This window comes from Engystomops pustulosus, chromosome 7 (genome assembly GCF_040894005.1).
Source record: "Engystomops pustulosus chromosome 7, aEngPut4.maternal, whole genome shotgun sequence".
NCBI classification, from domain to species: domain Eukaryota; kingdom Metazoa; phylum Chordata; class Amphibia; order Anura; family Leptodactylidae; genus Engystomops; species Engystomops pustulosus.
The window spans coordinates 150,132,066-150,204,154 of NC_092417.1; the positions used below are offsets into that span (position 1 = coordinate 150,132,066).

A 72,089-nucleotide genomic window follows, 5' to 3' on the forward strand; every position below is an offset into this window, starting at 1 on the left:
CCATATGCGCCAGAGTCCCAACGCGCAAGAATTCACTCCCCTCACTGGCCTGACTGTCCATTTCCTCCTCCTCCAACTCCTCTTCTTCTGCCCATACACGCTGAACAGTGAAGGACTGAGCAATGCTCCCCTCTTCTGTCTCGCCAACATTCTCCTCCTCTTCCTCCTCATTCTCCTCCACCTCCTCCGATATGCGCTGAGAAACAGACCTGAGGGTGTTTTGGCTATCAACAAGGGAATCTTCTTCCCCCGTCTCTTGTGACGAGCACAAAGCTTCCGACTTCATGCTGACCAGAGAGTTTTTCAACAGGCCAAGCAGCGGGATGGTGAGGCGGCATCGACACTGACCATCTGTGTTGACTTCTCAAAGTTACTCAGCACCTGACAGATATCAGACATCCACATCCACTCCTCATTGTAGACTTGAGGAAGCTGACTGACCTTACTACCAGTTCTGGTGGAAGTTGACATCTGGCAGTCTACAATCGCTCTGCACTGCTGGTAAACTCTGGATAACATGGTTAATGTTGAATTTCACCTCGTGGGCACATCGCACAACAGTCGGTGAGCGGGCAGTTGGAGGCCCTGAGAGTGGCAGCATCTGTGCTGGACTTCCTGAAATGCGCACAGATGTGGCGCTCCTTCGTGAGCAAATCAGACAGATATGTGTATGATTTGAGGAACCGCTGATCTATGAGATTTAACACATGGGCCAGGCATGGCACATGTGTCAGTCTGCTGAGTTGCAGAGCTGCCACCAGGTTACGGCCGTTGTCACACACGAACATGCCTGGCTTCAGGTTCAGTGGTGCCAGCCACAGATCAGTCTGCGCCGTGATGCCCTGTAATAGCTCTTGGGCGGTGTGCCTTTTATGACCTAGGCTCAGCAGTTTGAGCACCGCCTGCTGTCGCTTAGCGACGGCACTGCTGCTGTGCCTAGAGCTACCGACTGATGGCGCCATGCCCACGGATGGTAATTCGAAGGAGGAGGTGGAGGAGGGGTGGGAGGAGGCATAGTAGGCCTGAGAGACCTGGACCAAGATAGGCCCCGCAATCCTCGGCGTCGGCAGTATATGACCAGCCCCAGGGTCAGACTCGGTCCCAGCCTCCACCAAGTTAACCCAATGTGCCGTCAGCGATATATAGTGGCCCTGCCAGGAAGCACTCGTCCACGTGTCCGTGGTCAGGTGGACCTTGTCAGAAACGGCGTTGGCCAGGGCACGGATAATGTTGTCTGACACGTGCTGGTGCAGGGCTGGGACGGCACATCGGGAAAAGTAGTGGCGGCTGGGGACCGAATGCCTCGGTCTCTACCAGCCTATAGGGCAGCATCTCCAGGCTGAGTACTTTTGAGATGTGGACGTTGAGGGCTTGGGCGTGTGGGTGGGTTGCACTGTATTTCCTCTTGCACTCCAGCGTCTGGGGTATAGACAGCTGAACGCTGTGCATGGAGACATTGGTGGAGGATAGTGAAGGCCAAGGTGTGGTTTTCGCACAGGAGGTGTTTGGGCCGGGGTCCTGGGCAGGGGGCTGACTAGCAGAGGCAGCAGATGACACAGGGGAAGGAGCAGTGGTGTGCCCGGCCGGAGGTGAATGGCCTTGGTTCCATTGAGTGGGGTGTTTAGCATTCATATGCCTGCGCATACTGGTGGTGGTTAAGCTGGTAGTGGTGGAACCCCTGCTGATCCTCGTGTGGCACAAGTTGCACACCACAGTCCGTCGGTCATCCGGTGTTTCTTTAAAGAACTTCGAAAATCTTCGAAAAACCGAAAACCTAGCCCTCGCCACGTGAGCTTCACTACGTGAAACATTTGGCGCTGATGCACCAGCTCTGGCCCTGCCTCTCCGTCTGGCCACACCACTGCCTCTTCCAACCTGTTCTCGTTGAGGACTCGCCTCCGTCTCTGAAGCACTGTGTTCACCCGGCCTATCAACCCAGCTTGGGTCTGTCACCTCATCATCCTCCGATCCCTCAGTCTGCTCCCCCCTCGGACTTCCTGCCCTGACAACAACTTCACCACTGTCTGACAACTGTGTCTCCTCATCGTCTGACACCTCTTTATACACTTCTTCCACTACGTCAACAATATCATCATCACCCACAGACTGCGACCGGTGGAAAACCTGGGCATCGGAAAAGAGCTCAGCAGCAACTGGACAAGTGGTTTGTGACTCTGGGAAGGGTCCAGAAAACAGTTCCTCAGAGTATGCCGGTTCAAATGTAAAATTTTCCTGGGAGGGGGCAGACTGGTGGGGGGAGGCTTAGGTAGAGGAGCTGGAGGAGTGCTGATTTCGGTGACATGGATGGACTGCATGGAAGACTGACTGGTGGACAAATGGCTAGAAGCATTGTCCACAATTCACGACATCACCTGTTCGCACTGTTCTGGCCTCAACAGTGCTCTACCACGAGTCCCAGTAACTTGAGACATGAACCTAGGGAGTGTAGCTCTGCGGCGTTCCCCTGCTCCCTCATCAGCAGGTGGTGTCTCACCCCACCCAGGACCACGGCCTCTGACCCCTGCAGTAGTTGGACGCCCACGCCTTCATCCTCTACCCCTACCCCTAGGGTTCAACATTTTCAAAATAAAGTGTAAACTGTAAATTTTTTTTGTGTTTTTTGCGTGTTTTTTTTTTTTTAACAAAACGATCATAATAAATCACACAGCAACCACAGAAGATGATGATGATTGCTATGGCTAGTTTCTAACCTACACTGACAGTACACAACAGGATTTTGTGCTGTGCCTGTGATGACTTTCAGTTTTGAAAAAAAAAAAAAAATCGGCAGACTGTGCCTAATTCATTCAAACCCCTAATAAATTGTCCCACTTAGGTGTTTGAGATGGATATGTGTGTCACTAAGAGCTAAATAGAACGTTCGCAAGTCTCCCTGCAAATTCGTCACAATATGGTACTAGCTGCACTACTAGTGCCAGCAAGGCCAGCCACAAGCAAGTAAAAATAAAATAAAATATATAACTCTATTGTAGACCTAAGAAGGCCTGTTGGGTTCTTGTATGGCTAGTTTCTAACCTACACTGACAGCACACAACAGGATTTTGTGGTGTGCCTGTGACATTAAGTTTTGAAAAAAAAAAAATCGGCAGACTGTGCCTAATTCAATCAAACCCCTAATAAATTGGCCCACTTAGGTGTTTGAGATGGATATTTGTGTCAATAAGAGCTAAATAGAACGTTCGCAAGACTCCCTGCAAATTCGTCACAATATGGTACTAGCTGCACTACTAGTGCCAGCAAGCCCAGCCACAAGCAAACAAAAAAAAATATTCTAGCCCTAACAAGGGATGTTGGGTACTTTTAGACTCACTCCTGCCTAACAGTAAGCTAATATAACACCCTAATACTATCCCTGCAGCAGCAGCAGCTCTCTCCCTAACGGCATCCAGACAGAGAATGATGCGAGCAGCGCGGGCAGGGGCTAGTCTATTCCAGGGTCACCTGATCTGGCCAGCCAACCACTGCTATTGACGTGTAAGTGTACCACATGATGCTGGGTGGAGTGCAGAGTCTCCTGGCTTGTGATTGGCTCTGTTTCTGGCCGCCAAAAATCAAAACGGCGGGAGATGCCATTTTCTCGAGCGGGCGAAATATTCGTCCGAGCAACGAGCATTTTCGAGTACGCTAATGCTCGAACGAGCATCAAGCTCGGACGAGAGTGTTCGCTCATCTCTAACACCGATAGATTTATGTTCATAGTTACCAACAATTATCACAAATAACAGAACTGTCATTATCCATAAATCATATTCTTTAAACAAATCCGAGTCATTAACCAATCAGTAATAAATCTAGGTCTGTACTCATGTCTACATCTCCTTCCATCTAATACGTCATTGAATATCTTTTTCAATATATCTTTCCTATGATGGACAAGAGCAGTGGCCAAATTACATTTACAGTCCTTCTGACTATTTTTTATTATTATTATTTTTACCTTCACTCGTGTCAGGAGATCTCTGTTCTGCGATACCAATGTCACATTCAGAAATAGACTGACATTTAGAAGGCTCTTTCTTTACAATTAAAGGTAAAAGATAAATGACAACTTGGAACAGATTTCATAATTAAATGATAAGGTTTTTGCTCTATGAGTAATTTGCGCTGTTCTTGATAGATATTGTTACATTGTCTTCTGGGGGCAGATACTTTGTGTAATCGTTTAGGGAGATTTTTCCTCTTTGAGTAACTATCTGTCTCTTTTCTGCCTATATTCTGTCTATGAACCTGTGATTGGTTCTTGCTTTGCTGCTTTCTAACTGTATCTATAAATTTAGCAACTTTGAATAAAGAAGGTTGATCTGAGGCAATAACAAGTGTGACAGCAGTAAGAAATGTAAATTTCTTAATGAATTATCTCACTATTGAGTGAGGATTACAAATTCCAATTGCTTTAAGCGTTCTCCCAAACATTGACATGAATGAGAAGGTATATTCCTTCCTACCAATTTTCAGCTCACGTAAAATCTCATATGTGGGCATGCTGTCAATTGTAGTGCACCAGAGTAACTTCTTTAATCTGTCTACGTCACTGTCATGTGACCACTCACGAGACTCGTCATCAAGTGAATTTTCTAATTCTAGTCGCCTGGAAAACTCTAGAGGAAGACAAATTTTAAACAACTGATTTTTCTGTTCATTAGATAAATCAAATTTCTCCACAAAGCTCTCAAAGATTTCATGATTCCTGCACACATGGATTTTAGCATCATATGTGGGAACCTCTTTGCTCAAATTAAGTAAATGCTTCTGCATTTTTAACTTCAGACTGGATTCTTTCATCTCCAATATCTGTTTCTGAAAAGACACAGAGTCACCTCCAGCAGAGGGGACACAGACCTGTCCCTGATCCTTCTGCTGAGTTACATCGTCATTACATGTCTTACTGTCACTATCTCTCTCCCTACAGATCACATTCTCTGTCTTAGAAATAGCAGTAGGTTTCTTAGCTATGGATCTGTCTAGCACAACCTGATGATAGACTTTTATCATATGCACAATATTCCTCAATTTCTCTTTGGGGGTCATTTACTAAGGGCCCGATTCACGTTTTCCCGACGTGTTACCCAAATATTTCCGATTTGCGTCGATTTTCCCTGAATTGCCCCGGGATTTTGTCGCACGCGATCGGATTGTGGCGCATCGGCGCCGGCATGCACGTGACGGAAATCGGGGGGCGTGGCCGAACGAAAACCCGACGGATTCGGAAAAACTGCCGCATTTTAAAAAAAAAATGTGTCGCGAAAATTGCACTTACCTTCACTCAGCCTGGCTCGGTGTATTCCAGTGCGTTCCGATGCTCTTCAGCACAGCAGCGCCACCTGGTGGACGTCGGAGGAACTACCTTAATAAATCCCGACCGGACCCGAATCTACCGCAGAGAACGTGCCGCTGGATCGCGAATGGGCCGGGTAAGTAAATCTGCCCCTTTGTCTTTTCTGACTGTAACACGTTTCCTCTCTATCTTTTTATTCTCCTGTTGGCATTCATTATATAAACTCAACCAAACAGTTTCTAGATCTGACTGATCATTAGGCACAAACTTAAACTCTAAGCTACTTTTCTTAGTAAAAGAATCAATGATTTCCATACTTACAACCTTGGATCCTGGCACCTGTTGTCCTTCGTCAGAAGATTCTCAGTTTCTACGATCGTGACAGTTTGAAATGTCTTTATGGGACGATTCCTTCTCCCCCTCTTCAGACTGGAACAATCGTATATCCGCTAGGCTCGCCAGTGTAAATATTGTCTATTGTTCTGTGTATTGTTAAATATAATTTGATACAAATAACTATACTTGGTGTCAAAGTGATTATTCCCAAAATACGTCACTCAGGGGACACCAGAAGGACTCGATGATACTTATAAAAAGTCTCCTTTATTGCCGTCATCCAGGTTGCAGAGTACAGGATACAAGATACTTGCACAGGTTATCAGTAGAGATGAGCGAGTATACTCGTCCGAGCTTGATGCTCGTTCGAGTATTAAGGTACTCGAGACGGCTCGTTGCTCGGACGAGTATTTCCCCTGCTCGAGATCGAGCATTTAATTAAAAAAACACAGTGAAGAACAATGAAGAATAGAATAAAAACAGTGAACACAGTGAACACAGGATCATTTAAGTGAAAAACACAGTGAAGAACACAGTGAAGAATAGATTACAGATGTTCGGCACATCTGCTTACTTGTCGGAAGATACGCGCGGAACGGTGCGAACAAAATAGTATGTGAAGAACAATATATATGTGTGAAGAACACATTGAAGAACACGGTGAGCAGGACGGAGACACCAGGGAGCAGCACAGAGACACCGGGGAGCAGCACGGAGACATGGGGCAGCGGCAGCACGGAGACATCGGGCAGCGGCACGGAGACATCAGGGAGCGGCACGGAGACATCGGGGCACGGAGACATCGGGGCACGGAGACATCGGGGCACGGAGACATCGGGGCACGGAGACATCGGGCAGCGGCACGGAGCGGCACGGAGACATCGGGGCACGGAGACATAGGGGCACGGAGACATCCGGGCACGGAGACATCGGGCAGGGAGACATCGGGGCACGGAGACATCGGGGAGCGGCACGGAGACATCAGGGAGCGGCACGGAGACATCAGGGAGCGGCACGGAGACATCGGGGCACGGAGACATCGGGGAGCGGCACGGAAACATCGGGCAGCGGCACGGAGCGGCATGGAGACATCGGGGCACGGAGACATCGGGGCACGGAGACATCGGGGAGACTTCAGTGGAAGAAGAGCAGCGGATCCCGGGACAGCGTATCTCCCGACAAGTAAGCAGATGTGCCGAACATCTGCAATCTATTCTTCACTGTGTTTTTCACTTAAATGATCCTGTGTTCACTGTTTTTATTCTATTCTTCACTGTTCTTCACATCTGTTAACTTGTCGGGAGATAATATACGCGCGGAACAGTGAAGAATAGATTGCAGATGTTTGCATACATCTGCTAACTTATCAGAAGACATTCTTTTTCAATTAATTAACACATTTTATTCCCAAACCATGGTCCCTTTGAAAAATGCTCGAGTCTCCCATTGACTTCAATGGGGCTCGTTATTCGAGACGAGCACTCGAGCATCTGGAAAAGTTCGTCTCGAATAACGAGCACTCGAGCATTTTAGTGCTCGCTCATCTCTAGTTATCAGTCACGTGTCCATGTCAGTCAGTGTATCAGTGAGAGTATGTTCTGGAGATGGCTGGGAGGTTTCCATCTCTTCCCGTAGCTCTTCATATATCGTTATACATTACACCTGTTGTGTTTTCTTCTCTGTGTGTCGTCCGAGATGTGAGAGCACAAGAGTTTTCAGTTGTGAGCGTCGTCCAGCTGTCCTATCTGTCGTAACATCGTTGTCACAGTCTCTCGGTATCAGCTGCCATGACACTCTCTGTCTGTCATATATAGTCATAGTAGAGGTGTGTCTTGTACTCTTGAACATTCTGGGGCAGATTTACTTACCCGGTCCGTTCGCGATCCAGCGGCGCGTTCTCTGCGCTGCATACGGGTCCGGCCGGGATTCATCAAAGCAGTTCCTCCGACGTCCACCAGGTGGCGCTGCTGCGCTGAAGTCCGCTGGAATGCCTCGAAATACACCGGCCTATCCAGGATGAAGGTGAGTGAAATTTTCGCAACACAATTTTTTTTTTCTAAATGCGGCGGTTTTTCCGAATACGTCGGGTTTTCGTTCGGCCACGCCCCCCGATTTCCGTCGCGCGCATGCCAGCGCCGATGCGCCACAGTCCGATCACGTGCGCCAAAAACCCGGGGCAATTCAGGTACAATCAGCGCAAAACAGAAATATTCAGGTAACACGTCTGGAAAACGTGAATCGGGCCCTTAGTAAATGACCCCCTCTGTGTCCCTATATATGGTATTCATATATATTTAGGCTGGATGTAATGTACATCCCTAATTGTGTATGTCACAGCTCGTGTATGGCTTCGAGTTTAACTCTTCATGGTCTAATACTGATGAATTTGTGATAAATAATTATTTAACAGTAGATATGACAAGAGTGACATGATAGGGTGCACCTACACTAGAGAGCCTCAAATTTAGCACATAAAGCCCCGCAAGATGGCGCCTTTATTCTAAATTTTATTCTTAGTCCTGGCACTCACTTTCCTTGCTGCCACCACCTACTTTTAAATTAATAATTAATATCCATAAGGCAAATAGGCACCTAACTATATAAGTCCCTTAACAATTTAGAAATCCAAATTACAGATTAAAAATTACACAATTATCTATGCGATTACTAAAGCATAGATCCTAGTAGTGCTATCTCTTTGGAAACTTTGATTCTTTTATTAAGTTTTAAAAATCATATATAAGAAAAGTGCAGTGCACACATAAAATACAAAGTTGTTAGGTAAAAGAGGTTATAAACAATATACATACGACACATACACAAACAGTTATAAAAATAAAGGGGAATAAAACAAAAAGCCTTACTAATTGTTTGTGACTGGTTTGCACTCGGTGACCCTCTCCTCGTGCTTGTGGACAGGCAATTTGGTATCAAGAAAAGAAGATCCCGGCACTTCGAGGTAGGTCAAGTAGATAATTTCTCTTTTAATTCACAAAACGTTACATACAATACAAAGTGTACTTCACGAAAACACGTTTCCAGCCCCTCCTGAGCCTTCAAAGTGTGTGTCCAATGAGTGTATTTTCTTCCAATGTGCATCATCCATCTGCCGCGTCATCCATCACATGGCCATGTCATGTGATCTATCACTCACTGCATAATCGATCATGTGGACATATCATGTTAACCGGCACTCGTTCCACATTTATGAATCGCATCTCCGTGGATTCATCATATCATGTTCGGAGAAATGATACAAGGTATACAAATGACAAGGTATAGAAATAACAAGCATTTTCATAAACAAAGCAGTAATTTGACATTAATTTTGTTAGACATATTCAATTAGTTATATTTAGTTAGACATATTTAGTCAATTGGTATTGTTACTTGCAACTAGCCTGAAATTAACCTTGCAGAATAACTTCTTTATGTTTCAAGACGAGTTTTATTTACAGAAATGTGGGACGGCTATAGGGTCGAATAAGGCCCCCCCATGTGCAAACTCATTTGTGGCCTTTTTTGAGAACCAATACATCTATGGCAACCCCTTGTTTGAGAACCATGTAAAAGTATGGAGGCGGTTCATAGACAATATTTTTTGCATATTGGAGGGGCCACTCAACACCCTTTTGGATTTTTTGAATGAGTTAAACTCTATTTGGGAGAAATTAAAATGTACCATGACATACAGTCAACGTGAAGTGAGATTTTTGGACACTAAAATAATTAAACAAGAGGATGGTACATTACTCTCTAATATTTATAGAAAAGACACGGATCGAAACAGTCTTTTACACTTTGATAGTGCCCACCCTCTTTCAGTCAAAAAATCAATCCCAAAATACCAATTTCAACGAGTTGACCGTATAGTCTCAGGTCCCATTCTTAAACACGTAAGGATAGAAGAAATGAAAAACAGATTTATAGAAAGAGGATACCCTCGGCAAACAACTCGGCAATACGCCAGCTGATGAAGGCTCAGGAGGGGCCGAAAAACGCGTTTTCGCGCAGTACACTTTGTATTGTATGTAACGCTTTGTGAATTAAAATAGAAATTATTTACTTGACCTACCTCGAATTGCTGGGATCTTCTTTTCTTGATACCAGCCTTACTAGTTAAATAGGAACAGAAATCAGCTAAAAATGGTGGACTGTACACTTGCAATAGTGTTTGCATCTGCACATTGCTAGTTTATAAGTGTGAATATGTATCTAATTCTCTGCTGATATCTGGAGACTCTAAGATTCCTTCCTTCTATCTCCCTCTACCCTTTTGTTTACACCTGGTAGTTATTAATTTGTCTTGGTTGCATAAATGTAAGACTAGTGGGGGAACCAGTAGTGGGCGATGATGTGATGTAAGCATGTCATTTCCGGCTCCTCCTCCACTCTCCTGGCTCGACAAAATAAGTCTGGTCCCAGCCAAGCGCACAGCATCTCCGCACCCTGTTCCATTTGCGGAGCAGTAGAGGCAGCATGGCACGCGATTACTATCAATTCGATCGACTGACTGACCAAACATCAGCAAAAGAGTAGGATCCAGATCGGAAAGTCCTGACTTCATGGGCTTGGTGAGACAAGCAAATGGGTGCTTTTTGCTACTTGGAAATTTTGATTCATTGATAATTTGAACTTGAAGTTGAAGCTGCGAATATGAAGTTTTTGTTAACTGGAGTCTGCTGTTAAATTCCAGCCTGCTGCTAATATGAATCTGCAGCTAATGTGAGTCTGCCGCTAATATGGGCTTGCTGCAAATATGAGTCTGTTGCTAATATCAGTGTGCTGCTAACATGAGTCTGTAGCTAGTGTGTTAACAAGAGTCTGCCGTTAACAACAGTCTGCCGTTAACGAGAGTCTGCCATTAACGAGAGTCTGCCCTTGACGAGAGTCTGCCCTTGACAAGAGTCTGTTGCCAACAGGAATTTACCACTAACTCATGTCCACTGTTAATTCGAATATGCCACTCTGCAGAGAATTTGCATCTGCTAGCCTGAGTTTGCTGGCTGGAGTTTGCTAGCCTGAGGAGTCTATTAACCTGAGTCTGCTAGTTTGAGGAGTCTACTAACCTAAGTCTGCTAACCTAAGTCTGCTAACCTGAGTCTACTAACCTAAGTCTGCTAACCCGGGTCTGCTAACCTGGGTCTGCTAACCTGGGTCTGCTATCCTGGGTCTGATGGCCTGAGTCTGCTAGCCACAGTCTACTAGCCTGTGCTCCCCCTTGGTTGGGGCCCAGGGTAGTCTGAGGCTTGGGGACCCATTGGTCTGGGACCGTTTGGTGGGGGCTCTTCCGTGGAGGTCTTCCCGGTTGGAGCTGGCCGACTGGGGTCTGCTGGTTGGGGTCTCCCGGTGGGGGTTGGCCGATTGGGGGCTGCTGGTGGGGTGTTGCCATCTGGATCTGCCATCACGGTTGTGGGGGTTGGACCTGGTCTGCTCCACTCGGCCTCATCGGCCTCATCGGTGCATCTCCGCCGGATTTGCTCTTTCGTTTAGACCCCTGTTGGGTCGGCCTGGCCGGTTGGGTTCAATCGGTTATGCCCTCACCGATTGGTCTCTTCGCAGGTGCCTTTATCTTGAGGGTCTGGTTTTGATTGGCTTCCCCTCTGTTTAATGGGAAGGTCTAAGAGTTTTGCTTTTTTTGACAGGTCATAATATTTCTCTGGTAAATCGGACAATCACATGTGAGGATTGGGGTATTTACTGACATCTCGTTTATTTATCTGAATTTAGGAGTTATCTCCGGTTGGTGTTCGATTATCTTTGACGTCATATACTTTTATACACTTCATCATCAGACCGGTTTAGATTCAGATTGGAGGGATCTTTTTTAAAAGCCTAACAAAAAAACGCCAGCTAAGAATCAAGGTCGCAAATCAGGGGGCGGGGGCCATCCCCGAAGGAAGCAAGGGAAAACCAGGGAATAAGGGGGACTCGTCCTCCAAATTCGAAAAATTATGGAGCTCCCCGGTGGTCAAAACACACCAGACTTTGAAACCTCCTCTTATGACTTCACAAATAGATAAGGAAGGGGATGAGGTAACGGATACAGAGAGGAGTGGAGGGGAAGTCACTAATCCAATTTGGATAGAAATCATAGCCACAGTACAGAAAACAGGGGCCACAGTGGAATCTTTAGTTACCCAGGTTGGCTCACTCCCTTCTGATTTAGCAACGTTAAGAGAAGATATGTTTAAAATACGTGAGGGTATCAAATACTTATTCTCGGGTAAAAACTTTAGAGGCAGAGGTAAAGAGTCTTAAAAAGGAAAAGCAGGGATTCTCGAAGGAAAGTAAACTTCTTAAAGATAAGCTTATTGACTTAGATGACCACTCCAGACAAGTAAATATCCAGATAGTGGGATTGACAGAAGATATTGAAAATAGAGATCTAGAGGGTTGGATTCAGAAGTGGATTGTAGAAGTGTTTGGTGCGGAAAATGTATCAAACTGTCTTCAGATTGAAAGGGCTCATCGAGTCCCCGGTAAACCCCATCCCGTAGGATCAGTACCTAGAGCAACCGACCGTAAATCTTCTCACCATAGTCGGGCAGGGCAGATTCTTCTCATGAATAGCTTCTCTTCTCTTCATCCAGACCCTCCCCTCTCCATTACAGGACCAGCTCACTCACAGACATTTCCTGTCGACAAGCAGCCTGTAGAGTTTACCCTACGAAATACAGATAACATAAGGTCTTTATCCAGAGGAGGGAGGCACTCTGTGTGTGTTTTAGCTAAGATATAGAAGAGATGACATTGTGTGTTACAGATGAAATGTAGCAGAGATGAAGTGTGTCTTTGTGTGATTGTGGATCGCTCATCTGTCTCATCTCTCTTTTTCTATGTCTCATATACTAGTAAAATGGTCAGAATCTAAATAAAAGTGTAGACAAACCTGTATCCTGATAATCTAAGCACAGCACAGAGCATCTCATAGAACAGAGGGATCATGAAGTTTCTGCTGAAGCTTCTTCACATATAAAGATTAAAAAGTGTTTAAACTGCGATACAGCGGTTTATGACACTAACGAAAATAATCTCCGGCAGCAGCTCACCCTGAGCTGGTGCTCGGTATTTGCAGCTTACACCTACTATTTCATGTGGTAGGTTTCCTTTAAAGGGTCACTATCATTGGGTATGAAATATCCTATTTAGCATTCCCTCTTTTGTGTTAAAACTCACCCGGTACCTAGAAAAAATATCATGTTGAGAGCTGAAAGTAAGTCATGAACTTCGAAGAAAGAAACGGAGCTCCGCACCAGTAATGGGGTAAAATTGTATCTTGTCCGTCCGGACTTTATTTCATTGACATATTAAAATATACATGGCATGCCCCCTAGACCATATAGAGGAAAGTAACCTACGCGTTTCAAGTGCACGTGGCACTCTTAGTCATGGTACCACGTGCACTTGAAACTTGAAGTTAAATTATGCACCAGATTTCAGGAGATCTGGGTAGTGATGTCTCTGGATGCAGGACCATCAATTACAGTGAAGGGGCTTACTGAGGAATGGAATGATCCATGTCCATCTGATCGTATATAAATAAGTTTAGGGCCTACAACCTGAAATGTTCATACACTATTTATTGTCACGATTATCTATAAATCTACACTTTTTCTTGAAATACAGAACTAGTGTCATGTTTATTTTTATGTATGTTCTGGGGAAAGAAAGGTGAGGATTTTCGTGTTTGTGTTTTTCAGTAGAAGTAGTTCAGGAGCCGTTTCTACTACTCGGTTTGTAAAGCATCACAAACATGTCTACCAGCTGTTTATATGCATACATGATCATTACTTTTGAAAATATTAATCTTTAAACCATTTTTCAATGCTCGCTATGGTCCTATAAGGTGGAGCTTCATTTAGTGCCTTACAGACTCTACAGTAGGGCACTGTCCAAGGGTTGTCCTGAGGTGGCACATAATATTCTGATCTCCAGTTGAAGTATTGCTTGTACTTCTCTTCATCTTTGTCCAGACTCAGAAGATATGAAGCCAATTCCTGAGGACTTGAGAAGTCATCAACGTGAATAAAGGCGTCTCTGGGGATGAAGCGCTCATAGTTTTCGCGAGGTGGACCCATCACAACTGGAACACACCCTGAGGAAATTGCATTGTCCCAGAGTTTTTCTGTTATATAATCTACATGTATAGAATTCTCAAAAGAAAGGTAGAATTTGTAAGCGGAAAATATTTCTAATTGTTTATTTCCAGGCAGATTACGATTTCCATAACCGTAAATATCAACTTGTAAATGTTTCTTTAGTTCTCCATGATACTTGACTCTTCTAGCATCTGGATGCCAGTTACTTATCGCCCAAGCCGCTAGTTTTGTTTTCTTTGGAATGGTAAAATTCATTGTCCTATTGTGCTTTTCTATCCAACCATATGGAGCAAAGATGTCAGAGTCAACCCTGTAGGACATTGTGAGGTTGATGAGATTGTTCATTAATGCAAGGTTTTGACAATGACTTGGAGATTCCTGATTAAACCAGACCCAGCGCTGGTTAGATGGTCTTGGCATTTGTGGTAGTTGTGTCTTAGTAGCGCACACATCTCTGTGGTGGAGTACAACCGCATGTGCTGATGAATACAAGGTCCGGTCTGCTGTATAGAAACAATCAGAACCATCAAATTGCTGAGGACAGTTATTAAGAGGAAAATATACTCCAAAGGGAAATGTCCAAAGTAGGATAACTATAGGTTCTTTTGGTAAAACTCTCGAAATCCATGCATTTTCTTGTGATTCAGCATTGGTTGAAAGAAGGGATTTTCTTCTGTAGAGCATTGCAAATAAAGTAAATGAAAGGAGTACTTGCAAATGAATGAAGAAGAACATCTTAGTTGGTTTGAGTAGTTTCTCTGTCTTAGACATTTGAATATCAGGGATTACTTTGGTTCACAGTTCACTTTCAGTTATTGTTTTACCTATGATGAAAAAATAAAGTATATATATTTTACTTATTAAATAGAGAATTGCTTTTAATGAAATGTTCAGAAATCACATTTTATTCTGTTAATTTAATAAAAATATTAAATCCACCAAATGTATTCCATGCAGGTGAGCAGCTAGCTCTGGTCCATACTGGCTGGGTGTTCTGATAAGGAATTAGGCCCCTTTCACACTTGCGTTTTTCACGCACGTTTTCTGCGCGTGCTTTTGACGCGCAGAACTTGCTTTGCACTCTGACCCATTGTAACCAATGGGTCTTTTCAGACTCGCATTTTTTTTCACGCACACACTTGTGAAAAACGCACCATACAAGTCTATGGAGATGCATCAAAAACGCATTGCACTCTGAGACACTTGCAAGTGCAATGCAAGTGCAATGCGTTTTTCACGCAGCAATTGCAATAGAAAAGATAGAGCTCAGTCCTGAGTCCATTTCACGCGCGTTTTCTGCACGTGAAAAACGCATTGAAAATGCATTGAAATTGCATTGAAAACGCGCGTGAAAAACTGAGACACTGAACAAACTCTGACTGAAAACTGATTGCACTCTGATGCAAAATGTGCGTTTTTTACTGACCAAACCCTGATCGCACCCTGATCAAACTCTGACGTGATCTGCAACGCAAGTGTGGAAGGGGCTTAACACAAATGGTAGGTGTCACCTAAACAATCTATAACTGCAATATCAAGACTCATGAGCATTACAGGTGGTCCCCTATTTAAGAATACCCGACTTACACACGACCCCTAGAGCGCTGGTGTGGATATGATGTGGATATCGAGTAGGAACGAGACACGGGAGTACCCACGACCCTAGACGTGGGTCATGGGGACACCCGTGACAATGTTGTTATTATAGGCAACGTTAAAGATGGAAAATATTCTGAAATCATTTTTCTTGGTCTGATATTTTGTTTAAATATCAAACCTGTAAATTTAACATGGGTCTGTAGACTTTTTTATACACTGTATAATTAAGGTTAAGTAATGATTTTACTATTAACAATTAATTCAAAATAGTTACCTTGTTGTACTAAGATAAACCCATTGGTCAATTCTTCTGTTTATAACTTTAACTATAAGTAAATTAAAAAATAGGCAGAAGGAGTAGTGGTTTTAAAAGGCAGTTGTTGCCCTCTGGTGGATTTGTGGGGCAATATCTTATGTGAAAAGTGCATATTTTTGTAGGTCTGTAGAAAAAGTAGATTTTCTTGTTGGTTTAGGAGCAGTGTCATCTGTTTCTATCACAGTATGAAATATATTTTTGTATACTCTCATGTTCCTATGTCTTTCTTAGCCAATCTGTCTATTTTCTTCTTTCCAATACATTCTCCATACTGTTTCTCATCTATTGCTACTATTCTTTGAAGCTAGTCTCTTCTTTCTACTAGTGTTTCTCTACTATCTACTATGCACTCTCTAAAGGACATCTACCACCAGGATGAAAGATAGTAAGCCAAGCACACTGACATACTGGCATGTGTCCCATCTAGCAGGATCTCCTCCTCTTTCAGTTTCTTAAGCCCTGGTTTAAAAAAAAATGCTTTTAAAATTATGCAAATGAGACTGAGGAGGTCTGGGCTCCTTAGGTGTTAATTAATCCTGGAGCTCATCAGGTTCATTTGTATAATTTTAAAACCTTTTTTCCTTAAAAATAAGGGCATAGGATGTGTCAGTGTGCTTGGTTTACAATCCTTCATCCTGGTGGTAGATAATGCATTCTACTATGCTGAAAGCCCTTTCACCCCCTCTGTGTACACCACAAGCTGGCAAAACATTTGGGTGGGGGGGTGGGGGGTGTCTATTTGTAAATACTTGTAGCTCAGCAGCCTGGAGTAGTTAGGTAGCTTAATTCTGTTTTACTAAACGCAGCTGAATCATGTCAGAATATAGATCGCTAAGATCTTAGTGTAAAAGTTAAAGATTCAAAGATGTCTGATGACTACACACTACTCAATTAAAACAAAAGATTTTTTGGTATTCTTGAGTCTGTTTTTGTATGCAACTGTTTATTATTTCAAGAAGTTTTTATATCCAATTACATGGGACCGCGATGGGGGCTAATAAAGCCCCATGTATGCTTATTTTTTCATGGCAGGCATTGAGAAGAGATCAGCCCATTGATCCTGATATTCAGTTTTTGCATCACAGGAGATAATTCAGTTTCTGTTGTGTAAGTCATAGAACATATAATATTAACTGTTCTATTTGTTAAACTCAGTGATAAAAGCAACCTGCTCCATTACAGGAGCAGGAAGATGGTCATCTCCCTCCCTTTCAGTCAATTCTTATCTGAGGACAATCTATTAGGAAATAACCTGGATATTTTGGCCTATAAATTGGGGTAAAAAGGTTACCCTAAATCTATCATAGACAGATATAAGCAAGAGGTTCAGATTCTAAACAGGGCCCAATTACTCACTCCTGAAAAGAAACAACACCTTGAGAAGAGTTACACTGGCATAGCTTGGCAGGATGCCGGAGTTTGACAATCCTCCACTCTTTTCATTTTGTAGGACACCAAGTGTGAGAGATAAAATTGTGAGGGCTGATGTAGGTACAGCTAAAAAACGCACACAGATAACTCACCCACAAAAGATGTGTAGCATGACTTGAACTGCACCCTAAAGGTAACAATTAAAGCTAAAGGTAACAGGTTCACACATCCATCAAAAAAACAAAACTGTAATAAGAAAGTATTTAATTTGTGATTCTGATTTTGTAATATATTTACTATCATGACCCTAAATTTTTTGGTATGTGGTGGTGGAAATAAGATTCATCTATGGAAAAAAAGAACTAGGGTGGATCTTCTGTTTAACCCCATAAGGGCCAGGCCATTTTAATTTTTTGTATTTCCATTTTGCATTCGCTGTCTTTAAAAATCCCAAACCTTTATAATACCAAATTCATATAGGTTTTATTTTGTTTTAATAAATTGAGAAAATTATAACCTTTTGCACAAAAAATCTTTCCTTAATTTTGCCCTAAGCTTTTCATACTTCTGCATATGGAACTTTATAAGGTGTAATTTTTCGTGGGACATTATGACGTTTACATTGCTACCATTTTGGATATTGTACAACCTTTTAATCAATTTCTATTACATTTTTGCTGTTGCAAAATAGCAGTATTGCAGTATATGAAGAATTTGCAAAAGATCTATAACAGTGTACCTCCCACATACTGTTATAGATCCTGCACAATGACAGGTCCTGGAGTCTCATACATGTCATTGGGGAGCGATGATCCAAACAAAGATGGCAGTGCCCGAGAACTGCCGACACTCACCTGGCTGGGCGTCAGTGGTGGGTGTTGGCTGAATAATGCTCAGCACATGGGTACAGTTAGGGCCAGAAATATTTTGACAGTGACACAAGTTTTGTTATTTTAGCTGTTTACAAAAGCATGTTCAGAAATACAATTATATATATAATATGGGCTGAAAGTGCACACTCCCAGCTGCAATATGAGAGTTTCCACATCCAAATCGGAGAAAGGCTTTAGGAATCATAGCTCTGTAATGCATAGCCTCCTCTTTTTCAAGGGACCAAAAGTAATTGGACAATGGACTCTAAGGGCTGCAATTAACTCTTAAGGCATCTCCCTCGTTAACCTGTAATCAATGAAGTAGTTTAAAGGTCTGGGGTTGATTCCAGGTGTGTGGTTTTGCATTTGGAAGCTGTTGCTGTGACCAGACAACATGCGGTCAAAGGAAGTCTCAATTGAGGTGAAGCAGAACATCCTGAGGTTGAAAAAAAAAAAAAAGAAAAAATCCATTAGAGAGATAGCAGACATGCTTGGAGTAGCAAATCCAACAGTCGGGTACATTCTGAGAAAAAAAGGAATTGACTGGTGAGCTTGGGAACTCAAAAAGGCTTGGGCGTCCACGGATGACAACAGTGGTGGATGATCGCCGCATACTTTCTTTGGTGAAGAAGAACCCGTTCACAACATCAACTGAAGTCCAGAACACTCTCAGTGAAGTAGGTGAATCTGTCTTTAAGTCAACAGAAAAGAGAAGACTCCATGAAAGTAAATACAAAATATAAATTTGCCGAAAAACACCTCAAGAAGCGATGTCAGTTCTGGAAAAGTATTCTATGGACAGATGAGACAAAGATCAACCTGTACCAGAATGATGGGAAGAAAAAAGTTTGGAGAAGAAAGGGAACGGCACATGATCCAAGGCACACCACATCCTCTGTAAAACATGGTGGAGGCAACGTGATGGCATGGGCATGCATGGCTTTCAATGGCACTGGGTCACTTGTGTTTATTGATGACATAACAGCAGACAAGAGTAGCCGGATGAATTCTGAAGTGTACCGGGATATACTTTCAGCTCAGATTCAGCCAAATGCTGCAAAGTTGATCGGACGCCGCTTCATAGTACAGATGGACATTGACCCCAAGCATACAGCCAAAGCTACCCAGGAGTTCATAAATGCAAAAAAGTGGAACATTCTGCAATGGCCAAGTCAATCACCAGATCTTAACCCAATTGAGTTGCATTTCACTTGCTCAAATCCAGACTTAAGACGGAAAGACCCACAAACAAGCAAGACCTGAAGGCTGCGGCTGTAAAGGCCTGGCAAAGCATTAAGAAGTAGGAAACACAGCGTTTGGTGATGTCCATGGGTTCCAGACTTAAGGCAGTGATTGCCTCCAAAGGATTCGCAACAAAATATTGAAAATAAAAATATTTTGTTTGGGTTATGTTTATTTGTCCAATTACTTTTGAGCTCCTAAAATGTGGAGTGTTTGTAAAGAAATGTGTACAATTCCTACATTTTCTATCAGATATTTTTGTTCAACCCTTCAAATTAAACATTACAATCTGCACTTGAATTCTGTTGTAGAGGTTTCATTATAAATCCAATGTGGTGGCATGCAGAGCCCAACTCGCAAAAATTGTGTCACTGTCCAAATATTTCTGGCCCTAACTGTATATGTACGTTATAAAGCGTTAAGGGGTTAAGGACCATTTGTTCTATATGTGGACCATGTGGACTATATGTGTTAATAACTTTAGAAAGCTTTAACTTAAAGTTGATTTTGAGGAAAAATGTTTTTGACTTAGTTTTTTCACGTCAATTTTAAAATTTCAATTTTTAATTTCAGTTGATACATTTATTTATAAAATTTTAAATTTGGAAAAATTAGCCTTTTTCAGAATTCTAAATGTTATGATTTTCAGACAAATGGTCCTACTACTTGACATTATCCATTTGTCGGCTCTATGTTGGGTCATTTTTTTAGGTTATTGAAGGCTTACAAATGAAACAGCAATAAATTATTTTTGGTAGCATTCTATTTTTATAGCGGTCATGAAATTCCTACTTATTACAAACCCTTCCAAAGCCCCCCATTTGAAAAACCAAACCCCTCAAACTATTCAAAACAGCTTGTTAAGCAAATTAATCCTTTAAACATCTCACACGAATTGAGAAAGTTAGAGGTTTTATAGAAAATGTTCTAAATTTGACAATAAATTGTTATTTATTGTAAATATTATTTAGCCATAAAATGTACACAGCTATGCTAGATAAAAGGAAAAAGCAAGCCTCTAAATTTGTTTTGCAGTTTTCTCTTAAGTATGGTAAAGGATAAGTGGCTGTTACCTGTTGTATTGCTGCACATTGGGGCGCATAAACAATATGGGTCAATAAGCTTTTGGAGGGCATATTTTTATTGTTTTCTGGTGGTCTTGCTAATTGGAGATGTTACTAATATTCCAGAACAGTAGAAAACTCCAACAAATGGCCTTATTTGGAAAATATACTTCTCAGAGAATCTATTAAGGGATACAATGACCAATGGAGCTTACTTAAAGGGAACCCTATTTTTTCTTGTGGTTTGGTGCTTTCGGACTGAGGGCGTCCCTGTTCATATTCATTGCTATCTCCTGTGGGTTTGCTGATTGAATTTTCTTTCTTGTTATATTATGGTTTTATTGTTTGTGTCCATTGGCTATGTTTTTAGAAATAATTTCTAATTTTTCATATATTGCTTTTTTAATATTATTTAACTAATGGCTGGTAACAGTCTCCTCTACTGACTGACAAATTATCTATTCCACTAGATGTTGATCAAAATTGTGATTTTTGATATTTGTTGAAGTCTTGTAGTATGGCAGAATTCCTATCCACAGGTTGGACATTCAGCAGTGGCTCAGTGAGACCAGAGACATCTTCGGCCAGCGAGAATTTACACAATAAAGATATACATCTAATTTCAAAACTACTTTCAAAGAGCTTACTAAATTGCATAAAAATAAAATAACATCTTGGTGGGAGATCCAAAAACTAGTGAAAAACCGGGATAGTCCCCAGGGAGTTGATAATAAATAAATAAATGACAGAAAGAGGCAGCTAACATCTCGCTTACACTGATGCAACTCCTCTCAGACAAGATGAAAACAATTCTTGTAGACCCGGGGTCAAACTAACCGAGCAGATAGAATTGACAAAGAAATTTGAGTCTGAACCAGATTTCAAGAACAAAGGGACACAGTGGCAGAATACAATAGAGCGTTATCAGTACCACTTAGGAAAGAGAACAATTAACATGTGACCTTCAGGATTTTTGTGAGAATAAAGGGAACAGGAGACTTGTAGAAACGGATATGTAATCTGCAGAAACCGAAAACTCTAAAACAGACATACAAAAAAAAACCCTGTAAAGTCAAGTGCAAGAGAAACGGGATAGGTAGACGAGGACAAGGGGGACAGCACACAGGAAGTCCAACCTCTTGGGAGCCAGGAATCAGCAACCACTACAAACATAGAAAACAAATCCCAAGTGATGAACCTTTCCTACCAAACATTTACTGAATCAGGACTAAAGGTGTTACAAGAAGTGTATATTTGTACCTAGCACAGATTTTGAATTTGTAAAGGATCGTAGCCCCTTCCTGGCTGCCATGTGGCTATACAAGTGGCTGCTATGTGGCTGAATGAAAACTCGTATATGTCCTATTTGCACATACCCCATGCAGAAAGGACGTTTATAAACATCAAGACTTCAAATGGCTATATCTCCTGAACCCTGGGACCTACAAACACAATCTAGGTGTCATATTAAATAAGAGAATCTCCCCTTTAATATCATGATTGTGTAAGGCTGCTTCACAGAATCAGAGATTGCACGCGACAGAAATGGGGGGGGGGGGCGACAACGGACAACCCGACGGATTCGGACAACGCGCAGGATTTAACATTTAGAATTGTGTCGCAAGACACGCACTTACAAGCACTGGGAAGAAGAAGGTGAACTCCGGTGGACCTCAGCGCAGAAGTGATGGATACAGGAACTCGGGCGCACAATGTTAGTGAATTGCGGCAGACCCAAATTCTCGTCCGACAATGCACCGTGGGATCGCGACAGGACCGGGTAAGTAAATCTGCCCCATTGTGTCATGTTGAAGGTGCACTAAAAAAAAGTTGGTGCACTCTGTCAAGGCAGTGCAAGGAGCAGCAGATTCATGAAGAACATCTTCATAAATCCACAATTCATAAATCTGGTGCCCCCTGTACCCTGCAAATGCAGTTTTCAGTGTTTTGATAAATATGCCCCTTTCATTTTCATTTTGCAGAAGTACATGCACCCTCTACATCTCAAGCTAAACCTGGGAAAGGGTGAAATAATGCTGTACATATTTATAACATATTATGGTAAAAGTTACTACAAACTAAAAAAAACTTTCTTCGGAAAATGACAAAAAAAAGCGTATTATTGGCAAATTTTATGTTAAAAAAATCTAATAAATAACATTATCCTATCAAGTTAAAGTCTCACATGTCATGAAAAAAAAAAAAAAACATTCTTATGATACGTAAAACTTTTCCAGAGATATCATCAATTGTCCTGGACATTCAGGCACCAATGAACCACAGTTACGAAAGAGTTAATCTGGGAAACTGAAGTAGAGGAAACACTTTAAGAGACTTGATAAATGTACTAATTTTATCAAGTTGTTCAGATTGGCGCGATACTGTTTAGAATATGAGTAATGATTGATTATGTCGCTGGTATCAATGGGTGGTGACCTGCATTTACCCTACTTATTGGGTCACAACAGAAGGAGCCAATTATTACATGAACACAAATGCGATACCTGCGCCAATGCTACGGAATATTGTAGAAATGATAGATGTGCCCAACATAAAACTATGCCAACATAACCAAATACTGTTATAGCAGATGAATTAAAGATAGTTGTTGTTTGTGCATGTGTTGCTATTAGGCTAAAAACTATACCTGTAGTTTTATGTTGGGCACATCTATCATTTCTGAAACTACAAGATAAAAAATGTGCAATGGACTGAGGATACCTGGAGAGCGACAAACGGACATAAGTTTGTTGTTTAAATTGGGGTATGAAAATCCCCATTTGGAATGTATTTCATTCTTTATTTCTTTCTTTATTTTATCTTCACAAAATCAACAGAATTTTTTTTTTTCTTTGTTTAAATTGTTTACTCCGATATAGTAAAAGGTGCGCTGAAGCAAATCTCCAAACTTACAACGATTAAAGACTCAAAGAAAAGAACTTACCTGGATTATAACACCTGCTCCTCAGCAATCCCAATGATGAAATCACCTGCACACTCAGATCCCTCCTCTTAATAAGATGCACAGCAAAAAATATCACATCAGAAGTTCTAACAAAATCTTCATAAAGCAAGAAACTTTTCAATAAAAATCCACCAGGATAACCAAGGGGCACTGTAACTGTGGTAATCATTAGAGATGAGCGAACATGCTCGTCCGAGCTTGATGCTCGGTCGAGCATTAGGGTACTCGAAACTGCTCGTTGCTCGGACGAATACTTTGCCCGCTCGAGAAAATGGCAGCTCCCGCCGTTTTGCTTTTTGGCGGCCAGAAACAGAGCCAATCACAAGCCAGGAGACTCTGCACTCCACCCAGCATGACGTGGTACCCTTACACGTCGATAGCAGTGGTTGGCTGGCCAGATCAGGTGACCCTGGGATAGACTAGCCGCTGGCCGCGCTGCTCGGATCATTCTGTCTCTGGATGCCGCTAGGGAGAGAGCTGCTGCTGGTCAGGGAAAGCGTTAGGGTGTTCTATTAGCTTACTGTTAGGCAGGAGTGATTCTCAAAGAACCCAACAGCCCTTCTTAGGGCTACAATAACGTTCTACTTTTTTTATTTTAATTTGCATCTTTTACCATTTTGTGAGGAATTAGCAGGGGGACTTGCTACCGTTGTGTTTAGCTCTTAGTGGCACACATATCCATAGCAAAGACCGAAGTGGGAAAATTCAGTAGGGGTTGGATTTCTATTAGGCAATAACTCAGTGTCATCTCATCTGGCATAGTAGTGTGCTTCCTTTGATACTTGGCTAGAAAATAGCCATAGGAGAATACAAACAGCTTCTTGAAGCCTACAGTAGCGTTCTATATATTTGATTTCTGGTTGATCTGCTGGTGGCTGTAGTTTCTGCAGTGCATGTACTTGCCAATTCTGAGCAATTTGTAGTGAGACTTGCGACCGCTGTGTTCTGCGCTTAGTGGCGCACATATCCATAGCAAAGGCTGAAGTGGGAAAATTCAGTAGGGGTTGGATTTCTATTAGGCACTAACTCAGTGTCATCTCATCTGGCATAGTAGTGTGCTTCCTTTGATACTTGGCTAGAAAATAGCCATAGGAGAATACAAATAGCTTCTTGAAGCCTACAGTAGCGTTCTATATATTTGATTTCTGGTTGATCTGCTGGTGGCTGTAGTTTCTGCAGTGCATGTACTTGCCAATTCTGAGCAATTTGTAGTGAGACTTGCGACCGCTGTGTTCTGCGCTTAGTGGCGCACATATCCATAGCAAAGGCTGAAGTGGGAAAATTCAGTAGGGGTTGGATTTCTATTAGGCACTAACTCAGTGTCATCTCATCTGGCATAGTAGTGTGCTTCCTTTGATACTTGGCTAGAAAATAGCCATAGGAGAATACAAATAGCTTCTTGAAGCCTACAGTAGCGTTCTATATATTTGATTTCTGGTTGATCTGCTGGTGGCTGTAGTTTCTGCAGTGCATGTACTTGCCAATTCTGAGCAATTTGTAGTGAGACTTGCGACCGCTGTGTTCTGCGCTTAGTGGCGCACATATCCATAGCAAAGGCTGAAGTGGGAAAATTCAGTAGGGGTTGGATTTCTATTAGGCACTAACTCAGTGTCATCTCATCTGGCATAGTAGTGTGCTTCCTTTGATACTTGGCTAGAAAATAGCCATAGGAGAATACAAATAGCTTCTTGAAGCCTACAGTAGCGTTCTATATATTTGATTTCTGGTTGATCTGCTGGTGGCTGTAGTTTCTGCAGTGCATGTACTTGCCAATTCTGAGCAATTTGTAGTGAGACTTGCGACCGCTGTGTTCTGCGCTTAGTGGCGCACATATCCATAGCAAAGGCCGAAGTGGGAAAATTCAGTAGGGGTTGGATTTCTATTAGGCACTAACTCAGTGTCATCTCATCTGGCATAGTAGTGTGCTTCCTTTGATACTTGGCTAGAAAATAGCCATAGGAGAATACAAATAGCTTCTTGAAGCCTACAGTAGCGTTCTATATATTTGATTTCTGGTTGATCTGCTGGTGGCTGTAGTTTCTGCAGTGCATGTACTTGCCAATTCTGAGCAATTTGTAGTGAGACTTGCGACCGCTGTGTTCTGCGCTTAGTGGCGCACATATCCATAGCAAAGGCCGAAGTGGGAAAATTCAGTAGGGGTTGGATTTCTATTAGGCACTAACTCAGTGTCATCTCATCTGGCATAGTAGTGTGCTTCCTTTGATACTTGGCTAGAAAATAGCCATAGGAGAATACAAATAGCTTCTTGAAGCCTACAGTAGCGTTCTATATATTTGATTTCTGGTTGATCTGCTGGTGGCTGTAGTTTCTGCAGTGCATGTACTTGCCAATTCTGAGCAATTTGTAGTGAGACTTGCGACCGCTGTGTTCTGCGCTTAGTGGCGCACATATCCATAGCAAAGGCTGAAGTGGGAAAATTCAGTAGGGGTTGGATTTCTATTAGGCACTAACTCAGTGTCATCTCATCTGGCATAGTAGTGTGCTTCCTTTGATACCTGGCTAGAAAATAGCCATAGCAATAGGATAGGATTGTTTGGTTCTAAAAACTCAAAAAAAAACAAAAAACACAAAAAAAAACAAAAAACACAAAAAAACACAAAAAAAAAACAAAAAAAAGTAAAAAAAAAAAAAAAAGTTATAACTCTCATTTTAAAAATGTTTAACCCCAGGGCTAGGGGTAGAGGACGAGGGCGGGGACGTGGGCGTCCAACTACTGCAGGGGTCAGAGGCCGTGGTCCTGGGCGGGGTGAGACACCACCTGCTGATGAGGGAGCAGGGGAACGCCGCAGAGCTACACTCCCTAGGTTCATGTCTGAAGTTACTGGGACTCGTGGTAGAGCACTGTTGAGGCCAGAACAGTGCGAACAGGTGATGTCGTGGATTGCTGACAATGCTTCGAGCAATTTGTCCACCACCAGTCAGTCTTCCACGCAGTCCACCCATGTCACCGAAATCCCCACTCCTCCAGCTCCTGCACCTCAGCCTCCTCCCCCCCAGTCTGCCCCCTCCCAGGAAAATTTGCCATTTGAACCGGCATACTCTGAGGAACTGTTTTCTGGACCCTTCCCACAGTCACAAACCACTTGTCCGGTTGCTGCTGAGCAATTTTCCGATGCCCAGGTTTTCCACCAGTCACAGTCTGTGGGTGATGATGACCTTCTTGACGTAGTGGAAGTGTGTAAAGAGGTGTCCGACGATGAGGAGACACGGTTGTCAGACAGTGGGGAAGTTGTTGTCAGGGCAGGAAGTCCGAGGGGGGAGCAGACTGAGGGATCGGAGGATGATGAGGTGACAGACCCAAGCTGGGTTGAGAGGCCGGGTGAACACAGTGCTTCTGAGACGGAGGAGAGTCCTCGACCTGAACAGGTTGGAAGAGGCAGTGGTGGGGCCAGACGGAGAGGCAGGGCCAGAGCTGGTGCATCAGCGCCACTGTCAACTAGTGAAGCTCCCGTGGTGAGGGCTCTTGCGGCGAGGGCTAGATCTTCAGAAGTGTGGAGGTTCTTTAAGGAAACACCGGATGACCGACGGACTGTGGTGTGCAACATTTGCCAAACCAGGCTCAGCAGGGGTTCCACCACTACTAGCTTAACTACCACCAGTATGCGCAGGCATATGAATGCTAAGCACCCCACTCAGTGGCAACAAGCCCGTTCACCTCCGGCCGTGCACACCACTGCTCCTTCCCCTGTGTCAGCTGCTAGTCAGCCCCCTGCCCAGGACCCTGCCACAAAAACCCCATCGTCGCCTCCACGATCCTCCACAGCATCCACCAGCGTTCAGCTCTCCATACCCCAGACGCTGGAGCGGAAACGCAAATATAGTGCAACCCACCCGCACGCCCAAGCCCTTAATGTGCACATCTCCAGATTGCTTAGCCTGGAGATGCTGCCCTATAGGCTAGTAGAGACCGAGGCCTTTCGCAACCTCATGGCGGCGGCCGCCCCTCGGTATTCGGTCCCCAGCCGCCACTACTTTTCCCGATGTGCCGTCCCAGCCCTGCACCAGCACGTGTCAGACAACATCATCCGTGCCCTGACCAACGCCGTTTCTGACAAGGTCCACCTGACCACGGACACGTGGACGAGTGCTGCCGGGCAGGGCCACTATATATCGCTGACGGCACATTGGGTTAACTTGGTGGAGGCTGGGACCGAGACTGACCCTGGGGCTGCTCATATACTGCCGACGCCGAGGATTGCGGGGCCTACCTCGGTCCAGGTGTTTCAGGCCTACTATGCCTCCTCCTCCTCCCACCCCTCCTCCACCTCCTCCTCCGAACTACCATCCGTGGGCACGGCGCCATCAGTCGGTAGCTCTAGGCACAGCAGCAGTGCCGTCGCTAAGCGACAGCAGGCGGTGCTCAAACTGCTGAGCCTAGGCGACAAAAGGCACACCGCCCAAGAGCTATTACAGGGCATTCCACATCAAAGTTGTTAACTTTGTCGCCACCCTGCTGTGTAATCCACAAAATATACTTGCAAACTTTTACCATTTAGGGATATTATTTCAGCGCTTCTTGCGCATCTGTTTACATTCCCCTCACCCGGCATATCCTAAACTTATAAGAACGCTACTACACTTGATCTTATACAAAAGTGCTGTTTGGGGAGTAGCCTAGAGACAGGGGCTTGGATTGGCGAAAGCTCGTCTGGCAGCGGAGCGCCAGCTCCATGCCAAGATCCAACTAACATAGTTTTAACTGCAGCACCTTTAATCTACTACTAGTTCACTGCCTCCATACATGGTCCCCTTATCAAACGAGCTGTGTCAGGCAGAATTTTGGGTTGTTTTCATGGCTTCCATGTTAACTTTGTCGCCACCCTGCTGTGTAATCCACAAAATATACTGGCAAACTTTTATCATGTACCGATATTATTTGAGCACTTCTTGCTCACCTCCTTTGGTTCCTCTCTGCCACCCATTGGTTTGAAGCCTGAGTCCATTTAGGGTATGTCGCCATGACACTCTCTAGCCTGCTGCCGCTGCCTCTGCATGCCGTCCCCTATAGTGTCAGGGTCAATTATTGCATGTTTTAGATACTATCTAGCTTCATTCTGTCACTCTGTCATGGCCATGCTGTTGCCCATAATTTTGGCATAATGGTGCGTTTAAGCAGCCTCAGAGGCATCCATGCATGCTGCCCCTGCTGTTTCCTGTCCATTTCCGTGGTGTTTCCATCCTTTTCTGAGGTTCCCAGGTGTTTGGCCAAGCTTCCCTGTGCAGAGCCTTGGTCCCCTTGAAAAATGCTCGAGTCTCCCATTGACTTCAATGGGGTTCGTTATTCGAGACGAGCACTCGAGCATCGGGAAAAGTTCGTCTCGAATAACGAGTACCCGAGCATTTTAGTGTTCGCTCATCTCTAGTAATCATCTAAAAAAATGTTTTACTTTCCTTCTAAAATCAACTTTTACGATTATGCAAATGAGCCATCCATACACTGTCTGTGAATCTGTCCTCTGTAATCTCACATCAGCAAAACAGAGGGTATATGCTTCCCACAATGTAACTGACTATGTAGCTATAAATACTCTTAAGGCTCATTAGCATAATTTTACAAGTTAATTTTAGAAGGAAGAAGACCACAGATAACTAGTTCTACTGTGTTATCCCCCCTTTTTAGACAGTTACAACTTCCTATTTGCAGTAAGATGGGGCTGGAGGCTCCACCCACTGTGCAGAGATGGGAGCAGGACACGGAGGGAGGTGAAGGACAAACACAGAAGACTGATCCCTCTGAAAAAAAAACTTTTTCCAAATCCCTCCACTATGCAAACAGTAGGAACAGGTGCAGCAATGCCAGAGTCCTGCAAATAGTCTCTTATTTCCATGTATCTGCTCAAACAGGTGGGTGTTTGAGCAGGTAGGTGTTGTTCTTACGGGGGTACTGTGACTTGGCTACTGTGGGGGCCCTGTGACTTTGCTACTCTGGGAGGCAATGTGACTTAGCTGGGCACTGTGACTTGGTAACTGTTTGGGGCACCTGCCTGTTGGTCAAACACGAAAAAGTTATATTAAAAGCTATATTCACTATGATGCAAGGACTCCAATCCACTGCATTCTGCTTGGCCTGTAGGATCTGAACAGCACGTTTAAGTGTAGGAGCCTTAGCTTTCCCTTCACATCATAACCTTCTCCTCACAATTAGCCCCACCTTCAAATTTGCCCCCTCTATCTCCTCACAGTCAGCCTCCCCTCCATACATGCCACTCCTCTGCTTGGTCAGTCCCCCTCCCTTCATATTTGCCTCCTTTCTCTCATCACAGCTAGCCTCCCCTTCATATTTGCCCTCCCTCTCCTCACAGTTAGCCCCACCTTTTTATTTCCTACCCTTCTATTCAAGATCAGCCCCACCTTTATATTTGTCCTCACAGTCAGCCTCATCTTCATTTTTGATCTCCCTTTTTCCTTACCTTCAGCCTCTCCTTCATTTTTGTCAACCACTACTTAGTCTGCTCCCCACCATTCATATTTCCCAACTTTCCCAACTCTGGTTAAAAACAAGGCCCAAGTGGTTCAGTATCAGTCCACAAGATGCCAGCCACCAGGAGCCAATGTGCTCCCCTGGGAATACTTATCTAATATCAAGAACTCACTCCTAATATATTCAAATAAAAAGTTCTCCTCCATCCAGGGCACCTCTGCCATAAGGTGTGTTGAGCATTTTGCCTCAGGTGGCATATGAGAGAGTTGCTTTTGTATAGAAACTAACAATAATATGGTCAATACCTATAAAATGTGTATAAGCAGAGGCATTAGCTGAATGGCATCACCAGGGGGAATATAAGAACTGTAACAGCTGAGGGCATCATCATTAACACTAAATACGGACCTGCTGATACGTGGTCCTTATCCTCTGCTAGAATCTCCAAGGCTCCCAAGGGAAGGTAAGTATGCATATTTTGTGTTGGTACAGAAACAAGGAACTCTCAATTTCTGTGTAGGTGAAGTAAGCTCCAATACACAGAGATAGAGAGCTCTTTGATACATACTTACCTCTCCTTGGAACCTCTCCTTGGTAGAGGCGAGTAGATGAAGGAAGAGTAGAAGGAGGAGACTGCTGCATTTCAAGTTACTAACAACGCTGATACCACTTACCAGGAAGGATAAAGTGCTAAATATACCATAAACCCTATCTATATTTTATAAACTTTAACTGTATGGACGGACGTCTACTAAATTTAAACTTGCAGCAAGTCATCACTGTGGCACATAGATTGATTGTGATTACCTGATCTTTGATGAAAAATTCAGTAAAATAATCCAACATTATTCTGTTTATTCAGAGCATGGCTTTTTTATCTTATAAAGAGTTTATAAAGATATTTTTTATGATATTGTACCCTTTGGATTCTAGAGACAAAACCCTTGTCAGGCTCCAGGGGTAGTGGACCCACTGTACCACCACGAGCGATGACACAAACCGACACCTGGGAGCGAAATCTAAGTGGTACCGGTTTTCACCAGAGCCCACCTCAAAGCATATGGACTTGTGGCGGCGTGGTACCACCTGGTCGCTCCACAGGCACAATCGTGATCAAGACGAAGTACAGAATCGTAAGGCTGGAAACGCAGTCAGGGGAAGGCTGAAGGTCGAGACAGGCGGCACGGGATCGAAGCGAGTAGCAAGCAGGAGGTCTCAACAAGAATCGCAAGGGCACTAGGCACTAGGCCCCGGCAGGGGACACAGGAAGGGGCCGAGAATTTAACAGGGAAAGCAAGGGGACTGCCATTGGAACGAGGGAAGGTAGGAGCTGTTGTTGCTGGGGTGGAGGAGCACAAGGAGGATCCCTCTTGGAGTGTTATGCCAGGTTCCCACATTTAATTTTGTTTTGAAGTGATCTATTGATATTACATATGTTGTTTACAATAATGTTTTTAGTATTTTTTAATAAATGAATTTTTATCATATGCAACTTTTAAGAACTTTTTGAATCATGTGATTTATATTGTTGTCACTCTAATAAACCATCTTTTATTCTACAAAGATCAGTGATGTGGCAGAACAATCTATTATATCTCATTTTGATATAAATATATACTATCCATCATAATAAGTAAATTAGTAAATAAGTGGGGCTTATTTACTAAGGTTGTTTAGGGTCGTCGTCTTTTAGAAATTTTCGGGATTTGCGCCGCTGTGACAGCTATTTAGTAGGGGATTGTGGTGCACATAATCGGATATTGGTGCAATTGCGCCGACTTTCATGCAACAGAAATGCGGGGGGGGGAGGGTGCCATTCGACAATCCAACGGATTCGGACTGAGCATGGGATTCAACTTTAAAATTGTGTCGCAAGCCCAAGCACTTACATGCCTCGGGAAGAATAAGGTGAACTCCAGTGGACCTGAGCGGGGAAGCGACACATGCAGGAAATCGGGCGCACAATCTTTGGCTGGGTAAGTTAATGTGCCCCAGTCTCTTACTTATTTTTCTTTTTTTATTTAACTGTTAAAAAAATATATTTAACAAGATTAAGATTACTCAAACATCTCCTGATCAAGTGCTGCAGTTTTTCTACTTTTTATTTTGGTACTGCTTCTATGTAGTGAGCGTTGGTCTGGTGGTGTATTCTTTTTTACTCACCTTATAGGATCAATTCTGGTACTGTATCGCTGTCTGAATGTAGTAAGCATTAGATTATTTTAAAAAATTTAACCAGTTGGGGGCCCAAAGTCTTCATGCAGCTTATATATATACATTCTAAATTCTTGCACAGGAGTGTATACATACTGCACACACACAGACAAAAAAATATATATTTTGAATTACACAATTTGGCCACCAGGTGGCATATGGATTTAGAAAAGCAGCTGAGACATCTAGGAAAGGTTTGTAAGTTCAGGAGTCCCTGTTCTTGTGGCTTGTGAATAGAGGTATTCCCTGGGATGACAGATACGTTTTGTAATTGTTTGATTTTAATAATACATAATAATGTTTTTTTCTTTTGCAGGTTCCTGGATTTCCACATTTCATAAAATAGACAAACGGGGTAAAGTTTTTAATTTAATGTTTTATTTCAATGTTTCAAATATTTCTCAATCTATATGTATGTTTCACCACCCTTGTAGTAACTTTAATAATATTTGCTATCTTGAAGACGAAGAAGACTGGGAAGCGTAAAAAAAAAGCTAACACTAAGCCCCAAAAATTATCCCAGAACCCACTCCCACCAGGGATGATGAGAAGAACCTGTATAATTTGTCTATTTCTTTTCTATATATCTGCCTATCTAACCATTCATCTATCTAGCTTTTTGTCTATTTATCTATATATATTTTATCTAACTATCTATTATCTATTATATATATCTCCTATCTATTATCTATCATATATCTATTATCTATCCATCTATCAATCAATCAATCAATCAATCAATCAATCATTCTTCTATCTCTCTTCTACTGTATCTATCTGTAAAATCTATCTTCTAGCATCTATCTAGCCATCTATATATAATCTACTTTATATTTATGCATCTATAAATCCTATCTATAAATGTATAACATCTTTCACATTTATCTTCTATCATCAATCTCCCTATCATCTGTCTCTCTCCTATAAAATTTTCCTACAGTCACATATTACAGATACTTACCTACTACTGTGTGTAACTACAAAGTGTTACTATTGTGCAGGGCTAAAGTGAACCTCTTACTGAATGTGACCGTTCATAAAATAGTTTTATTTTGGGGCCCCACTTTTAATTTTGCCCAGGGCCCCACTTTGTCTAAAACTGGCCCTGCCTGTCACAGTTTCATAGTTTCATAGTTTATACGGTTGAAAAAAGACACTTGTCCATCAAGTTCAACCAAGGAAGGGAAGGGATTGGATGAGGAAGGGATTTAGGGGAAACAATTCTATATAACATAACCATCAATGTTATTTATGTGTAAAAAGGCATCTAGACTAGACATGAGCGAACACTAAAATGCTCGGGTACTCGTTATTCGAGACAAACTTTTCCCGATGCTCGAGTGCTCGTCTCGAATAACGAACCCCATTGAAGTCAATGGGAGACTCGAGCATTTTTCAAGGGGACCAAGGCTCTGCACAGGGAAGCTTGGCCAAACACCTGGGAACCTCAGAAAAGGATGGAAACACCACGGAAATGGACAGGAAACAGCAGGGGCAGCATGCATGGATGCCTCTGAGGCTGCCTAATCGCACCATTATGCCAAAATTATGGGCAACAGCATGGCCATGACAGAGTGACAGAATGAAGCTAGATAGCATCTAAAACATCTAATAATTGACCCTGACACTATAGGGGACGGCATGCAGAGGCAGCGGCAGCAGGCTAGAGAGTGGCATGGCGAAATACCCTAATTGGACTCAGGCTTCAAACCAATGGGTGGCAGAGAGGAACCAAAGGAGGTGAGCAAGAAGCGCTCAAATAATATCGGTACATGATAAAAGTTTGCCAGTATATTTTGTGGATTACACAGCAGGGTGGCGACAAAGTTAACATGGAAGCCATGAAAACAACCCAAAATTCTGCCTGACACAGCTCGTTTGATAAGGGGACCATGTATGCTTACAGTTCATGCCAGTCGCTGCACTGGCTGCCAGTCTCCTTTCGAATACAGTTTAAAATAATAATAACCCTCATCCATAAAGCTCTGTATAATGCTGCACCCCCCTACCTCTCCTCTCTTATCTCAGTCTATCGCCCAACCCGTGCTCTTAGATCCGCCAGTGACCTTAGATTAACCTCTACCCTAGTGCGGACCTCCCACTCGCGTCTCCAAGACTTCTCTAGAGCTGCACCAATTCTATGGAATGCTCTGCCCCGGACTATCAGACTAATACCTAACCTCCAAAGTTTCAAACGTGGTCTTAAAACCCATTTCTTTAGGCAAGCCTATAACACTCATTAACTGCATGAAGTTTTAACTCTTCTACTAACCCGTCCTGTGTCGTCCTCCCATCTGTTATCCAGCAACCAACAGGCACCAGACTTCTCTGCAGTCCCATTCACCCTGGACCTGGTATATAAGATGACGGCTGAGTGGTTCAAGCGACAGCAATTCCATTTATTATATTTTGTTCTATTCCCTAAGAAGAATGGCTTGACCATTAAATATTCTTTTACCTCGTGTTACCCCATCATCTTCATAAACCGTAAGCTCTGGCGAGCAGGGACCTCACTCCTGTTGTTCCATACAAATGTTGTGCTCTGTTACATTACATTTGTATTTGTTTCCTATGATTTGTAAAGCGCTACAGAATATGATGACGCTATATAAATAAAGATTATTATTATTATTATTATGGAGGCAGTGAACTAGTAGTAGATTAAAGGTGCTGCAACTATGTTAGTTGGATCTTGGGATGGAGCTGGCGCTCTGCAGCCAGGCGAGCTTTCGCCAATCCAAGCCCCTGTCTCTAGGCTACTCCCCAAACAGCACTTCTAAGAACCTTTTGTATAAGATCAAGTGTAGTAGCGTTCTTATAAGTTTAGGATATGGCGGGTGAGGGGAATGTAAACAGATGCGCAAGAAGCGCTGAAATAATATCCCTAAATGGTAAAAGTTTGCCAGTATATTTTGTGGATAACACAGCAGGGTGGCGACAAAGTTAACAACTTTGATGTGGAATCCATGAAAACAACCCAAATTTCTGCCTGACACACCTCGTTTGATAAAGGGACGATGTATGGAGGCAGCTATATGGACGACTTTTGGAGGTAGCAATGGAGACAACGTGTGGAGGCTGCTATGGAGACAATTTAATTTGGATAGTGCCTGTATGTGGCAGTCCCAAACATTTTTCAAACCAGAGGAGCAGGTAGGTGGCCCTCCAGTAAAATGGAATAGATTGAGTGCCTGTATGTGGCAGTCCCAAAAATGTTTCAAACCAGAGGAGCAGGTAGGTGGCCCTGCAGTAAAATGGAATAGATTGAGTACCTGTATGTGGCAGTCCCAAAAAATTTTCAAACCAGAGGAGCAGGTAGGTGGCCCTCCAGTAAAATGGAATAGATTGAGTGCCTGTATGTGGCAGTCCCAAAAATGTTTCAAACCAGAGGAGCAGGTAGGTGGCCCTCCAGTAAAATGGAATAGATTGGATGCCTGTATGTGGCACTCCCAAAAATGTTTCAAACCAGAGGAGCAGGTAGGTGGCCCTCCAGTAAAATGGAATAGATTGAGTGCCTGTATGTGGCAGTCCCAAAAATTTTTCAAACCAGAGGAGCAGGTAGGTGGCCCTCCAGTAAAATGGAATCGATTGAGTGCCTGTATGTGGCAGTCCCAAAAATTTTTTAAAACAGAGGACCGGGTAGGTGGCCCTCCAGAAAAATGGAATAGATTGAGTGCCTGTATGTGGCACTCACAAAAATTGTTTCAAACAGAGGACCGGGTAGGTGGCCCTCCAGAAAAATTAAATGCATGAAGTACTATAGCAAGAGCCAGTGGGCCCTGTCAAAAAATAGCCATTTTCCTCTGCTTTACTGTACAAAGAGGAGGAGAAGGAGGAAAATGAGGAGGAGGAGGAGTGGATCAATTATTCAGGTTGAGCTTCCTTCACCTGGTGGAGATTGGAAATTCTGAGAAATCCAGCCTTTATTCATTTTAATAAGCGTCAGCCTGTCAGCGCTGTCAGTCGACAGGCGTGTACGCTTATCGGTGATGATGCCACCAGCTGCACTGAAAACCCGCTCGGACAAGACGCTAGCGGCAGGGCAGGCAAGAACCTCCAAGGCGTACAGCGCCAGTTCGTGCCACATGTCCAGCTTTGAAACCCAGTAGTTGTAGGGAGCTGTGTGATCATTTAGGACGATGGTATGGTCAGCTACGTACTCCCTCACCATCTTTCTGTAAAGATCAGCCCTACTCTGCCGAGACTGGGGACAGGTGACAGTTAGAGATGAGCGAACATGCTCGTCCGAGCTTGATGCTCGGTCGAGCATTAGGGTACTCGAAACTGCTCGTTACTCAAACGAATACTTCGCCCGCTCGAGAAAATGGCAGCTCCCGCCGTTTTGCTTTTTGGCGGCCAGAAACAGAGCCAATCACAAGCCAGGAGACTCTGCACTCCACCCAGCATGACGTGGTACCCTTACACGTCGATAGCAGTGGTTGGCTGGCCAGATCAGGTGACCCTGGGATAGACTAGCCGCTGGCCGCGCTGCTCGGATCATTCTGTCTCTGGATGCCGCTAGGGAGAGAGCTGCTGCTGGTCAGGGAAAGCGTTAGGGTGTTCTATTAGCTTACTGTTAGGCAGGAGTGATTCTCAAAGAACCCAACAGCCCTTCTTAGGGCTACAATAACGTTCTACTTTTTTTATTTTAATTTGCATCTATTACCATTTTGTGAGGAATTAGCAGGGGGACTTGCTACCGTTGTGTTTAGCTCTTAGTGGCACACATATCCATAGCAAAGGCCGAAGTGGGAAAATTCAGTAGGGGTTGGATTTCTATTAGGCACTAACTCAGTGTCATCTCATCTGGCATAGTAGTGTGCTTCCTTTGATACTTGGCTAGAAAATAGCCATAGGAGAATACAAATAGCTTCTTGAAGCCTACAGTAGCGTTCTATATATTTGATTTCTGGTTGATCTGCTGGTGGCTTTAGTTTCTGCAGTGCATGTACTTGCCAATTCTGAGCAATTTGTAGTGAGACTTGCGACCGCTGTGTTCTGCGCTTAGTGGCGCACATATCCATAGCAAAGGCTGAAGTGGGAAAATTCAGTAGGGGTTGGATTTCTATTAGGCACTAACTCAGTGTCATCTCATCTGGCATAGTAGTGTGCTTCCTTTGATACTTGGCTAGAAAATAGCCATAGGAGAATACAAATAGCTTCTTGAAGCCTACAGTAGCGTTCTATATATTTGATTTCTGGTTGATCTGCTGGTGGCTGTAGTTTCTGCAGTGCATGTACTTGCCAATTCTGAGCAATTTGTAGTGAGACTTGCGACCGCTGTGTTCTGCGCTTAGTGGCGCACATATCCATAGCAAAGGCTGAAGTGGGAAAATTCAGTAGGGGTTGGATTTCTATTAGGCACTAACTCAGTGTCATCTCATCTGGCATAGTAGTGTGCTTCCTTTGATACTTGGCTAGAAAATAGCCATAGGAGAATACAAATAGCTTCTTGAAGCCTACAGTAGCGTTCTATATATTTGATTTCTGGTTGATCTGCTGGTGGCTGTAGTTTCTGCAGTGCATGTACTTGCCAATTCTGAGCAATTTGTAGTGAGACTTGCGACCGCTGTGTTCTGCGCTTAGTGGCGCACATATCCATAGCAAAGGCTGAAGTGGGAAAATTCAGTAGGGGTTGAATTTCTATTAGGCACTAACTCAGTGTCATCTCATCTGGCATAGTAGTGTGCTTCCTTTGATACTTGGCTAGAAAATAGCCATAGGAGAATACAAATAGCTTCTTGAAGCCTACAGTAGCGTTCTATATATTTGATTTCTGGTTGATCTGCTGGTGGCTGTAGTTTCTGCAGTGCATGTACTTGCCAATTCTGAGCAATTTGTAGTGAGACTTGCGACCGCTGTGTTCTGCGCTTAGTGGCGCACATATCCATAGCAAAGGCTGAAGTGGGAAAATTCAGTAGGGGTTGGATTTCTATTAGGCACTAACTCAGTGTCATCTCATCTGGCATAGTAGTGTGCTTCCTTTGATACTTGGCTAGAAAATAGCCATAGGAGAATACAAATAGCTTCTTGAAGCCTACAGTAGCGTTCTATATATTTGATTTCTGGTTGATCTGCTGGTGGCTGTAGTTTCTGCAGTGTATGTACTTGCCAATTCTGAGCAATTTGTAGTGAGACTTGCGACCGCTGTGTTCTGCGCTTAGTGGCGCACATATCCATAGCAAAGGCCGAAGTGGGAAAATTCAGTAGGGGTTGGATTTCTATTAGGCACTAACTCAGTGTCATCTCATCTGGCATAGTAGTGTGCTTCCTTTGATACTTGGCTAGAAAATAGCCATAGGAGAATACAAATAGCTTCTTGAAGCCTACAGTAGCGTTCTATATATTTGATTTCTGGTTGATCTGCTGGTGGCTGTAGTTTCTGCAGTGCATGTACTTGCCAATTCTGAGCAATTTGTAGTGAGACTTGCGACCGCTGTGTTCTGCGCTTAGTGGCGCACATATCCATAGCAAAGGCCGAAGTGGGAAAATTCAGTAGGGGTTGGATTTCTATTAGGCACTAACTCAGTGTCATCTCATCTGGCATAGTAGTGTGCTTCCTTTGATACTTGGCTAGAAAATAGCCATAGGAGAATACAAATAGCTTCTTGAAGCCTACAGTAGCGTTCTATATATTTGATTTCTGGTTGATCTGCTGGTGGCTTTAGTTTCTGCAGTGCATGTACTTGCCAATTCTGAGCAATTTGTAGTGAGACTTGCGACCGCTGTGTTCTGCGCTTAGTGGCGCACATATCCATAGCAAAGGCTGAAGTGGGAAAATTCAGTAGGGGTTGGATTTCTATTAGGCACTAACTCAGTGTCATCTCATCTGGCATAGTAGTGTGCTTCCTTTGATACTTGGCTAGAAAATAGCCATAGGAGAATACAAATAGCTTCTTGAAGCCTACAGTAGCGTTCTATATATTTGATTTCTGGTTGATCTGCTGGTGGCTGTAGTTTCTGCAGTGCATGTACTTGCCAATTCTGAGCAATTTGTAGTGAGACTTGCGACCGCTGTGTTCTGCGCTTAGTGGCGCACATATCCATAGCAAAGGCTGAAGTGGGAAAATTCAGTAGGGGTTGGATTTCTATTAGGCACTAACTCAGTGTCATCTCATCTGGCATAGTAGTGTGCTTCCTTTGATACTTGGCTAGAAAATAGCCATAGGAGAATACAAATAGCTTCTTGAAGCCTACAGTAGCGTTCTATATATTTGATTTCTGGTTGATCTGCTGGTGGCTGTAGTTTCTGCAGTGCATGTACTTGCCAATTCTGAGCAATTTGTAGTGAGACTTGCGACCGCTGTGTTCTGCGCTTAGTGGCGCACATATCCATAGCAAAGGCTGAAGTGGGAAAATTCAGTAGGGGTTGGATTTCTATTAGGCACTAACTCAGTGTCATCTCATCTGGCATAGTAGTGTGCTTCCTTTGATACTTGGCTAGAAAATAGCCATAGGAGAATACAAATAGCTTCTTGAAGCCTACAGTAGCGTTCTATATATTTGATTTCTGGTTGATCTGCTGGTGGCTGTAGTTTCTGCAGTGCATGTACTTGCCAATTCTGAGCAATTTATAGTGAGACTTGCGACCGCTGTGTTCTGCGCTTAGTGGCGCACATATCCATAGCAAAGGCTGAAGTGGGAAAATTCAGTAGGGGTTGGATTTCTATTAGGCACTAACTCAGTGTCATCTCATCTGGCATAGTAGTGTGCTTCCTTTGATACTTGGCTAGAAAATAGCCATAGGAGAATACAAATAGCTTCTTGAAGCCTACAGTAGCGTTCTATATATTTGATTTCTGGTTGATCTGCTGGTGGCTGTAGTTTCTGCAGTGCATGTACTTGCCAATTCTGAGCAATTTGTAGTGAGACTTGCGACCGCTGTGTTCTGCGCTTAGTGGCGCACATATCCATAGCAAAGGCCGAAGTGGGAAAATTCAGTAGGGGTTGGATTTCTATTAGGCACTAACTCAGTGTCATCTCATCTGGCATAGTAGTGTGCTTCCTTTGATACTTGGCTAGAAAATAGCCATAGGAGAATACAAATAGCTTCTTGAAGCCTACAGTAGCGTTCTATATATTTGATTTCTGGTTGATCTGCTGGTGGCTGTAGTTTCTGCAGTGCATGTACTTGCCAATTCTGAGCAATTTGTAGTGAGACTTGCGACCGCTGTGTTCTGCGCTTAGTGGCGCACATATCCATAGCAAAGGCCGAAGTGGGAAAATTCAGTAGGGGTTGGATTTCTATTAGGCACTAACTCAGTGTCATCTCATCTGGCATAGTAGTGTGCTTCCTTTGATACTTGGCTAGAAAATAGCCATAGGAGAATACAAATAGCTTCTTGAAGCCTACAGTAGCGTTCTATATATTTGATTTCTGGTTGATCTGCTGGTGGCTGTAGTTTCTGCAGTGCATGTACTTGCCAATTCTGAGCAATTTGTAGTGAGACTTGCGACCGCTGTGTTCTGCGCTTAGTGGCGCACATATCCATAGCAAAGGCTGAAGTGGGAAAATTCAGTAGGGGTTGGATTTCTATTAGGCACTAACTCAGTGTCATCTCATCTGGCATAGTAGTGTGCTTCCTTTGATACTTGGCTAGAAAATAGCCATAGCAATAGGATAGGATTGTTTGGTTCTAAAAACTCAAAAAAAAACAAAAAACACAAAAAAAAACAAAAAACACAAAAAAACACAAAAAAAAACAAAAAAAAGTAAAAAAAAAAAAAAAAGTTATAACTCTCATTTTAAAAATGTTTAACCCCAGGGCTAGGGGTAGAGGACGAGGGCGGGGACGTGGGCGTCCAACTACTGCAGGGGTCAGAGGCCGTGGTCCTGGGCGGGGTGAGACACCACCTGCTGATGAGGGAGCAGGGGAACGCCGCAGAGCTACACTCCCTAGGTTCATGTCTGAAGTTACTGGGACTCGTGGTAGAGCACTGTTGAGGCCAGAACAGTGCGAACAGGTGATGTCGTGGATTGCTGACAATGCTTCGAGCAATTTGTCCACCACCAGTCAGTCTTCCACGCAGTCCACCCATGTCACCGAAATCCCCACTCCTCCAGCTCCTGCACCTCAGCCTCCTCCCCCCCAGTCTGCCCCCTCCCAGGAAAATTTGGCATTTGAACCGGCATACTCTGAGGAACTGTTTTCTGGACCCTTCCCACAGTCACAAACCACTTGTCCGGTTGCTGCTGAGCAATTTTCCGATGCCCAGGTTTTCCACCAGTCACAGTCTGTGGGTGATGATGACCTTCTTGACGTAGTGGAAGTGTGTAAAGAGGTGTCCGACGATGAGGAGACACGGTTGTCAGACAGTGGGGAAGTTGTTGTCAGGGCAGGAAGTCCGAGGGGGGAGCAGACTGAGGGATCGGAGGATGATGAGGTGACAGACCCAAGCTGGGTTGAGAGGCCGGGTGAACACAGTGCTTCTGAGACGGAGGAGAGTCCTCGACCTGAACAGGTTGGAAGAGGCAGTGGTGGGGCCAGACGGAGAGGCAGGGCCAGAGCTGGTGCATCAGCGCCACTGTCAACTAGTGAAGCTCCCGTGGTGAGGGCTCTTGCGGCGAGGGCTAGATCTTCAGAAGTGTGGAGGTTCTTTAAGGAAACACCGGATGACCGACGGACTGTGGTGTGCAACATTTGCCAAACCAGGCTCAGCAGGGGTTCCACCACTACTAGCTTAACTACCACCAGTATGCGCAGGCATATGAATGCTAAGCACCCCACTCAGTGGCAACAAGCCCGTTCACCTCCGGCCGTGCACACCACTGCTCCTTCCCCTGTGTCAGCTGCTAGTCAGCCCCCTGCCCAGGACCCTGCCACAAAAACCCCATCGTCGCCTCCACGATCCTCCACAGCATCCACCAGCGTTCAGCTCTCCATACCCCAGACGCTGGAGCGGAAACGCAAATATAGTGCAACCCACCCGCACGCCCAAGCCCTTAATGTGCACATCTCCAGATTGCTTAGCCTGGAGATGCTGCCCTATAGGCTAGTAGAGACCGAGGCCTTTCGCAACCTCATGGCGGCGGCCGCCCCTCGGTATTCGGTCCCCAGCCGCCACTACTTTTCCCGATGTGCCGTCCCAGCCCTGCACCAGCACGTGTCAGACAACATCATCCGTGCCCTGACCAACGCCGTTTCTGACAAGGTCCACCTGACCACGGACACGTGGACGAGTGCTGCCGGGCAGGGCCACTATATATCGCTGACGGCACATTGGGTTAACTTGGTGGAGGCTGGGACCGAGTCTGACCCTGGGGCTGCTCATATACTGCCGACGCCGAGGATTGCGGGGCCTACCTCGGTCCAGGTGTTTCAGGCCTACTATGCCTCCTCCTCCTCCCACCCCTCCTCCACCTCCTCCTCCGAACTACCATCCGTGGGCACGGCGCCATCAGTCGGTAGCTCTAGGCACAGCAGCAGTGCCGTCGCTAAGCGACAGCAGGCGGTGCTCAAACTGCTGAGCCTAGGCGACAAAAGGCACACCGCCCAAGAGCTATTACAGGGCATCACGGCGCAGACTGATCTGTGGCTGGCACCGCTGAACCTCAAGCCGGGAATGGTTGTGTGTGACAACGGCCGTAACCTGGTGGCGGCTCTGCAACTCGGCAGACTGACACATGTGCCATGCCTGGCCCATGTGTTAAATCTGATAGTGCAGCGTTTCCTCAAGACATACCCCAATCTGTCTGATTTGCTCACGAAGGTGCACCGCATCTGTGCGCATTTCAGGAAGTCCAGCCCAGATGCTGCCACTCTCAGGGCAGCGCAGCGCCGCCTCCAACTGCCCGCTCACCGACTGTTGTGCGACGTGCCCACGAGGTGGAATTCAACACTGACCATGTTATCCAGAGTTTACCAGCAGCGCAGAGCAATTGTAGACTGCCAGATGTCAACTTCCACCAGAACTGGTAGTCAGGTCAGTCAGCTTCCTCAAGTCTACAATGAGGAGTGGACGTGGATGTCTGATATCTGTCAGGTGCTGAGTAACTTTGAGGAGTCAACACAGATGGTCAGTGGCGATGCCGCCATCATCAGCCTCACCATCCCGCTGCTTGGCCTGTTGAAAAACTCTCTGGTCAGCATGAAGTCGGAAGCTTTGCGCTCGTCACAAGAGACGGGGGAAGAATATTCCCTTGTTGATAGCCAAAGCACCCTGAGGTCTGTTTCTCAGCGCATATCGGAGGAGGTGGAGGTGGAGGAGGATGAGGAGGAAGAGGAGGAGAATGTTGGCGAGACACAAGAGGGGACCATTGTTGAGTCCTTCACTGTTCAGCGTGTATGGGCAGAAGAAGAGGAGTTGGAGGAGTTGGAGGAGGAGGAAATGGACAGTCAGGCCAGTGAGGGGAGTGAATTCTTACGCGTTGGTACTCTGGCGCATATGGCAGATTTCATGCTAGGCTGCCTATCCCGTGACCCTCGCGTTCAAAGAATTTATTCCAGCACCGATTACTGGGTGTTCACTCTCCTGGACCCACGGTACAAGCAAAATCTTCCCACTCTCATCCCTGCAGAGGAAAGGAGTGTGAGAATGCATGAATACCAGCAGGCCCTGGTGCACAAGCTGAAACAGTATTTCCCTTCTGACAGCGCTAGCGGCAGAGTGCGTAGTTCTGCGGGACAAGTAGCGAGGGAGAGTAGGCGAGCAGGCAGCTTGTCCAGCACTGGCAAGGGTACGCTTTACAAGGCTTTTGCCAGCTTTATGTCACCCCAGCAAGACACTGTCACCTGTCCCCAGTCTCGGCAGAGTAGGGCTGATCTTTACAGAAAGATGGTGAGGGAGTACGTAGCTGACCATACCATCGTCCTAAATGATCACACAGCTCCCTACAACTACTGGGTTTCAAAGCTGGACATGTGGCACGAACTGGCGCTGTACGCCTTGGAGGTTCTTGCCTGCCCTGCCGCTAGCGTCTTGTCCGAGCGGGTTTTCAGTGCAGCTGGTGGCATCATCACCGATAAGCGTACACGCCTGTCGACTGACAGCGCTGACAGGCTGACGCTTATTAAAATGAATAAAGGCTGGATTTCTCAGAATTTCCAATCTCCACCAGGTGAAGGAAGCTCAACCTGAATAATTGATCCACTCCTCCTCCTCCTCCTCATTTTCCTCCTTCTCCTCTTCTTTGTACAGTAAAGCAGAGGAAAATGGCTATTTTTTGACAGGGCCCACTGGCTCTTGCTATAGTACTTCATGCATTTAATTTTTCTGGAGGGCCACCTACCCGGTCCTCTGTTTGAAACAATTTTTGTGAGTGCCACATACAGGCACTCAATCTATTCCATTTTTCTGGAGGGCCACCTACCCGGTCCTCTGTTTTAAAAATTTTTTGGGACTGCCACATACAGGCACTCAATCTATTCCATTTTACTGGAGGGCCACCTACCTGCTCCTCTGGTTTGAAGAATTTTTGGGACTGCCACATACAGGCACTCAATCTATTCCATTTTACTGGAGGGCCACCTACCTGCTCCTCTGGTTTGAAGAATTTTTGGGACTGCCACATACAGGCACTCAATCTATTCCATTTTACTGGAGGGCCACCTACCTGCTCCTCTGGTTTGAAACATTTTTGGGACTGCCACATACAGGCACTCAATCTATTCCATTTTACTGGAGGGCCACCTACCTGCTCCTCTGGTTTGAAGAATTTTTGGGACTGCCACATACAGGCACTCAATCTATTCCATTTTACTGCAGGGCCACCTACCTGCTCCTCTGGTTTGAAGAATTTTTGGGACTGCCACATACAGGCACTCAATCTATTCCATTTTACTGGAGGGCCACCTACCTGCTCCTCTGGTTTGAAACATTTTTGGGACTGCCACATACAGGCACTCAATCTATTCCATTTTACTGGAGGGCCACCTACCTGCTCCTCTGGTTTGAAACATTTTTGGGACTGCCACATACAGGCACTCAATCTATTCCATTTTACTGCAGGGCCACCTACCTGCTCCTCTGGTTTGAAGAATTTTTGGGACTGCCACATACAGGCACTCAATCTATTCCATTTTACTGGAGGGCCACCTACCTGCTCCTCTGGTTTGAAACATTTTTGGGACTGCCACATACAGGCACTCAATCTATTCCATTTTACTGGAGGGCCACCTACCTGCTCCTCTGGTTTGAAACATTTTTGGGACTGCCACATACAGGCACTCAATCTATTCCATTTTACTGCAGGGCCACCTACCTGCTCCTCTGGTTTGAACAATTTTTGGGACTGCCACATACAGGCACTCAATCTATTCCATTTTACTGGAGGGCCACCTACCTGCTCCTCTGGTTTGAAACATTTTTGGGACTGCCACATACAGGCACTCAATCTATTCCATTTTACTGGAGGGCCACCTACCTGCTCCTCTGGTTTGAAACATTTTTGGGACTGCCGCATACAGGCACTCAATCTATTCCATTTTACTGCAGGGCCACCTACCTGCTCCTCTGGTTTGAACAATTTTTGGGACTGCCACAAACAGGCACTCAATCTATTCCATTTTACTGGAGGGCCACCTACCTGCTCCTCTGGTTTGAAACATTTTTGGGACTGCCACATACAGGCACTCAATCTATTCCATTTTACTGGAGGGCCACCTACCTGCTCCTCTGGTTTGAAAAATGTTTGGGACTGCCACATACAGGCACTATCCAAATTAAATTGTCTCCATAGCAGCCTCCACACGTTGTCTCCATTGCTACCTCCAAAAGTCGTCCATATAGCTGCCTCCATACATCGTCCCTTTATCAAACGAGGTGTGTCAGGCAGAAATTTGGGTTGTTTTCATGGATTCCACATCAAAGTTGTTAACTTTGTCGCCACCCTGCTGTGTTATCCACAAAATATACTGGCAAAATTTTACCATTTAGGGATATTATTTCAGCGCTTCTTGCGCATCTGTTTACATTCCCCTCACCCGGCATATCCTAAACTTATAAGAACGCTACTACACTTGATCTTATACAAAAGGTTCTTAGAAGTGCTGTTTGGGGAGTAGCCTAGAAACAGGGGCTTGGATTGGCGAAAGCTCGCCTGGCTGCAGAGCGCCAGCTCCATCACAAGATCCAACTAACATAGTTGCAGCACCTTTAATCTACTACTAGTTCACTGCCTCCATAATAATAATAATCTTTATTTATATAGCGTCATCATATTCTGCAGCGCTTTACAAATCATAGGAAACAAATACAAATGTAATGTAACAGAGCACAACATTTGTATGGAACAACAGGAGTGAGGTCCCTGCTCGCCAGAGCTTACGGTTTATGAAGATGATGGGGTAACACGAGGTAAAAGAATATTTAATGGTCAAGCCATTCTTCTTAGGGAATAGAACAAAATATAATAAATGGATTTGCTGTCGCTTGAACCACTCAGCCGTCATCTTATATACCAGGTCCAGGGTGAATGGGACTGCAGAGAAGTCTGGTGCCTGTTGGTTGCTGGATAACAGATGGGAGGACGACACAGGACGGGTTAGTAGAAGAGTTAAAACTTCATGCAGTTAATGAGTGTTATAGGCTTGCCTAAAGAAATGGGTTTTAAGAGCACGTTTGAAACTTTGGAGGTTAGGTATTAGTCTGATAGTCCGGGGCAGAGCATTCCATAGAATTGGTGCAGCTCTAGAGAAGTCTTGGAGACGCGAGTGGGAGGTCCGCACTAGGGTAGAGGTTAATCTAAGATCACTGGCGGATCTAAGAGCACGGGTTGGGCGATAGACTGAGATAAGAGAGGAGAGGTAGGGGGGTGCAGCATTATACAGAGCTTTATGGATGAGGGTTATTATTATTTTAAACTGTATTCGAAAGGAGACTGGCAGCCAGTGCAGCGACTGGCATGAACTGTAAGCATACATGGTCCCCTTATCAAACGAGCTGTGTCAGGCAGAATTTTGGGTTGTTTTCATGGCTTCCACAACAAACTTGTTAACTTTGTCGCCACCCTGCTGTGTAATCCACAAAATATACTGGCAAACTTTTATCATGTACCGATATTATTTGAGCGCTTCTTGCTCACCTCCTTTGGTTCCTCTCTGCCACCCATTGGTTTGAAGCCTGAGTCCATTTAGGGTATGTCGCCATGACACTCTCTAGCCTGCTGCCGCTGCCTCTGCATGCCGTCCCCTATAGTGTCAGGGTCAATTATTAGATGTTTTAGATGCTATCTAGCTTCATTCTGTCACTCTGTCATGGCCATGCTGTTGCCCATAATTTTGGCATAATGGTGCGATTAAGCAGCCTCAGAGGCATCCATGCATGCTGCCCCTGCTGTTTCCTGTCCATTTCCGTGGTGTTTCCATCCTTTTCTGAGGTTCCCAGGTGTTTGGCCAAGCTTCCCTGTGCAGAGCCTTGGTCCCCTTGAAAAATGCTCGAGTCTCCCATTGACTTCAATAGGGTTCGTTATTCGAGACGAGCACTCGAGCATCGGGAAAAGTTCGTCTCGAATAACGAGTACCCGAGCATTTTAGTGTTCGCTCATCTCTAGTGACAGTGTCTTGCTGGGGTGACATAAAGCTGGCAAAAGCCTTGTAAAGCGTACCCTTGCCAGTGCTGGACAAGCTGCCTGCTCGCCTACTCTCCCTCGCTACTTGTCCCGCAGAACTACGCACTCTGCCGCTAGCGCTGTCAGAAGGGAAATACTGTTTCAGCTTGTGCACCAGGGCCTGCTGGTATTCATGCATTCTCACACTCCTTTCCTCTGCAGGGATGAGAGTGGAAAGATTTTGCTTGTACCGTGGGTCCAGGAGAGTGAACACCCAGTAATCGGTGCTGGAATAAATTCTTTGAACGCGAGGGTCACGGGATAGGCAGCCTAGCATGAAATCTGCCATATGCGCCAGAGTACCAACGCGTAAGAATTCACTCCCCTCACTGGCCTGACTGTCCATTTCCTCCTCCTCCAACTCCTCCAACTCCTCTTCTTCTGCCCACACACGCTGAACAGTGAAGGACTCAACAATGGTCCCCTCTTGTGTCTCGCCAACATTCTCCTCCTCTTCCTCCTCATCCTCCTCCACCTCCACCTCCTCCGATATGCGCTGAGAAACAGACCTGAGGGTGCTTTGGCTATCAACAAGGGAATATTCTTCCCCTGTCTCTTGTGACGAGCGCAAAGCTTCCGACTTCATGCTGACCAGAGAGTTTTTCAACAGGCCAAGCAGCGGGATGGTGAGGCTGATGATGGCGGCATCGCCACTGACCATCTGTGTTGACTCCTTAAAGTTACTCAGCACCTGACAGATATCAGACATCCACGTCCACTCCTCATTGTAGACTTGAGGAAGCTGACTGACCTGACTACCAGTTCTGGTGGAAGTTGACATCTGGCAGTCTACAATCGCTCTGCGCTGCTGGTAAACTCTGGATAACATGGTCAGTGTTGAATTCCACCTCGTGGGCACGTCGCACAACAGTCGGTGAGCGGGCAGTTGGAGGCGGCGCTGCGCTGCCCTGAGAGTGGCAGCATCTGGGCTGGACTTCCTGAAATGCGCACAGATGCGGCGCACCTTCGTGAGCAAATCAGACAGATTGGGGTATGTCTTGAGGAAACGCTGAACTATCAGATTTAACACATGGGCCAGGCATGGCACATGTGTCAGTCTGCCGAGTTGCAGAGCCGCCACCAGGTTACGGCCGTTGTCACACACAACCATTCCCGGCTTGAGGTTCAGCGGTGCCAGCCACAGATCAGTCTGCGCCGTGATGCCCTGTAATAGCTCTTGGGCGGTGTGCCTTTTGTCGCCTAGGCTCAGCAGTTTGAGCACCGCCTGCTGTCGCTTAGCGACGGCACTGCTGCTGTGCCTAGAGCTACCGACTGATGGCGCCGTGCCCACGGATGGTAGTTCGGAGGAGGAGGTGGAGGAGGGGTGGGAGGAGGAGGAGGCATAGTAGGCCTGAAACACCTGGACCGAGGTAGGCCCCGCAATCCTCGGCGTCGGCAGTATATGACCAGCCCCAGGGTCAGACTCGGTCCCAGCCTCCACCAAGTTAACCCAATGTGCCGTCAGCGATATATAGTGGCCCTGCCCGGCAGCACTCGTCCACGTGTCCGTGGTCAGGTGGACCTTGTCAGAAACGGCGTTGGTCAGGGCACGGATGATGTTGTCTGACACGTGCTGGTGCAGGGCTGGGACGCCACATCGGGAAAAGTAGTGGCGGCTGGGGACCGAATACCGAGGGGCGGCCGCCGCCATGAGGTTGCGAAAGGCCTCGGTCTCTACTAGCCTATAGGGCAGCATCTCCAGGCTAAGCAATCTGGAGATGTGCACATTAAGGGCTTGGGCGTGCGGGTGGGTTGCACTATATTTGCGTTTCCGCTCCAGCGTCTGGGGTATGGAGAGCTGAACACTGGTGGATGCTGTGGAGGATCGTGGAGGCGACGATGGGGTTTTTGTGGCAGGGTCCTGGGCAGGGGGCTGACTAGCAGCTGACACAGGGGAAGGAGCAGTGGTGTGCACGGCCGGAGGTGAACGGGCTTGTTGCCACTGAGTGGGGTGTTTAGCATTCATATGCCTGCGCATACTGGTGGTAGTTAAGCTAGTAGTGGTGGAACCCCTGCTGAGCCTGGTTTGGCAAATGTTGCACACCACAGTCCGTCGGTCATCCGGTGTTTCCTTAAAGAACCTCCAGACTTCTGAAGAACTAGCCCTCGCCGCAAGAGCCCTCGCCACGGGAGCTTCACTAGTTGACACATTTGGCGCTGATGCACCAGCTCTGGCCCTGCCTCTCCGTCTGGCCCCACCACTGCCTCTTCCAACCTGTTCTGGTCGAGGACTCTCCTCCGTCTCAGAAGCACTGTGTTCACCCGGCCTCTCAACCCAGCTTGGGTCTGTCACCTCATCATCCTCCGATCCCTCAGTCTGCTCCCCCCTCGGACTTCCTGCCCTGACAACAACTTCCCCACTGTCTGACAACCGTGTCTCCTCATCGTCGGACACCTCTTTACACACTTCCACTACGTCAAGAAGGTCATCATCACCCACAGACTGTGACTGGTGGAAAACCTGGGCATCGGAAAATTGCTCAGCAGCAACCGGACAAGTGGTTTGTGACTGTGGGAAGGGTCCAGAAAACAGTTCCTCAGAGTATGCCGGTTCAAATGCCAAATTTTCCTGGGAGGGGGCAGACTGGGGGGGAGGAGGCTGAGGTGCAGGAGCTGGAGGAGTGGCGATTTCGGTGACATGGGTGGACTGCGTGGAAGACTGACTGGTGGTGGACAAATTGCACGAAGCATTGTCAGCAATCCACGACATCACCTGTTCGCACTGTTCTGGCCTCAACAGTGCTCTACCACGAGTCCCAGTAACTTCAGACATGAACCTAGGGAGTGTAGCTCTGCGGCGTTCCCCTGCTCCCTCATCAGCAGGTGGTGTCTCACCCCGCCCAGGACCACGGCCTCTGACCCCTGCAGTAGTTGGACGCCCACGTCCCCGCCCTCGTCCTCTACCCCTAGCCCTCGGGTTAAACATTTTTAAAATGAGAGTTATAACTTTATTTTTTTTTTAACTTTTTTTTGTTTTTTTTTGTGTTTTTTGTTTTTTTTTGTGTTTTTTGTTTTTTTTTTGCGTTTTTAAAACCAAACAATGCTATCCTATTGCTATGGCTATTTTCTAGCCAAGTATCAAAGCACACTACTATGCCAGATGAGATGACACTGAGTTAGTGCCTAATTGAAATCCAACCCCTACTAAATTTTCCCACTTCGGTCTTTGCTATGGATATGTGCGTCACTAAGCGCAGAACACAGCGGTCGCAAGTCTCACTACAAATTGCTCAGAATTGGCTAGTACATGCACTGCAGAAAGTACAGCCACCAGCAGATCAACCAGAAATCAAATATATAGAACGCTACTGTAGGCGTAAGTAAGCTCTTTGTATTCTCCTATGGCTATTTTCTAGCCAAGTATCAAAGCACACTACTATGCCAGATGAGATGACACTGAGTTAGTGCCTAATTGAAATCCAACCCCTACTAAATTTTCCCATTCGGTCTTTGCTATGGATATGTGCGTCACTAAGCGCAGAACACAGCGGTCGCAAGTCTCACTACAAATTGCTCAGAATTGGCTAGTACATGCACTGCAGAAAGTACAGCCACCAGCAGATCAACCAGAAATCAAATATATAGAACGCTACTGTAGGCGTAAGTAAGCTCTTTGTATTCTCCTATGGCTATTTTCTAGCCAAGTATCAAAGCACACTACTATGCCAGATGAGATGACACTGAGTTAGTGCCTAATTGAAATCCAACCCCTACTAAATTTTCCCACTTCGGTCTTTGCTATGGATATGTGCGTCACTAAGCGCAGAACACAGCGGTCGCAAGTCTCACTACAAATTGCTCAGAATTGGCTAGTACATGCACTGCAGAAAGTACAGCCACCAGCAGATCAACCAGAAATCAAATATATAGAACGCTACTGTAGGCGTAAGTAAGCTCTTTGTATTCTCCTATGGCTATTTTCTAGCCAAGTATCAAAGCACACTACTATGCCAGATGAGATGACACTGAGTTAGTGCCTAATTGAAATCCAACCCCTACTAAATTTTCCCACTTCGGTCTTTGCTATGGATATGTGTGCCACTAAGAGCTAAACACAACGGTAGCAAGTCCCCCTGCTAATTCCTCACAAAATGGTACTAGATGCAAATTAAAATAAAAAAAGTAGAACGTTATTGTAGCCCTAAGAAGGGCTGTTGGGTTCTTTGAGAATCACTCCTGCCTAACAGTAAGCTAATAGAACACCCTAACGCTTTCCCTGACCAGCAGCAGCTCTCTCCCTAGCGGCATCCAGACACAGAATGATCCGAGCAGCGCGGGCAGCGGCTAGTCTATCCCAGGGTCACCTGATCTGGCCAGCCAACCACTGCTATCGACGTGTAAGGGTACCACGTCATGCTGGGTGGAGTGCAGAGTCTCCTGGCTTGTGATTGGCTCTGTTTCTGGCCGCCAAAAAGCAAAACGGCAGGAGCTGCCATTTTCTCGAGCGGGCGAAGTATTCGTCCGAGCAACGAGCAGTTTCGAGTACCCTAATGCTCGACCGAGCATCAAGCTCGGACGAGCATGTTCGCTCATCTCTAATTTTAACATGAAATATGATGACATGCAACCTGTCCTATTAAAACTAACCCCTCGTGCATCCATGCAAACAGAGAAGTAAAAATGTTATTGACTTAAGGCGGCAAGGGTTATAAATAGAGATGAGCGAACACTAAAATGCTCGGGTACTCGTTATTCGAGACGAACTTTTCCCGATGCTCGAGTGCTCGTCTCGAATAACGAACCCCATTGAAGTCAATGGGAGACTCGAGCATTTTTCAAGGGGACCAAGGCTCTGCACAGGGAAGCTTGGCCAAACACCTGGGAACCTCAGAAAAGGATGGAAACACCACGGAAATGGACAGGAAACAGCAGGGGCAGCATGCATGGATGCCTCTGAGGCTGCTTAATCGCACCATTATGCCAAAATTATGGGTAACAGCATGGCCATGACAGAGTGACAGAATGAAGCTAGATAGCATCTAAAACATCTAATAATTGACCCTGACACTATAGGGGACGGCATGCAGAGGCAGCGGCAGCAGGCTAGAGAGTGGCATGGCGACATACCCTAAATGGACTCAGGCTTCAAACCAATGGGTGGCAGAGAGGAACCAAAGGAGGTGAGCAAGAAGCGCTCAAATTATATCGGTACATGATAAAAGTTTGCCAGTATATTTTGTGGATTACACAGCAGGGTGGCGACAAAGTTAACATGGAAGCCATGAAAACAACCCAAAATTCTGCCTGACACAGCTCGTTTGATAAGGGGACCATGTATGGAGGCAGTGAACTAGTAGTAGATTAAAGGTGCTGCAGTTAAAACTATGTTAGTTGGATCTTGGCATGGAGCTGGCGCTCCGCTGCCAGGCGAGCTTTCGCCAATCCAAGCCCCTGTCTATAGGCTACTCCCCAAACAGCACTTCTAAGAACCTTTTGTATAAGATCAAGTGTAGTAGCGTTCTTATAAGTTTAGGATATGGCGGGTGAGGGGAATGTAAACAGCTGCGCAAGAAGCGCTGAAATAATATCCCTAAATGGTAAAAGTTTGCCAGTATATTTTGTGGATAACACAGCAGGGTGGCGACAAAGTTAACAACTTTGATGTGGAATCCATGAAAACAACCCAAATTTCTGCCTGACACACCTCGTTTGATAAAGGGACGATGTATGGAGGCAGCTATATGGACGACTTTTGGAGGTAGCAATGGAGACAACGTGTGGAGGCTGCTATGGAGACAATTTAATTTGGATAGTGCCTGTATGTGGCAGTCCCAAACATTTTTCAAACCAGAGGAGCAGGTAGGTGGCCCTCCAGTAAAATGGAATAGATTGAGTGCCTGTATGTGGCAGTCCCAAACATTTTTCAAACCAGAGGAGCAGGTAGGTGGCCCTGCAGTAAAATGGAATAGATTGAGTGCCTGTATGTGGCAGTCCCAAAAATGTTTCAAACCAGAGGAGCAGGTAGGTGGCCCTCCAGTAAAATGGAATAGATTGAGTGCCTGTATGTGGCAGTCCCAAAAATTTTTCAAACCAGAGGAGCAGGTAGGTGGCCCTCCAGTAAAATGGAATAGATTGAGTGCCTGTATGTGGCAGTCCCAAAAATGTTTCAAACCAGAGGAGCAGGTAGGTGGCCCTGCAGTAAAATGGAATAGATTGAGTGCCTGTATGTGGCAGTCCCAAACATTTTTCAAACCAGAGGAGCAGGTAGGTGGCCCTCCAGTAAAATGGAATAGATTGAGTGCCTGTATGTGGCAGTCCCAAAAATGTTTTAAAACAGAGGACCGGGTAGGTGGCCCTCCAGAAAAATGGAATAGATTGAGTGCCTGTATGTGGCACTCACAAAAATTGTTTCAAACAGAGGACCGGGTAGGTGGCCCTCCAGAAAAATTAAATGCATGAAGTACTATAGCAAGAGCCAGTGGGCCCTGTCAAAAAATAGCCATTTTCCTCTGCTTTACTGTACAAAGAGGAGGAGAAGGAGGAAAATGAGGAGGAGGAGGAGGAGTGGATCAATTATTCAGGTTGAGCTTCCTTCACCTGGTGGAGATTGGAAATTCTGAGAAATCCAGCCTTTATTCATTTTAATAAGCGTCAGCCTGTCAGCGCTGTCAGTCGACAGGCGTGTACGCTTATCGGTGATGATGCCACCAGCTGCACTGAAAACCCGCTCGGACAAGACGCTAGCGGCAGGGCAGGCAAGAACCTCCAAGGCGTACAGCGCCAGTTCGTGCCACATGTCCAGCTTTGAAACCCAGTAGTTGTAGGGAGCTGTGTGATCATTTAGGACGATGGTATGGTCAGCTACGTACTCCCTCACCATCTTTCTGTAAAGATCAGCCCTACTCTGCCGAGACTGGGGACAGGTGACAGTGTCTTGCTGGGGTGACATAAAGCTGGCAAAAACCTTGTAAAGCGTACCCTTGCCAGTGCTGGACAAGCTGCCTGCTCGCCTACTCTCCCTCGCTACTTGTCCCGCAGAACTACGCACTCTGCCGCTAGCGCTGTCAGAAGGGAAATACTGTTTCAGCTTGTGCACCAGGGCCTGCTGGTATTCATGCATTCTCACACTCCTTTCCTCTGCAGGGATGAGAGTGGGAAGATTTTGCTTGTACCGTGGGTCCAGGAGAGTGAACACCCAGTAATCGGTGCTGGAATAAATTCTTTGAACGCGAGGGTCACGGGATAGGCAGCCTAGCATGAAATCTGCCATATGCGCCAGAGTACCAACGCGTAAGAATTCACTCCCCTCACTGGCCTGACTGTCCATTTCCTCCTCCTCCAACTCCTCCAACTCCTCTTCTTCTGCCCATACACGCTGAACAGTGAAGGACTCAACAATGGTCCCCTCTTGTGTCTCGCCAACATTGGCGAGGCCAAGCAGCGGGATGGTGAGGCTGATGATGGCGGCATCGCCACTGACCATCTGTGTTGACTCCTCAAAGTTACTCAGAACCTGACAGATATCAGACATCCACGTCCACTCCTCATTGTAGACTTGAGGAAGCTGACTGACCTGACTACCAGTTCTGGTGGAAGTTGACATCTGGCAGTCTACAATCGCTCTGCGCTGCTGGTAAACTCTGGATAACATGGTCAGTGTTGAATTCCACCTCGTGGGCACGTCGCACAACAGTCGGTGAGCGGGCAGTTGGAGGCGGCGCTGCGCTGCCCTGAGAGTGGCAGCATCTGGGCTGGACTTCCTGAAATGCGCACAGATGCGGCGCACCTTCGTGAGCAAATCAGACAGATTGGGGTATGTCTTGAGGAAACGCTGAACTATCAGATTTAACACATGGGCCAGGCATGGCACATGTGTCAGTCTGCCGAGTTGCAGAGCCGCCACCAGGTTACGGCCGTTGTCACACACAACCATTCCCGGCTTGAGGTTCAGCGGTGCCAGCCACGGATCAGTCTGCGCCGTGATGCCCTGTAATAGCTCTTGGGCGGTGTGCCTTTTGTCGCCTAGGCTCAGCAGTTTGAGCACCGCCTGCTGTCGCTTAGCGACGGCACTGCTGCTGTGCCTAGAGCTACCGACTGATGGCGCCGTGCCCACGGATGGTAGTTCGGAGGAGGAGGTGGAGGAGGGGTGGGAGGAGGAGGAGGCATAGTAGGCCTGAAACACCTGGACCGAGGTAGGCCCCGCAATCCTCGGCGTCGGCAGTATATGAGCAGCCCCAGGGTCAGACTCGGTCCCAGCCTCCACCAAGTTAACCCAATGTGCCGTCAGCGATATATAGTGGCCCTGCCCGGCAGCACTCGTCCACGTGTCCGTGGTCAGGTGGACCTTGTCAGAAACGGCGTTGGTCAGGGCACGGATGATGTTGTCTGACACGTGCTGGTGCAGGGCTGGGACGGCACATCGGGAAAAGTAGTGGCGGCTGGGGACCGAATACCGAGGGGCGGCCGCCGCCATGAGGTTGCGAAAGGCCTCGGTCTCTACTAGCCTATAGGGCAGCATCTCCAGGCTAAGCAATCTGGAGATGTGCACATTAAGGGCTTGGGCGTGCGGGTGGGTTGCACTATATATGCGTTTCTGCTCCAGCGTCTGGGGTATGGAGAGCTGAACACTGGTGGATGCTGTGGAGGATCGTGGAGGCGACGATGGGGTTTTTGTGGCAGGGTCCTGGGCAGGGGGCTGACTAGCAGCTGACACAGGGGAAGGAGCAGTGGTGTGCACGGCCGGAGGTGAACGGGCTTGTTGCCACTGAGTGGGGTGCTTAGCATTCATATGCCTGCGCATACTGGTGGTAGTTAAGCTAGTAGTGGTGGAACCCCTGCTGAGCCTGGTTTGGCAAATGTTGCACACCACAGTCCGTCGGTCATCCGGTGTTTCCTTAAAGAACCTCCAGACTTCTGAAGATCTAGCCCTCGCCGCAAGAGCCCTCGCCACGGGAGCTTCACTAGTTGACACATTTGGCGCTGATGCACCAGCTCTGGCCCTGCCTCTCCGTCTGGCCCCACCACTGCCTCTTCCAACCTGTTCTGGTCGAGGACTCTCCTCCGTCTCAGAAGCACTGTGTTCACCCGGCCTCTCAACCCAGCTTGGGTCTGTCACCTCATCATCCTCCGATCCCTCAGTCTGCTCCCCCCTCGGACTTCCTGCCCTGACAACAACTTCCCCACTGTCTGACAACCGTGTCTCCTCATCGTCGGACACCTCTTTACACACTTCCACTACGTCAAGAAGGTCATCATCACCCACAGACTGTGACTGGTGGAAAACCTGGGCATCGGAAAATTGCTCAGCAGCAACCGGACAAGTGGTTTGTGACTGTGGGAAGGGTCCAGAAAACAGTTCCTCAGAGTATGCCGGTTCAAATGCCAAATTTTCCTGGGAGGGGGCAGACTGGGGGGGAGGAGGCTGAGGTGCAGGAGCTGGAGGAGTGGCGATTTCGGTGACATGGGTGGACTGCGTGGAAGACTGACTGGTGGTGGACAAATTGCTCGAAGCATTGTCAGCAATCCACGACATCACCTGTTCGCACTGTTCTGGCCTCAACAGTGCTCTACCACGAGTCCCAGTAACTTCAGACATGAACCTAGGGAGTGTAGCTCTGCGGCGTTCCCCTGCTCCCTCATCAGCAGGTGGTGTCTCACCCCGCCCAGGACCACGGCCTCTGACCCCTGCAGTAGTTGGACGCCCACGTCCCCGCCCTCGTCCTCTACCCCTAGCCCTCGGGTTAAACATTTTTAAAATGAGAGTTATAACTTTATTTTTTTTTTAACTTTTTTTTGTTTTTTTTTGTGTTTTTTGTTTTTTTTTGTGTTTTTTTTTTTTTTTGTGTTTTTTTTTTTTTTTGAGTTTTTAAAACCAAACAATGCTATCCTATTGCTATGGCTATTTTCTAGCCAAGTTTCAAGCACACTACTATGCCAGATGAGATGACACTGAGTTAGTGCCTAATTGAAATCCAACCCCTACTAAATTTTCCCACTTCGGTCTTTGCTATGGATATGTGCGTCACTAAGCGCAGAACACAGCGGTCGCAAGTCTCACTACAAATTGCTCAGAATTGGCTAGTACATGCACTGCAGAAAGTACAGCCACCAGCAGATCAACCAGAAATCAAATATATAGAACGCTACTGTAGGCGTAAGTAAGCTCTTTGTATTCTCCTATGGCTATTTTCTAGCCAAGTATCAAAGCACACTACTATGCCAGATGAGATGACACTGAGTTAGTGCCTAATTGAAATCCAACCCCTACTAAATTTTCCCACTTCGGTCTTTGCTATGGATATGTGCGTCACTAAGCGCAGAACACAGCGGTCGCAAGTCTCACTACAAATTGCTCAGAATTGGCTAGTACATGCACTGCAGAAAGTACAGCCACCAGCAGATCAACCAGAAATCAAATATATAGAACGCTACTGTAGGCGTAAGTAAGCTCTTTGTATTCTCCTATGGCTATTTTCTAGCCAAGTATCAAAGCACACTACTATGCCAGATGAGATGACACTGAGTTAGTGCCTAATTGAAATCCAACCCCTACTAAATTTTCCCACTTCGGTCTTTGCTATGGATATGTGCGTCACTAAGCGCAGAACACAGCGGTCGCAAGTCTCACTACAAATTGCTCAGAATTGGCTAGTACATGCACTGCAGAAAGTACAGCCACCAGCAGATCAACCAGAAATCAAATATATAGAACGCTACTGTACGCGTAAGTAAGCTCTTTGTATTCTCCTATGGCTATTTTCTAGCCAAGTATCAAAGCACACTACTATGCCAGATGAGATGACACTGAGTTAGTGCCTAATAGAAATCCAACCCCTACTGAATTTTCCCACTTCGGTCTTTGCTATGGATATGTGTGCCACTAAGAGCTAAACACAACGGTAGCAAGTCCCCCTGCTAATTCCTCACAAAATGGTACTAGATGCAAATTAAAATAAAAAAAGTAGAACGTTATTGTAGCCCTAAGAAGGGCTGTTGGGTTCTTTGAGAATCACTCCTGCCTAACAGTAAGCTAATAGAACACCCTAACGCTTTCCCTGACCAGCAGCAGCTCTCTCCCTAGCGGCATCCAGACACAGAATGATCCGAGCAGCGCGGGCAGCGGCTAGTCTATCCCAGGGTCACCTGATCTGGCCAGCCAACCACTGCTATCGACGTGTAAGGGTACCACGTCATGCTGGGTGGAGTGCAGAGTCTCCTGGCTTGTGATTGGCTCTGTTTCTGGCCGCCAAAAAGCAAAACGGCGGGAGCTGCCATTTTCTCGAGCGGGCGAAGTATTCGTCCGAGCAACGAGCAGTTTCGAGTACCCTAATGCTCGACCGAGCATCAAGCTCGGACGAGCATGTTCGCTCATCTCTAGTTATAAAATTAAAATAAATGTTTTTCAGCATGATGAAGTTTAAAGATTTCTGTAAGACAATGATCCCAAAAATAGAGCAGCCATACCTGAATCCGTGTTTGTGGCGATTTTGTCCGGGTTCTCCGATTTCCTCCCACACTCCAAAACACACTGGTAGGTTGATTAGATTGTGAGCCCCATTGGGGACAGGGACTGATTGGGCAAACTCTGTGCAGAGCTGCGTAATCTGTGTGCACTATATAAATAAAGAAGTATTATTATTATTAATAGAAAATCAAAGGAAGGTACTTGATACACCCACTTATTATGTAATATCTGGTATATATATATATATATATATATATATATATATATATATATATATATATACACATGTAAAAGATAACAAATAGGATCACAGAACAACACACAAATTCCTAAATGTCAAGATTGTAGTGTAGTCCTATATGAATAACGACTGATTGTTCTTATGCATTTCTTTCCCTTTTTTTTCCAGACTTCCCCCCCCTCCTTCTTCTTTTTTTTCAAGATGTTAGGACCAACTTGATTGCCTCTGTCGCTGCATTTATCAGCAAATTATAAATTCATTGGTTTTTATGCCCCCTTTTCTTGCCCTGCGATGTATCCCTAACTCTTGAAACTAACAATACTGACATGTGTCTTCTTTAAATTGTATTTCATGTATTGTTAACTTATTGTTAACTTATTGTCAACTTATTGTTAACTTATCTCTAACATGCTGTGATGTACTTCTAATTTTTGAAACTAACAATTTTGATATGTGTCTCTCTTAAAATGTATATTATCTATTGTCAACTTACTTCCAGCATGTCTTTTTGAACTTGCATGTTATTCCACATTGTTGTCTGTTTATATTCACTTTTCTAATGTTAACATGCATTTGTTTACGAACTTGACACTCCGGTCTGTTTCTTCCTCCAATGACGATGTTCGAGGATTCCAGGAAGTGACACATACGGCATCATCAGTTTGGGGGTGTGTCTGTCTAAGCACATGCTTTTTAGTTTGTTTGTATCACTCAGTTTGTTTAAGCCATGATTAAGAGCGGTCTGCCCGCTTGAAACATGTTGGCCATGTAACACTCTGGAATTTTAACAATTATGCCCTAATAAAAGTGTGGATTATCTTGGATGAAGCTGGACACGGAATCCTTTTTTCCTACGTCTGTTAACCTGTTGCAGCCCTTGCAGTGGGGCAGTCCGTGCTTCATTGGATTCTCCTGTTTGGTGTGAGGTGAGCTGGACTCCTTCAAATTTTCAGTCCTATATGAATACAGGTCTGGCCATACCCTGTGCGGGGCCCAGGACTGCTGGGGGGCACATAAGGCTGTACAGGAATCTATAGGGGTGATGGCTTTATATATAATAACCATATTTGGGATGATAAACTATGGAATATTTTACAGAACAGGAGACTGTTTTAGTTTCTGAATTTTTTATGCTGCCATTTGAGTTCACTACAAAGGGGCCTACTGAGGCTTTGTTGCCCAGGGGCTAGTAAAACCTGGAGCCGGCCCTGTGTGAATATATCCTAACTAGAGATGAGCGAACATACTCGTCCGAGCTTGATGCTCGTTCGAGCATTAGCGTACTCGAAACTGCTCGTTGCTCGGACGAATACTTCGCCCGCTCGAGAAAATGGCATCTCCCGCCGTTTTGCTTTTTGGCGGCCAGAAACAGAGCCAATCACAAGCCAGGAGACTCTGCACTCCACCCAGCATGACGTGGTACCCTTACACGTTGATAGCAGTGGTTGGCTGGCCAGATCAGGTGACCCTGGAACAGACTAGCCCCTGCCTGCGCTGCTCGGATCATTCTGTGTCTGGATGCCGCTAGGGAGAGAGCTGCTGCTGGTCAGGGAAAGCGTTAGGGTGTTCTATTAGAATAGTGTTAGGCAGGAGTGATTCAACAAGAACCCAACAGCCCTTCTTAGGGCTACAATAACGTTATACATTTTTTTTTTTTATTTGCAGCTAGTACCATATTGTGAGGAATTTGCAGGGGGACTTGCTACCGTTGTGTTTAGCTCTTAGTGACACACATATCCACCTCAAACACCAAAGTGGGACAATTTATTAGGGGTTTGATTTCAATTAGGCACAGTCTGCCAGTTTCTTTTTATTTTACGTTTATTTTTTGATAACTCAGCGTCATCTCATCTGGCATAGCAGTGTGCTTTCATAGTTGGCTAGAAAATAGCCATAGGAGAATCCAAACGGCTTACTTAGGCCTACAATAGCGTTATATATTTTATTTCTGGTTGATCTGCTGGTGGCTGGCCTTGCTGTAGTGCATCTACTACCATATTGTGAGGAATTTACAGTGAGACTTGCGACCGTTGTGTTTAGCGCTTAGTGACGCACATATCCATCGCAAAGACCGAAGTGGGACAATTTATTAGGGGTTGGATTTCAATTAGGCACAGTCTGCCATTTCCTTTTTATTTTACGTTTATTTTTTCATAACTCAGCGTCATCTCATCTGGCATAGTAGTGTGCTTTCACACTAGAAAATAGCCATAGCAATAGGATAGCATCGTTTGGTTTTAAAAACTAAAAAACACAAAAAAAAACAAAAAAAAAAAAACACAAAAAAAAGTAAAAAAAAAATGTAAGTTATAACTTTCATTTTCAAAATGTTTAACCCGAGGGCTAGGGGTAGAGGACGAGGGCGGGGACGTGGGCGTCCAACTACTGCAGAGGTCAGAGGCCGTGGTCCTGGGCGGGGTGAGACACCACCTGCTGATGAGGGAGCAGGGGAACGCCGCAGAGCTACACTCCCTAGGTTCATGTCTGAAGTTACTGGGACTCGTGGTAGAGCACTGTTGAGGCCAGAAGAGTGCGAACAGGTGATGTCGTGGATTGCCGACAATGCTTCGAGCAATTTGTCCACCAGTCAGTCTTCCACGCAGTCCACCCATGTCACCGAAATCGGCACTCCTCCAGCTCCTGCACCTCAGCCCCCCCCCCCCCCCCCAGTCTGCCCCCTCCCAGGAAAATTTGGCATTTGAACCGGCATACTCTGAGGAACTGTTTTCTGGACCCTTCCCACAGTCACAAACCACTTGTCCGGTTGCTGCTGAGCAATTTTCCGATGCCCAGGTTTTCCACCAGTCGCAGTCTGTGGGTGATGATGACCTTCTTGACGTAGTGGAAGAAGTGTGTAAAGAGGTGTCGGACGATGAGGAGACACGGTTGTCAGACAGTGGTGAAGTTGTTGTCAGGGCAGGAAGTCCGAGGGGGGAACAGACTGAGGGATCGGAGGATGATGAGGTGACAGACCCAAGCTGGGTTGAGAGGCCGGGTGAACACCGTGCTTCTGAGACGAGGAGAGTCCTCGACCAGAACAGGTTGGAAGAGGCAGTGGTGGGGCCAGACGGAGAGGCAGGGCCAGAGCTGGTGCATCAGCGCCAAATGTGTCACGTAGTGAAGCTCCCGTGGCGAGGGCTCCCGCGGCGAGGGCTAGATTTTCAGAAGTCTGGAGGTTCTTTAAGGAAACACCGGATGACCGACGGACTGTGGTGTGCAACCTTTGCCAAACCAGGATCAGCAGGGGTTCCACCACTACTAGCTTAACTACCACCAGTATGCGCAGGCATATGAATGCTAAACACCCCACTCAGTGGCACCAAGCCCGTTCACCTCCGGCCGTGCACACCACTGCTCCTTCCCCTGTGTCAGCTGATAGTCAGCCCCCTGCCCAGGACCCTGGCCCAAAAACCCCATCGTCGCCTCCACGATCCTTCACAGCATCCACCAGCGTTCAGCTCTCCATACCCCAGACGCTGGAGCGGAAAAGGAAATATAGTGCAACCCACCCGCACGCCCAAGCCCTCAATGTCCACATCTCCAGATTGCTTAGCCTGGAGATGCTGCCCTATAGGCTGGTAGAGACCGAGGCCTTTCGCAACCTCATGGCAGCAGCCGCCCCTCGGTATTCGGTCCCCAGCCGCCACTACTTTTCCCGGTGTGCCGTCCCAGCCCTGCACCAGCATGTGTCAGACAACATCATCCGTGCCCTGACCAACGCCGTTTCTGACAAGGTCCACCTGACCACGGACACGTGGACGAGTGCTGCCGGGCAGGGCCACTATATGTCGCTGACGGCACATTGGGTTAACTTGGTGGAGGCTGGGACCGAGTCTGACCCTGGGGCTGGTCATATACTGCCGACCCCGAGGATTGCGGGGCCTACCTCGGTCCAGGTCTTTCAGGCCTACTATGCCTCCTCCTCCTCCCACCCCTCCTCCACCTCCTCCTCTGAACTACCATCCGTGGGCATGGCGCCATCAGTCGCTAGCTCTAGGCACAGCAGCAGTGCCGTCGCTAAGCGACAGCAGGCGGTGCTCAAACTGCTGAGCCAAGGCGATAAAAGGCACACCGCCCAAGAACTATTACAGGGCATCACGGCGCAGACTGATCTGTGGCTGGCACCGCTGAACCTGAAGCCAGGCATGGTTGTGTGTGACAACGGCCGTAACCTGGTGGCGGCTCTGCAACTCGGCAGACTGACACATGTGCCATGCCTGGCCCATGTGTTAAATCTGATAGTTCAGCGTTTCCTCAAGACATACCCCAATCTGTCTGATTTGCTCACGAAGGTGCGCCGCATCTGTGCGCATTTCAGGAAGTCCAGCACAGATGCTGCCACTCTCAGGGCAGCGCAGCGCCGCCTCCAACTGCCCGCTCACCGACTGTTGTGCGACGTGCCCACGAGGTGGAATTCAACATTAACCATGTTATCCAGAGTTTACCAGCAGCGCAGAGCGATTGTAGACTGCCAGATGTCAACTTCCACCAGAACTGGTAGTCAGGTCAGTCAGCTTCCTCAAGTCTACAATGAGGAGTGGACGTGGATGTCTGATATCTGTCAGGTGCTGAGTAACTTCGAGGAGTCAACACAGATGGTCAGTGGCGATGCCGCCATCATCAGCCTCACCATCCCGCTGCTTGGCCTGTTGAAAAACTCTCTGAAAAGCAGGAAGTCGGAAGCATTGCGCTCGTCACAAGAGACGGGGGAAGAAGATTCCCTTGTTGATAGCCAAAGCACCCGGAGGAGGAAGTGGAGGAGGATGAGGAGGAAGAGGAGGAGAATGTTGGCGAGACACAAGAGGGGACCATTGTTGAGTCCTTCACTGTTCAGCGTGTATGGGCAGAAGAAGAGGAGTTGGAGGAGTTGGAGGAGGAGGAAATGGACAGTCAGGCCAGTAAGGGGAGTGAATTCTAGCAGATTTCATGCTAGGCTGCCTATCCCGTGACCCTCGCGTTCAAAGAATTTATTCCAGCACCGATTACTGGGTATTCACTCTCCTGGACTCATGGTACAAGCAAAATCTTTCCACTCTCATCCCTGGAGAGGAAAGGAGTGTGAGAATGCATGAATACCAGCAGGCCCTGGTGCACAAGCTGAAACAGTATTTCCCTTCTGACAGCGCTAGCGGCAGAGTGCGTAGTTCTGCGGGACAAGTAGCGAGGGAGAGTAGGCGAGCAGGCAGCTTGTCCAGCACTGGCAAGGGTACGCTTTGCAAGGCTTTTGCCAGCTTTATGTCACCCCAGCAAGACACTGTCACCTGTCCCCAGTCTCGGCAGAGTAGGGCTGATCTTTACAGAAAGATGGTGAGGGAGTACGTAGCTGACCATACCATCGTCCTAAATGATGACACAGCTCCCTACAACTACTGGGTTTCAAAGCTGGACATGTGGCACAAACTGGCGCTGTACGCCTTGGAGGTTCTTGCCTGCCCTGCCACTAGCGTCTTGTCCGAGCGGGTTTTCAGTGCAGCTGGTGGCATCATCAGCGATAAGCGTACACGCCTGTCGACTGACAGCGCTGACATTCTGACGCTTATTAAGATGAATAAAGCCTGGATTTCTCATAATTTCCAATCTCCACCAGGTGAAGGAAGCTCAACCTGAATAATTTATGCACTCCTCCTCCTCATTTTCCTCCTTCTCCTCCTCTTTGTACACTAAAGCAGAGGAAACTGGCTATTTTTTGACAGGGCCCACTGGCTCTAGCTATAGTACTCTATGCATTTAATTTTTCTGGAGGGCCACCTACCCGGTCCTCTGTTTTAAACAATTTTTGGGACTGCCACATACAGGCACTCAATCTATTCAATTTTTCTGGAGGGCCACCTACCTGCTCCTCTGGTTTGAAAACTTTTTTGGACTGCCACATACAGGCACTCAATCTATTTCATTTTTCTGGAGGGCCACCTACCTGCTCCTCTGGTTTGAAAACTTTTTTGGACTGCCACATACAGGCACTCAATCTATTCAATTTTTCTGGAGGGCCACCTACCTGCTCCTCTGGTTTGAAAACTTTTTTGGACTGCCACATACAGGCACTCAATCTATTTCATTTTTCTGGAGGGCCACCTACCTGCTCCTCTGGTTTGAAAACTTTTTTGGACTGCCACATACAGGCACTATCCAAATTAAATTGTCTCCATAGCAGCCTCCACACGTTGTCTCCATTGCTACCTCCAAAAGTCGTCCATATAGCTGCCTCCATACATCGTCCCCTTATCAAACGAGGTGTGCCAGGCAGAAATTTGGGTTGTTTTCATGGATTCCACATCAAAGTTGTTAACTTTGTCGCCACCCTGCTGTGTTATCCACAAAATATACTGGCAAACTTTTATGATTAACCGATATTATTTCAGCGCTTCTTGCGCATCTGTTTACATTCCCCTCACCCGCCATATCCCAAACTTATAAGAACGCTACTACACTTAACTTGGTGGAGGCTGGGACCAAGTCTGACCCTGGGGCTGGTCATATACTGCCGAAGCCGAGGATTGCGGGGCCTACCTCGGTCCAGGTCTCAAAGGCCTACTATACCTCCTCCTCCTCCCACCCCTCCTCCACCTCCTCCTCCACCGAATTACCATCCGTGGGCATGGCGCCATCAGTCGCTAGCTCTAGGCACAGCAGCAGTGCCGTCGCTAAGCGACAGCAGGCGGTGCTTAAACTGCTGAGCCTAGGCGATAAAAGGCACACCGCCCAAGAGCTATTACAGGGCATTCCACATCAAACTTGTTAACTTTGTCGCCACCCTGCTGTGTAATACACAAAATATACTGCCAAACTTTTACCATTTACCAATATTATTTCAGCGCTTCTTGCGCATCTGTTTACATTCCCCTCACCCGCCATATCCCAAACTTATAAGAACGCTACTACACTTAACTTGGTGGAGGCTGGGATCGAGTCTGACCCTGGGTCTGGTCATATACTGCCGACGCCGAGGATTGCGGGGCCTACCTCGGTCCAGGTCTCAAAGGCCTACTATACCTCCTCCTCCTCCCACCCCTCCTCCACCTCCTCCTCCTCCGAATTACCATCCGTGGGCATGGCGCCATCAGTCGCTAGCTCTAGGCACAGCAGCAGTGCCGTCGCTAAGCGACAGCAGGCGGTGCTCAAACTGCTGAGCCTAGGCGATAAAAGGCACACCGCCCAAGAGCTATTACAGGGCATTCCACATCAAACTTGTTAACTTTGTCGCCACCCTGCTGTGTAATACACAAAATATACTGCCAAACTTTTACCATTTACCGATATTATTTCAGCGCTTCTTGCGCATCTGTTTACATTCCCCTCACCCGCCATATCCCAAACTTATAAGAACGCTACTACACTTGATCTTATACAAAAGGTTCTTAGAAGTGCTGTTTGGGGAGTAGCCTAGAGACAGGGGCTTGGATTGGCGAAAGCTCGCCTGGCAGCGGAGCGCCAGCTCCATCCCAAGATCCAACTAACATAGTTTTAACTGCAGCACCTTTAATCTACTACTAGTTCACTGCCTCCATACATGGTCCCCTTAACAACCGAGCTGTGTCAGGCAGAATTTTCAGGTGTTTCACCACATACATAGTGGAACTCGGCGCGTCTGTTGCCGCCATGCTTGAGACCTGCAGTTGCAATCATAGAAGCGCAATATGGATGCCCCATACTGTCGCTCTTAATCATGGAAGTCCTCTCCATGGCTGCCTCCAAATGTCGTCCCCTTATCAAACGAACCGTGTCAGGCTCATTTTTCGGGTGTTTCACCAGATACGTTATGGAACTTGGTCACTATGTCGCCACCATGCTGTGTTATCGACTAAATATACCGTCAACCTTTTGTTCACAGAGGAAATAATTTCAGCGCTTCTTGCTCACCTCCTTTGGTTCCTCTCCGCCACCCATTGGTTTGAAGCCTGAGTCCATTTAGGGTATGTCGCCATGCCACTCTCTAGCCTGCCGGTGCTGCCGCTGCCTCTGCATGCCGTCCCCTATAGTGTCAGGGTCAATTATTGGATGTTTTAGATGCTATCTAGCTTCATTCTGTCACTCTGTCATGGCCATGCTGTTGCCCATAATTTTGGCATAATGGTGCGTTTAAGCAGCCTCAGAGGCATCCATGCATGCTGCCCCTGCTGTTTCCTGTCCATTTCCGTGGTGTTTCCATCCTTTTCTGAGGTTTCCAGGTGTTTGGCCAAGCTTCCCTGTGCAGAGCCTTGGTCCCCTTGAAAAATGCTCGAGTCTCCCATTGACTTCAATGGGGCTCGTTATTCGAGACGAGCACTCGAGCATCGGGAAAAGTTCGTCTCGAATAACGAGTACCCGAGCATTTTAGTGCTCGCTCATCTCTAATCCTAACATGTGTAAAATAGCAGTATTTTAAGCTTATTTTGTTAATTTCAGCTTCCATTAATTGTAAAAGGCACTGATCAAAATTAGAGAACACTTGAAAATGTTGTGACTGCAGGTTGTCCAAATGAGGGCTAAAGGGCTGATCCTGTTAGCTATAACAAGAAATGTTAGTTGTTCCAAGTCAATTTCTAGAATATTGCATCTTTACAACATCACAAACTCATTCAAGTCCCCAAAGAAGGCTGGTCACCCTAGAAGAGAAGAGAGAACAGGACAAAGCAGATCATCTCCATGGGTAATTGTTTCAACATTGCTGCAGACATTGCTCGCTAGTTCAGCAGTGAACAGTATAAGAATATGTCTCACCATACAGTGTCTCAATGTTTAAGAACATTTGGATGAAAGCCCACTGTGCACTGAACAAACCTCTTATGAACAGAAAGAATCAAAAGACTCGACTCACCTCTGGTGAGCAAATAGTTGTATTGTGGAAATATTTTCCAATCTGAGCTGTAGAGTCTCCTATGACCTCTTGGCTGCTTCTCTATTCAATGCTCAATTTTTTTGTGGCTATTATTGCAGATGGATGGCCCTATCTAAGTCTAGTAGTACGTGTGATATATTACTTACATTTACAAATAATAAATGTAATAGTCCACCAAGTCTGGGCTATATTGCAATACACATTTATCTCTCGATGGCTACCCTGTTCCTGGGTTTGCATTACATGCTGTTTGTACACTGTTCTTTTTTTTAACTTTTTTATATGCTTTTATACATAATACAACCAATACAGACAGCCAGAGACAAAAAAAGAAACACTGTAACAACAATAACCCATGGTGCTTTTTCATCACAGTAAGGAAAGATTGGAGTGTGTTGGGAGCCAGAAGGTTCGGAATTACTTTAGTCAAGGGAGACGCAATGGTCCTAATGTGCCCTTCAGATATTCTTTGAGGTACCACTACTAATTTGAAGGGTTTCATCAACTGGACAATTTCCTGTAGATTTAGATACACCACTATCTCCTTTCTCCACTTATGTAAAAATGTCTTTGGTTCAACCTTGTTGTCTCTTTCAGTTTCTATTCTGCAGGTTGTTCCACTATACATTGCATGTTAGGAAGAGTGTCTGGCAACCAGTACTTGAGAATGGTCCGTTTTGTCACCATGCCCATTACATGAAATAAATGAGGTATATATGGAAGTTGTTGTGTCTGTCCTTCTTCTCCTCCATGCCATGAAATATTTAAAGTAGGGGGTCCAACAGGAATTCAAAGCCCCAAACTCCGTCCTATTTCCTGTATCTCCTTCCACAAACCCTGGGTCTTAGGACATGCCCAAAGACCATGGAATAAATTGGTACCATTTTCTTTACACTTAGGACAGGCCGTAAGCCTATCTGGCTTTAGTGGTGTGGGGGGCAAATTAAGGGCATATATTGCTCTATGCATAATGCGTATTTGTGTATCCCTCCATACTTCATTCAGCACTACCTTTTTGAGTGTTTGCCATCCCATCACTTTCATTTTAGTAAGATCATTTGCTTGTACATCTGACGACCATGCGTTAAACATCTCCTGCACCTCCTGTACACTGTTCTTTAATAAACCCCTGAGGCCTTCACAAAACAGCTGTAGTTACTGTAAGAATAAATTACATACAGATATAAGCTCTCTACTATTTAGGTGACTTCCAGCGGCATTTGGACACATTGGATTTTACAAAGGAGTATCAGATAACAGGAAGTTTCTGGCTTTAACATTTCACATTGAGGAAAAGTTTGGAAGGTGTGACTACTAGTGCAACGCACTGTATATTTTATATTGCACCACTTGGCTTTTATTGCTGATGATGACCTCTCTGTATATACGGCACAGTTCTTCCTGGTGATGGGTGCTGCACATCTGTTCTTGCCTTAATGGAGTGCTTTCCTTTTAAGCTTGCTGGCCAAATTGGAGTTGATTGTACCACAACTATATTCTCCTGCAGTCTGCCCTGGTTCAGAAACAGTAAAACTGTTTTGACGGACAGAGCTCTGCTCCCATCATCCTGGAGTATAGCTTTTGGTCTTGTATAAGTTTTTCTTTCACATTTAGCCTTTAGTTTTAGTTTATGTAGACCAACTTTGTTGCTGTTTGCTGTATTTCTGGTTTTTCAATCTTGGCTACTGTTCAAACTATTCTGCCTTTGTGATTCAGTGTGTCATTGCTATCTGGTGTTGTGACCTGGCTTGTTGACAATTTTTGTCTGTGTTGTTTGTCCTGTTAAGTGTTTGCACTTTGGCACAGGGAGGGACCGCCTTCTAGGGACCATGCTGTTTTAAATAGTTATGGTTTGATTACTCTGTCCATCCTGTTTGTGTGCCTGATTCTTTGATAACAGATGAGAAACTGACATGATGGTTTCTCTGTATCAAATTCCTGATCCCTAAATCAGCTGCATTGTGCTGTTTGCAACCACAAACAAGGGATCAGGACCTGTTATTTTCAGTGCTGTGTGCATGTGCACAGAGATGACAATAGAAAAGACTGCCAGGGATGCAAATTTGGACAGGAATAGGACCTGGTCTACAATTTGCATGGTGGACAGACATCTCATGCATGGGGCTGAGGATTCCCTATATAAGTAAATGGGAAGGCATGCATCCCCTCTTTCCAGCAAATCCATGCTCCTTTTTCACAAGACCATACTCATTTGCCAGATCAGTCATAAAAGTGTCTTGCTTTATGTGGTGCAAGGCATTTAAGAAAGCCTTTTGGCACAAATGTCGGCGGATTTCAGTTGTCAGATAAATCTCACCCATTGCATTTAATTTTCCTTTCATATACCACCTATACCATTGAAACCAAGTCAAAGTCATCAGTCCATTATAAAGAGTTTAGGAAATTGAAGTGGCCTATCTGATTGTATACCAATTAATTTAAAAAACTACAACCTGAAATATTGATACGCTGCTTATCCTTAAACATAGAACTGGTAAAACAATTAGATTAGCTGGAGTCCAGCACCATGCACTCCTACCAGCCAGATAACAGCAGCAACTCCACCCAAAACCTACCATATATAGTCAAGTAATTTTATCACAAAATACTGGAAAACTTATTGACTTGAGTATAAGCCTAGGGTGGGAAAAGCATTGGTCACAGCCTCCCTCAGTAATGTAATGCCCAGCAGCCTCCCCCAGTAATGTAATGCCCAGCAGCCTCTCCGCAGTAATGTAATGCCCAGCAGCCTCCCCAAGAAATGAAATGCCCAGCAGCCTCCCCCAGTAATATAATTTTCAGCAGCCTCCCCCAGTAATGTAATGCCCAATGACCTTCCTCAGTAATAAAATGCCCAGCAGTCTCTCCCTGTAATGTAATGCCCAGCAACCTCCCCCATTAATTAAATGCCCAGCAGGCTCCCCAGTAATCAAATGCTCAGTGACCTCCCCCAGAAATGTAATGCCTAGCAACCTCCCTCAGTAATGTAATTCCCAGCAGCCTCTCCCAGTAATAAAATGCCCAGTAGCGTCCCCCAGTGATGCAATGCCCAGCTGTCTCCCCCTGTAATGTAATGTCCAGCAGCCTCCCCTAGTAATGAAATGCCCAGCAGCCTCCCCCAGTAATGTAATGCCCAGCGCCCTTCCTCAGTAATGTAATTCCAGCATCCTCCCCCAGTCATTTAATGCCCAGCAGCCATCCCCAGTAATGAAATGCCCAGCAGCCTCCTCTATTAATGTAATGCCCAGCTGCCTCCCTCAGTAATGTAATGCCTAGCACCCTCCCACAGTAATGTAATTCCCAGCAGCCTCTCCTAGTAATGAAATGCCCAGCAGCCTACCCCGGTAATGAAATGTCCAGCAGCCTTCCCCAGTAATGTAATTCCTAGCAGTCTCCCCAGTAATGTAATTCCCAGCAGTCTCCCCAGTAATGTAATGCCTAGTGACCTCCCTCAGTAATATAATGTTCAGCATCTTCTCCCAGTAATGAAATGCCCAGCAGCCTCCCTCTTTAATGAAATGCCCAGAAGCCTTCCCCAGTAATCCAATGCCCAGCAACCTTCCCCAGTCATGTAATTTCCAGCAGCCTCTCCCAGCAATGTAATGCCCAGCAGCCTCCCCCAGTAATGAAATGCCCAGCAAACTCCCTCAGCAATGTAATGCCCAGCAGCCTCTCCCAGTAATGTAATGCCCAGCAGCCTCTCCCCCAGTAATGTACTGCCCAGCAACATCCCCCTGTAATGTATCGCCCAGCAGTCTCTTTCAGTAATGAAATGCCCAGCAGCCTCCCCCAGTAATGAAATGCCCAGCAGCCTCCCTCAGTAATGTAATGCCTAGCAGCCTAATATATATATATATATATATATATATATATATATATATATATATATATATATATATATTATATATGTGTGTGTGGAGAAATGCATCTATAGAAGTGTCCAGAAATGAAATTTTACTCTGTTACATCAAAAATATAACACATCCACCAAATTCGTTACATACTGGTTGGGAGATTTACAGCAGTAAAAGATTTTCTGATTAGGAATAACAAGAATAATCAAAGTCATTTTAACTATGTAACTGCAATAATAATGTTTGACAAGAAACATAGATGTGCTGTGTTAGGCTGCAAAGTGCAAATAATATGACAATCTTTATTGAAATCAGCAAAATAAATACACATGACACCATAAAGACAATTAAAACAGTACTATGTATACAGTAGACAATAAGGGTAAGGTGGTTAAGATACAAACCACCT

General features: G+C 45.7%; 1 protein-coding gene and 1 long non-coding RNA gene across 2 annotated transcripts; both read right to left on the reverse strand.

The window, feature by feature from the left end:
- Positions 1-13,437: 13,437 nt before the first annotated feature.
- Positions 13,438-14,154, reverse strand: LOC140070246 (4-galactosyl-N-acetylglucosaminide 3-alpha-L-fucosyltransferase FUT5-like). The gene has a single exon (XM_072116599.1). It carries the CDS (start codon positions 14,152-14,154, stop codon positions 13,438-13,440), a length of 717 nt encoding a protein of 238 aa, XP_071972700.1.
- A 322-nt stretch (positions 14,155-14,476) lies between these two features.
- Positions 14,477-59,910, reverse strand: LOC140068991 (uncharacterized). Its single transcript, XR_011848671.1, has 3 exons — positions 59,505-59,910; positions 58,770-58,918; positions 14,477-14,558 (listed from the first exon to the last, which is right to left on the reverse strand). It is a non-coding gene; the product is annotated as an uncharacterized lncRNA (long non-coding RNA).
- Between the last annotated feature and the right edge of the window lie 12,179 nt (positions 59,911-72,089).

What these genes read in the sequence shown, in the direction of transcription:
- LOC140070246 (XM_072116599.1), bottom strand. Translation starts at nt 14,154, where the DNA reads ATGCCAAGACCATCTAACCAGCGCTGGGTCTGGTTTAATCAGGAATCT.